The 72,089-nt window shown below is 40.4% G+C and overlaps 2 protein-coding genes across 2 annotated transcripts; one reads left to right on the plus strand and one right to left on the minus strand.

Moving 5' to 3' along the window:
* Positions 1–20,722: 20,722 nt before the first annotated feature.
* On the minus strand, positions 20,723–35,791 carry C3H18orf63 (chromosome 3 C18orf63 homolog). The gene is made up of 13 exons (XM_068397185.1): positions 35,658–35,791; positions 34,924–35,002; positions 33,442–33,498; positions 31,909–32,020; positions 30,671–30,712; positions 29,637–29,713; positions 28,110–28,219; positions 27,377–27,473; positions 27,199–27,284; positions 26,454–26,637; positions 24,267–25,343; positions 23,172–23,288; positions 20,723–20,779 (listed from the first exon to the last, which is right to left on the minus strand). Exons 1-13 carry the CDS (start codon positions 35,789–35,791, stop codon positions 20,723–20,725), a joined length of 2,229 nt encoding a protein of 742 aa, XP_068253286.1.
* Positions 35,792–40,635: 4,844 nt separating this feature from the next.
* On the plus strand, positions 40,636–55,760 carry CYB5A (cytochrome b5 type A). Its single transcript, XM_068396660.1, has 5 exons — positions 40,636–40,862; positions 48,747–48,875; positions 50,564–50,593; positions 53,782–53,816; positions 54,651–55,760. The coding sequence occupies exons 1-5, from the start codon at positions 40,719–40,721 to the stop codon at positions 54,727–54,729; spliced, it is 417 nt and encodes a 138-aa protein (XP_068252761.1). The 5' UTR covers positions 40,636–40,718; the 3' UTR covers positions 54,730–55,760.
* The last annotated feature ends 16,329 nt before the right edge of the window (positions 55,761–72,089 follow it).

Consider the following 72,089-nt stretch of genomic DNA (forward strand, 5'->3'; position numbering starts at 1 on the left):
CTCAGACACTGAAGTCAGCCTCCCTGGGGTCAAGAGCAAGTTTGGTGCAAGTTCATTTACTTTCCATTGCAGGCTATAAAGGTGAGGTGGCATTTGGCAGTGTTTCAGAGGAAAGCAGCTGATGAAATGTGTTGAAACATACATGCAGTGGGCATGAACGGAGAATCACGTGAATAAACATCAAATACAGAGTCCAGGGAACAGAAACCCTTTTTCCTATCAGTCAAATCTCAGCTGAGGGGCCCAAACTAATTCCGTTAGGAAACCCAAAATACCTGAGGGGCACAGGAAAAGTCTGAAACTTTGCAGGAAATCTCTTCACGGTTGAAGCCACTGAGTGAGCTGGTGAGATAAATTACTCGCAGGCATGGAACAGAGCCAGGGAAAACAGATAACAATCGTCCAGACATTATAGAAGATTCTGGGGATAAATTGCTCTTGAGAAGTGCAGTGCTTCTTAGGATTGGATTCAAGGGTACTTAAGTATTATTTCTTGTGTAAAGCCTCCACAGCCAGCTGCTTTTGATTTTTTTTAGCGACTTCTTAAAGACTGAGAAATACCAATTAATTAAAGCAAAACTTTTGGGGAAAAAAAAAGTATCTACTTTGAGAAATACCCACAGGAACACAAAAATGGCACTGGACTAGAGTATTTTTTTTGCCAAGTTACCTACTAGGCTTAATATCTAGGATCTGTTGTTCTGTGGCTGCTCAGCAAAAGGGGTGGTCCCGTAGATGCCAACATTTTCATACCTAGGAATAGCCCTAATTTGTGTGCCGCTTCAAAGCGTACGACCCCACAGTTTCCAGAACCCTTTGCAAAACCAGCATTGTAGAAGTCCCTACTCAAATGATGATTTTTCAGAGAACAGACTCACCATTTGGGAACTGAGGACTTTGAGCAAAAGGAGACTTCGAGATGCAGAACTCCCCGTAACATTCAGGATTGCTTTGTTGCTGTGAGTGATGCTCGCTGTGCTGCATAAAACAAACTCCCAATTTTAGTATCACTCTTTGTCATATATATAAATATGGGCATGCCCTCCATTGGCAGAGAGTTTAGTAGCTTTGAAGTATTTTTTAATAAACAAAATCTTCACCTTTTTCAGTACTGACATCAAAGCATACGTAATTCTTATAAACATTTTATTTGAACTAGTATTAGAAATCAATTTGGCATTTGTTGTATCATTTGGCCCATTCTTATGTAGAAGCTTCCTATTCTGCTTTATATATAATTTTATTTCGATTACTATAATTTCTGTTGCAACTAAACACACACATTAAAAATCAGCTAGCCTTGAAAAAGTCTTTATAAAAAGCTCAACACTGTGCTGCTCATTCTTGATAACTGATGCCTTAATGCACACCAGATTTAAAATGCAAAGTACAAATACGAAGTGCAAATTACAGCGAACCAAACTGCAATCAAGGCTTTCATGGCTCTGCAGTGCATGGCGTGGTGTTCACCCTCTGTAGCCCAGGGGCCAGTAGGCTACATTTAAGCCTTCATTCCTTAATTTATTCCCAGGGTCTGGCTTCCCTGGGAGCGGGGCAGAAGGCTTAGTATGTTCACTTGGAGCAAACGGCACTACAAGACCATATGAACTCAAAAAGACCCAAATCTTGAGGTCTGGTTTCTCACCAACCTGTTTCCCAAACAGCCCCTCAAGACAAGTACATCCTCCATAAACTCATCAGGCCATTTTATTGTTACCCAGCGTTAAATTTGTCTAAAATTGAGGCAGTAACAGTTCTTTTTACAGTTCCAATTAGGTATGGGCCATATTTGCAGATTCAGAGCCTTTTTATTTCTCTGAGATGCTTGGTCCCCAGCATACTAAGGAAGCACTCTGCGGGCTTTGAATCAAGCCTGCAATTGCCCACCGCAGCCGGCACGGCTCCGTAAGACTACGCTCAGAAGCAATTGCTAGATCAGATCCTTAATTTGTACTTGACAATGTTCAACTCATATGCACAGTAGGTGGGCGGGGGAATTTGATGGCTTTCAGATTGTGTGGGGGAAAGGAAAAAACAGACTTTGTTCTGTATTTGGCATGAAAATTATTAATCTCTTTTATATTTTTTTAAGTTACAACATGGATGCGGAGCAAGAGAGACTTAGATTTTAATCTTTTCACTGAAGTAAAATAATTAAAAGGGTTTCACAAACTCATTTATTTCCACATGAAATATTCTATTTCAGGCATGCTTGAAAAAGTGTTTCAGAAGCTAGCGATTCAAAGCAAGCAGCTGCATACTGATAACAGGGGAAATATCTCACTACGACTTTAGATCACAGGAATCTGCTCAGCAAAGGAACCAATTTTTCTTTCTGATTTTGGAAAAAAGAAACACACTGGTTAGAGTGCTAGCCTGAAATTAAAACACATCTCTGCTTATTTTGCAAGAGAAACATTAAAAAAGCGGGTTGAAAGAGCTACAGCTCTTTTAATATCTCACAAACAATCATTTACCTGGAAGAGAAAAGCTACGGAATTCTTCCTCCTCTAATTACTATTCGTTTGCTACTACGGACAGAAGATGTACCACTGTTCATATGGGTATTTTAAATACTGACTGATCACGAACTCTATGCTTGCTATCAAAGTTATTCTCACGGAGAGGTGATTGCAGTGGGTTACATGTGCCCCCAGCACTCACTGCAGTGCACCCCGAGCAGTCCCGAGTGGTGTCTGTCTGCTGGTCTCAGAGGGGAGACTCTATCACCACAAACATCTAATGCAATAAGTGCTTGTAATGATTTGTTTCTCACGTAACAGCCTGTTCTTGTACCTTAACCCCTGACAGCTCAGTTTTATCAAATGGTAAAATGTTTTATCACATGAGTCAATGCTTAGATGGAAAATGTGTTTTGGGAGAACTGGTGATTACTTACAAGTCAGTTTGCTCAATCAGTTTTTCTGTCCTTGGACTTGTCAAGCACGAAGACAATCAAATCCTGGCAGCATTTACATTTGATTTCCATCTAGAATAACTTACCGGTCAAAGAATTATCTCAGTCTGACCCTTGGGGTCACCAAGGGCTTTTCTGGGCAAAAGAGTGCCAGTGGTGGGCAGACTGTCTCTCAGTTGGGCTCCTTGATGACCCATCAGGATAAAAACAGCTTCTCTCTGCTGTGAGAAGTTTTCACCTACAGATGTCTACTGTAACATGTGGGCCATGATTTTCTTGGCAACTTTTCAAAGCTGGCCTTTCTCAAAATTACTTCCATGCTCACTCAATAGTTGGACGTTAGAAGTTTGGCAGACTTGGAGAAAAGATCTGCAAGGGAATTCAGGGTTCAGAAAGTCACACTCACGTTATCAGTATTTTAATTTGCCTTGAACTCAGACTTAAGCCCAGAAGGAATCATTAAATTTTGTAATCTTCTGTAGATCACAGGCTTTCATAGAGTTACCCTTTGTTGAGGTCCCAAAAATATTTGTTTGATTACTCATTTCTTCCATGTGAGATTTGGTTGTTGATTTGAAGACATCCAGACATGGAAAGCCCTCCACTTCTCTTCGTGGTTTGTTCCAATGGCTAATCGCTCTCACTTGTTTCTCAATTAAATCTGTCTGATGCTGGCTTCCAGCCATCTATTCTTACAATGTCTTTCTCATGAAGTAAGACAGCTTTGGGTAAGTCAGGGTCAGGCACTGGCAAACTATGTCCGTTTGAGCAAAACACTCTGCAAGAATGGGTGTTAGCATTTTTAATTAGAAACTCCCTATATATTTATTTAAATGAATTGAAATAAAAAACCCACAGTGAATTAGTGTTTTATATAGCATTTTAAAAGTCATTGAGCACTATATGAGCATATGGTTCTATTTTAATATTTCTCTAGGCAGGTATTATTGAGAATTGGCAAAATAAAAAAAAATACACATTTGTTCTTCTGCTTTGTATAACGAACATCTGCATTCTTGTCTGCCTCAAGTGTCTGTTTATGAAGTCAGAGAAATCCACTCTCTAAGGAGTAGGTCAGAACAGCGCTGGAAACTCAAAAGAAATACCAGCCAATGGTCTGGCTGACTAAAGAGAATGAAATAAAACTCAAAGCTTCACTTGTCTCTAATGAAACTCATAGGGAAAAAACTTAAGGACCCAACTATGGCATTCAGTTGCTGTATTTTCATTAGAAAGCTGTTTCTTCTCTGCCAACTCTCCTCTGAAATCAGGATGGACAGAGAAACCGAGGCCTCAGATGCCCAGAAGAAACAGGAATTACTCAAAAATGCAGAAAACACAGCAGAGAGAAGACGAAAAAATCTGGGTCTGCATCCATTGAAACCTATGGAAGTTTTGCTCTCAATGCTAATGTATGCTTTACTGCTTTGGCTGAAGTATTTCTTCTACACAGTCCCCTCAGATTCAAGAACTGTTGATGTCACTCCCTATGTCAATGTCACTGCGCTGGGGTGGGTCCATCTGCCATCTGTTTACAGGCTGGGTTCAGAAGGGTGGCACCACAAGGACACACTGAAAACCTGAAACAAGCATGAGAATGCTTTGCAAATTCACCAACCTCAAAGCCCACAGAGATGTAAAATCAGGCAGAGAGCCCAGGGGCAAGGAAAGAAAAAGCAAAAATATTTTAAAAATACCCCAAACAACCTACAATGTACTACTCTAGAAAGTTACTGTCATCTCTCTAATGAGAGTTTCAAAGACCCCCACAAAACAAACTGGTCAAGTTTTATTTTAATAATTGAGACAATGGTCTAACTTCTTGCTGTTGTTCTCCACCATAATCATTGTGGATGAATCGATTACGCAATTAAAATTAGTGCAGTTATCTGATTATGCCCTTTCACCCAGCTAAAGGAAATCAAAGACAATCCACATATATTAATGTGCTGCACCTTTTCTGCAGAATACTCTGGCATCGCATTAAGTGCTATTTCTAGAGACTGCCTGCAGCAGATTTAAATTCTGCTTGGGTTGAATAAAGGAAAGATAATGTTACTTCGATCTCTTCAAGTCATTTGGGGTTTGTTTTGATCACATTTCAGGAATATTCACATGCTTCCCATACATACTGTAAGAGTATTTTTGTAACATAAAGTTCTCCTTTCTAAGGTCATTTATTTTAATTTCAACACAGCCATGCTGATAAATGGGAGATGAAGGGGCATGAGAACTTACTTCCCCATTTAATCACAAACTCTAAGAAATAAAAATGTACTCCCCAAGTACTAAGAATAGTTTGGGGCCAAATCTTACACATGGGAAACTCCCACGACTTTTAATTAGCAGAGTCAAGAACTACAGAATTCGTCTCTGAGGCCACCTCTATACTCCTGATTGATTCTGTGATTCTGTGTGATTCTGTGATTAGTTAATCCTGAGGGTAGCTGAGGCTGAAGCACTCCTGCATCCATACTGCAGCCCTCTAGGGCTGCAGATCCCTCTGAGCATGGGGTCTATCCCCAAGCTCTTGCAGCTCTCTTCCAGCTTGTTTACATTACACACATCCAGGGCCCTAACTATCTGCCCCCACATAAACGGCTCTGCCTGGCTTACATGACTATTTACCACTGCCACTTAACACAAAAAGGGAAGAGGTGGGGAAACCCGGTCCTGAGCTCCCTGCGCTAGCCACTGGCAGCCGGAAGCTGGCATTGAATGGAGCAATCAGCATTTGCACCCTCAGGTTTCCCTGGGCACCTGCACGGATGGAGACTTCATTCCATTGCGAAGGTCGAAGTCCATTGGTACTGCCTCAGTCAAAACCACCTTTGTTTTCCTCATTCCCATGCTTTGCTCAGACCTATGCAACAGGGCTACAAAGAAGTGCGCTCTCATTGTCTCGATGTCCTGTGAAATCTTAGTCCAGTGTGGGATGTCTTGGAAGCCGCCGTGGAGCCAGGCCCACCATGAAGTCTGTGATAAGACTTGCCATGGCAGGAGAAACATGAACAAGGCTATTTGCTTTTCTAAAAAAGCAAAAGAAACCATGCTGAGCCCAAGGAAACCCACTGCAGGGCATTTTGTGATCAGGGGTATCACTAAGAGTAAGTCTGAAGGATGGCCCCGTTAAGAAGGCGAGGAGGAAAGGAGTAAAATCTTGAAAACAGAGAAACTAGCTGCTTGTAGAGCTGTGCAAGGCTACAGATTAGTGTCACTCATGGATCCACCTTCTCTGTGTTTTCTTAGCCTTCATGTCTTTCATACACCTGCTCATTGGGTAGTTCTGGTAGTGCCTAATGGGAACCAAGCTGTGCAGTAGGCACAGACATCATGAACTTTCTTGTTAGGTGGGTTCTGTGTCTACACTAGCTCTGGCAGGGATGGGTTGGTTTTGCTGGTATATCCATCACCCCATCTTGGGATGCTACAGGATCACTTTCCAGGTATCCATATACACAACTAGAGGAATATACTTCTTGGCAGTGATCACAGATCATTTGGCATAAAAGGATGTAGAAGCTAGAAGAAAGGTGGTGGTGCAGTTAGGGGAAGAGCATCACCCATCTGAAATCAGCAGTACATTCCCTCATCTTCACATCCTGGAAAAGCCACTGCTCTAAAGGCCAAGTCTCAAAGTCTCGCTCTCAAAGGTCCCTTCAAAGCAAATCTTGGAAGAGTAGACAACTGGCAAACTTCTTGGTCCTCCCTGGATCTTTGCTTGGGCTGAAAGAAGCGTGGAAGCCAAGGCAGGGGGAAGAAAACACTGACTAGTGACAGAGATGTCTGGCTGGGAAACTAAGAAAACACTGGACTGGGGTAAGACTGTGGGAGAGAGTGAGCCTTGTGGGAGAAGCTGGTGCTGTCTGACTTTCTGGGGCACACCAGGCTGCTTGGAAATAGATTTCTGGCATGCAGCCACAGACAGGATTAGCTGATGCCTGACCCAGGAGGGAATCAGCTCCATGTGACCCACGTAGCACCATCAGCCAACCTGGATAAACACTGCACGCCTGGGATGGGGAAATGGAGAGGTGGGTGTCAGGGCATTGGGGAGGCAGCCGGCTGGCCAGGGCCTGGGTACTGAGCAGGATCAGCACCTTATAGCAAATAGTTCGCATTCAAACAAAGACCATTCCTGTTAAGATCTTTTCTGACATTGTATAAAGTGGCTGTGGGAAGCACTGGCTTACTCAAAAATGAATAGGGGCTGAGCCTGAGGGCAGGAGCATGGCAGGCACCTTCTGCAGCTGCAGGTGTGGGAGCACTGGGCACACACAAGCCACATCGCCCTGCCACCTGCTTCTCCTGCTGCTGCTGACAGGGGAGATCTGGGTTCAGTGGCCATACGACCACCAGTGCAGGAACAGGGAACCATGTTTGAGTGTGAGCGGGGAGGCTGAGAGACGGGAGAGAGCTGCTGTCCAAGCACGGCACCCTAACCAGGCTGCAGCCATATCGTCCTGCCTGGGAGCCCTGACACGGCAGGGATGCCTGCCTGCAGGCAAAGCTGGTCCTAGTACTGCTCAGCTGGGCTGGCAGTGCTGGCCAGGGAGGTGCTGGTAGGGACAGAGACACCCTGGGGCATGGACACTCCAAGGGGCTGTGTCTGTGGGTGACCCACTTGGGAACAGAGCAGGAGGAGAAGCAGTAAGCATCAAAGAGCAGCAAAACATCATCCCAAACGGCAGCGTCTATCTTTGTGAGACAGCACACTGTAAACACAAGCAAGAAGCAATGGAAGTTGATGCAGAAAGCACAAGGACACGAATAAGTATATGAGCAGAGTACCAATGCTTATAGTCTTAAGCCAAAATATTTTTCCCCCCAAGAATAAAAGTTAGAAGGAAAAGGTAAAATAAATATAATGTACCTGGCTATGAATGAAATGCCTCCATCTCAAAAGACCAAAATGGGAAAAATAAACCTTATTTAAATTCTCATTAGATTCCCTTTTCAAAAGACACCTGGCTCTGAGACGCTGAATACATTTAATCACATCTGTCCTATTAAGCAACAGAGTGAACAACCTAAACTGTATGAAAATCGTTGCTGGCCTGAACATGGCTCAGTAGGAATGAAAGCCAGCCCCATTAATTACTTTCTGTAGAGCATTCCCAAAAGTGCATTATTCACACTGAAGTTCTAAGCACGTTGCAGTTCATGAGGCAGAGGTGGGAAGACCCTCATTCAGATGCGGGCAGAGAGCTACGCCTTCAGACTGAGCATGCATAAACTTGTGGGAGAGGGGAGTGATGACAATAATATGGAATTCAATATGATTAATTAACTAGCTTTAATAGAAGTGCCGCTGTAATCATAAAGGGAGACATGATTAAACGTACAAAGAACTCGATGGGAATCAAGCAACCTATAACCAGTTATAAATTCTGATACTTACCAGCTCTGTTCCTATCTGTAGCCTGTGTCTCTAACTATGTGTCTCTCCTGCCTGTTCAAGTATAAGCTCGTCAGAACAGCAAGTGTCATATCCAGTGATGCTATGCTACTTTCAAAGTTTTACAGACCTTCTGAGCTTATGTGACTGTTATATCTAAAAGTTATAATAAAACATATTATATCTTAATGAAATAGTAAGTTAGAATCATAGAATCATAGAATGGTTTGGGTGGGAAGGGACCTTAAAGATCATCTAGTTCCAACCCCCCAGCCACGGGCAGGGACACCTTTCCTCTAGACCAGGTTGCTCAAAGCCTCATCCAACCTGGCCTTAAACACTGCCGGGGAGGGGGCAGCCACAACTTCTCTGGGCAACCTGTTCCAGTGTGTCACCATCCTCACAGTAAAGAATTTCTTCCTAATATGTAATCTAAATCTACCCTCTTTCAGTTTAAAACCATTCCCCCTCGTCCTGTCACTACTTGTCCTTCTAAAAAGCCCCTCTCCCGCTTTCCTGTAGGCCCCCTTCAGATACTGGAAGGCTCCTATGAGGTCTCCCCAGAGCCTTCTCCAGGCCGAAGAGCCCCAATTCTCTCTGCCTGTCTTTGTAGGAGAGGTGCTCCAGCCCTCTGATCATCTTCATAGCCCTCCTCTGGACTTGCTCCAACAGCTCCATGTCCTTCTTATGTTGGGGGACCCAGAGCTGGATGCAGTACTCTGGGTGGGGTCTCATGAGAAGGGGCAGCATCACCTCCCTTGACCTGCTGGCCACACTTCTTTTGATGCAGCCCAGGATACAGTTGGCCTTCTGGGCTGCAAGCACGCACTGTCGGCTCATGTTGAGCTTCTCATCAACCATCACCCTCAAGTCCTTCTCCTCAGGGCTGCTCTCAATCCATTCTCCACCCAGCCTGTATTTGTGCTTGGGATTGCCCCAACCCACGTGCAGGACCTTGAACTTGGCCTTGTTGAACTTCATGTGGTTTGCACAGACCCACCTCTCAAGCCTGTCAAGGTCCCTCTGGATGGCATCCCTTCCCTCCAGCGTGTCAACTGCACCAAACAGCTTGGTGTCGTCGGCAAACTTGCTGAGGACGCACTCAATCCTACTGTCCATGTCGCCGACAAAGATGTTAAACAGGACCGGTCCCAATACCGACCGGTTACTGCATAAATATTTTATCCAATGTTCACAAAAATATAAAAGAACCACTTGGTGCATTGTATGCTGAACTTTTTTTTGTAATGAGCATGTTAAAAGGCTGCTGTGCTATTATTCTGAATTATTCTGAAAATACTCGCCCTGATTACGCAGCAATAGGCATGTGCAGTTGATTTGAAGGAGCTAAACTTTGCATCACATTTCCCCTGGGTACTGTGTGAAACTGCACAATAAGTGAGCACTGCTGTAACTTAAACAGACACTGACTCTTCAGAGACATGAAAATAAAAATGTGGTGGTGTTAAAATGTAGCCCTGACAGGTCTATTACACTCTTCACGAATTCTGATAGTTTTCCTCTAACAGTAGCTGTCTTAAAAATTAATGATGCATACTTTCAATGTTATCTCATTACTGATGCACAACTCAGTAGGTTCAGCTGAGATTCCAGCTGGATGGGTATGTCCTCGATGCATAGGGGAATGGGCTCAGTTCACCAAAAAGCTTTCCTTCTGTGTATCTTTATTTTTCTACTTAATCTACAGAGACTTTCTGTGAGATCTGCCGCTCTGTGTTCTCCTTTCCAGTTGCCAATAAGACTGCTTTAGATCTTGGGTTAAAAATTCCATATGATAGCATAAAAGTAGTGTTTTTTTAACTGAAGTTTGGGAAAAAAAACCAAAAATTTTAAGCTGTGAAGCAGAAAGAACCCTTTCTTCTACAGCACCTTTTAAACTTTCCAGTAATATTTGAAAAGACCCAAGCAGATGAGAACTTTCCTCCATAAAGATGCAAAGGTATACAGCATTCAGAGTATAAACTCCCACTGGCTTATTATCACCAACTGACAATGCAGAAAGTAAGTAGCTTTTAGCCTTTTAATTTGAACTAATTTAAAATTAATTAATCTCTGTAGTTGTATGTCAGACATGCAAACCAGCTTTCAAAAGGAGTGTCTCTGTGATCTAACACAACTTCTTGCCCGCTCCCACCCAGTTGGCTCCCTCCAGCCTAGAAAAAGCCTGAGAAAGTAGGTAAAATCAGCTTTCTGACCCAAAGGCCAGCAGATTTGGCTCTGCTGGGGGAGAGCAGGACATGAGGGAGTACAGTTCAGCATCCCTCACCCAGCTGGGGCCTCAGATATCAGCAGACACATGCACGCCAATAGCCAATGGATATACGCACATCCTGTATTCCCAGTATGGGCGAAATCCTGAAATGGATGTTGTTTTTTCCTTGACATCTGAACGGTGGTTTACACTACTTGAGCTTACACTGCTAACATCGATCAATTCATCTCTAAATGAGAATTAATGAAGATGTATGCTTAATACCAAGCTGGGCTGGCCGGATGCCCAGGTATTGGGAGCCACGCGTTTTTCATTACTGGAATGCATTTACGCTCACTGATGTGCAGAATTCAGGTTTTATTGTTATTCTTTCCAAATTAAAAAAAAAACTGCAGAGGCAGAATATCCAATTAGTACTATAAGGCTGAAAAATAATAACCCAAGTTTGGTCAACAGGACGAAGTGCTTACTTTGTCTGGGTGGCAATTTGGTGAGGGCATTCCTAAAGGAGCTGAGAGATTTGATATGAAATGAAATGCTTTCATCAGCCTTCGAAGAGTCTGATCTCCCAGGAAATAAAACCATATGGAACTGAGTCTTCCTTAAGTCTTTCTTTCAATAGAAAGAGCACTATGGAAATTTCCTGGTTAAAAAATGTTAGAATTTATGCAATTTTCTGTTCCTTACAATGCTGGTCACATACATTAAAAGATGCACAGTAAGCTGCAGAATGATATCTGCTTTACAGGGGGTCCATTTTTCTTTTTTCCACATTATTTTCCATTATATGAGTGGTAGAAAAAGAAATTAAGTTAGTTTTCTGACAATTTTTTCTTTTGAAGACTGAAAACTACACATTATCATTTTGATATATGACTTAGAATCATAGAATCATTTTGGTTGAAAAAGACCTTTAAAATCATCAAGTCCAACCATTAATGTAACACTGCCAAGTCCACCACTAAACCATGTCCCTAAGCACCACATATACTTGTCTTTTAAATACCTCCAGGGATGGTGATTCTACCACTTCCCTGGGCAGCCTGTTCCAATGCTTGACAACACTTTCAGTGAAGAATTTTTTCCTGATATCCAGTCTAAACCTCCCCTGGCACAACTTGAGGCCATTTCCTCTTGTCCTACCACTTGTTACCTGGGAGAAGAGATCGACCCCCACCTCGCTACAGCCTCCTTTCAGGTAGTTGTAGAGAGCAATAATGTCTCCCCTGAGCCTCCTTTTCTCCAGACTAAACAACCCCAGTTCCCTCAGCTGTTCCTCATAAGGCTTGTTCTCCAGACCCTTCACCAGTTTCGTTGCCCTTCTTTGGACTCGCTCCAGCACCTCAATGTCTTTCTCATAGTGAGGGACCCAAAACTGAACACAGGATTTGAGGTGCGGCCTCACCAGTGGCGAATACAGGGGGACGATCACTTCCCTTGTCCTGCTGGCCACACTATTTCTGATACAAGCCAGGATGCTGTTGGTCACCTTGGCCACCTGGGCACACTACTGGCTCATATTCAGCTGGCTATTGATCAACACCCCCAGGTTCTTTTCTGCCAGGCAGCTTTCCAGCCACTCTTCCCCAAGCCTATAGCATTGCATGGGGTTGTTGTGCCCCAAGTGCAGGACGTGACACTTAGCCTTGTTGAACCTCACACAGTTGGCCTCGGCCCACCTATCCAGCCTGTCCAGATCCCTCTGCAGAGCCTTCCTACCCTCAAGCAGATCAACACGCCTGCCCAACTTGGTGTCATCTGCAAACTTACTGAGGGTGCACTGAATCCCCTCATCCAGATCATTGATAAAGATATTAAAGAGAACTGGCCTCAATACTGAGCCCTGGGGAACACCACTTGTGACTGGCCACCAACTGGATTTAACTCTATTCACCACAATTCTTTGGGCCCGGCCATCCAGCCAGTTTTTTACCCAGTGAAGCGTAAGCCCATCCATGCCATGAGCAGCCAGTTTCTCCAGAAGAATGCTGTGGGACACAGGCTACCCACAGCCTCTCCCTCATCCAGTAAGCAGGTCATCTTGTCATAGAAGGAGATCCAGTTAGGCAAGCAGGACCTGCCTTTCATAAACCCATGCTGACTGGGCCTGAGACTTATCACCCTTTTTTCCCCTTTTCAGCAGAGGTTGAATTTGGTTTCACCCACCTCATCTGCTTTGAAATATCCCAGAGCCATGCAGCTTTAATTGCAACAAAAATATTTCTGCTGTATAATATAATAAAAAATGTAACATAAAAACTTAAATAGATATCTATTTTGGCTGTGCAGGCATAGGTATCTTTTGCTAGCACCTCCCAGTGGAATAATCCTTTTAATTTTTGTTCTGGAAAGCGCTTTGGCACTGAGCAGTCTTAGCTGCTTTCCCTGGTGTTATTCACTGGCTGAACTGAGACAGGTGGCCAGCTGCTTTGTAAGACGAATGTTTATTCTTGCTAAAATCTGTGCTGCGATATCATGCATAATTAAGGGAAATGCATTTTACTGGACTGTGGAAGCTGAAAAGCACGTAATCACGAACTTTGTGTTTATTTATGTTAAGGTTCAACTTTGGATCATCTACCCAGATGGCTACTTTGACTCCCAGGCATGCCTGCAGGGCGCAGACTGATGCGCTGGAACAGGTAGGTCCTGCCATGTAAAAGAGTGAATGTTTTACCTTCACTACTAAGTTGGGATCACCCAAGATTTCATACCACAGCCACACTGCAAGCTGCAACCATCAGCGCACTTGGCTAACTGCTGATTCCTTTTAATAGTAGCTGATGGTTTAATAGTATTTAATTAAACTCATATACTGATAGAGACAGCACAGTTGAAACCAGCTAAGTTTTGGTAGCCTGTTCCCTTTGATGTAAATGGAGTTTTCTGTCATGGATTCTGACAAGGGCACCAGGATGACAAAATGAAAATTATCCCTGGCACATCATCCCGTGGTACCTGGCAACAGGGAACTACCAAACGCTGCTGCCCAGTCGGAACTGTCTGTACTAAACCAACATTTTTTCACTTTACACATACTCTGCATATTTTTTAAACATCTGTAATGAAACATAGCTATATGTATCTATGTGTGCATACACGCATACATGCTCTAACACTTATATGTATGTGTATATATATATTTATTTACACACATATTGGGCTGTTCTCACACTGGAACAAAACTATCTGTTCCCAAAAGTGAATATTATTTGATCCCAGACAAGAAGCTTCATCCTGCCAGAAGATCAGACATATTATTTTCCAATACTTTTGAGCTTCTCTTGCTGGAGCAAGATTAAATTCCTTTTACATATTTGGTTTAATAAGAAATTTGTTGTCACTGTTTTGAACAATAAAGAAAACATTGCAAGAAGCTACGTGTGTTCCTGATGCAATTGTAAGATCTTTGGGAACAGTTTTCACATATTTTCCAGCAAGGTTGGACTGCTTTGTCCCAGATTCTAATATTACCCTGGGGGGAATTAAGCTGTTCAGAGGCTGCATCAAGTTCTGCACAGATCCCAGGGAAAACATACTTGCTTATCCTGGCTACAAATTTTTAGGTGAGAGGTTGAGCCGCTGCTCTGTGCTGTCTGCAGGCCAGCAGAACTACACATTTTTGCAAAGAGACAGAACACTGTATTGTCGCAGGGCTGCAATGAATAATTTTCCTGAACTAGTACAAGAGATCATAGAATGGTGTGGCTTGGAAGGGACCTTAAAGATCATCTAGTTCCAGGCCACCTGCCATGGGCAGGGACACCTCCCACTAGACCAGGTTGCTCAATTCTTCAATTCACGATTCTCCATGAAGCTAGGATGAGTATGTTGATGCGAATCAGCATGCAGCCCAAAGTCCTTAAATTGCTGTATTTACTAAATTACTTTGTGATACAGTGACATAGTACTTTCAGAGGTCTTAACCTGACTATTTTTAAACCAACATTTAACCACAAGCTGGTATGAAACCAGCACTAAAAGAACTAAACAGCCAGCTTCCCTGCTGTTATAAGCACCTATAAAATAACTTGTAAACTTTTAAGTTCAGATTTGACAGAGTGCTTGAGCACATGCCAATGTAAGAGTATGTAAGAAGTCCCTTTGGCTTACATCTGTGAAGACTAGAGAGGGAAAGAACACTGTCAACTTATGAAAATATTTGAGAAAAGATCACTCTCTGGAAGTGCATATTTACTAAATAACGTAAACTCATTATGAATACTTCAACCGAAGCTTTCTGAATCCTCTAATACAGTGGCCAAAGAACGCTTTTGCAAATGTAAATCTGAATCAACTTAGACGTAGAATCAGATGATTTGAAAACTGATGAAAAAGCTATAAAACACTATAAAACCCAGCAGGCGTCAAAGGGCAGGTGATATCTTCTGCCAGTTGACCTCTTACTTTTTTCACACCTGAGGATTGTTTTAAACTTTTACATTTCCACTTGTTCCTGATGTACTTTTATATATTCTGGGGCAGCTGGGTGGGTCTGTTCCTCTAACCTTGAGAAATCAAGCTTGCAGACATCACACGTGGAAGCACCAGTTGATTCTAGACGTTGTGGGTTCCTGTGCTTTGACAGCTTCATGCACCTGCCAGAAGTGAGGGTATTCTGCCCAGTTAGTAAGTATGGACGAAAAAAAGAAACTGAGACGTGCTCTTACAACCCATCTATATAAACAGTGAAGGGTAAGGCACCGGCACATGTCCCTTCAGCATCGCCAAATCCTCCGAAGGCAGCCACAGCACTAATCCTTCCTCCCCATTAGTGGTGTTTCCACCACCACTCCTGTATCCAGCATGTTTCCACTCACTATCAACACCTTACTATACATTTATAAGGAGTGGATGGGTGGGATAGAATAACAGGGTCCTCCCCCAAAGCACAGACTAGGAAGTATTCGGCAATTTAGCACGAATTAATAATTCAATAGTTTATTTTAAATGGAAGAAATTGGTACTGCAATAATTACACTTTCTGTATTTTGAGTACTATAATAGGTAACACAAAACGATGTAAACATTTTAAAATCCAAGAATAATGCAAAATGACTTCTGTCATAATACAAGGCAAATGTTGGCAACTGGCAGCATTTAAAAAGCAACAAGAGGAATAGATCAGATGAAGCATTAATTTATATAGCATAGTAGAAATGCAACTGCTCTGCAGGCTTTTTCATATTGTAAGACAAGAAAAAGATCAGTTACATATAGTCAAACCTATGAAAGAATAACTAATCCACAGCATTTGAAAAGTGGCTTTGTATACCAATTTCCAGACAAAATATAAATACGATTTGATTTCTTGCTGAGCATATTGCTCCAATTTTTGTAATATTTGTGTTGGTTTGTATTTTTTATATTATGTATGAGAGAATTACACGTTGTTGAAGTGCCCATTTCCTTTAAACACTGGCACCATTAAATTAGAGCTATGTTAAGAGTCACCATTAGAGAAAAAAAAACACAAACAAAAGTTGTCACTGTAGTAGGGAAAAATACTGCTTTGAAAAATGAGGTAAATAAAAATAGAACTATGGCAATATAAACCTAAAAAGGTTTTCATAAAGTGCATAAAGTTCCATTGTACTGATTCCTTTAAGAAAAGTTTTGCAAATTTATATCCAAAGCAAGTGTTAAACTACAGTTCTATATCTTTTCAGTTTGGGAGCCAGTGTTGTGACATTTGATTCTTATTTTCCAGGTAACACAATAACATTAACTTAAAAACAACGATTATGGGGCAACAATCATATATACACATATATTTATAACTACACCCTCAAGCAGGTCATTGAAGACACATTTATGCTGATACAATTACTCAAAGGGCAGCTATAGACATTCTGCGTGAACTGCTGAAGAATGGTGTTATCAATTAGACTTTAAAAAAAAATCTTTTACAGACCAGTTTAATTTCTGAAAATGGAAATTCATTAAAAATTATAACAAGAATTAAAGAAGCTGAAATCATATCCAGCCTTCAGATTATTCCCCTAAGAAAAATTGTACTGTTTATTTTTTAACCATTGGACTTGACAAGGAAATTATTTAGGAATGTTTTACTGATGAAACAGAAGCCCAGACACTGTAGCAAAGAATTAAATACAATTATATCATAAAAAGACAGACTTGAAACTTCAAAATAACGGAAGAATGATTAAGTGTGTAAGCCCACACTAGGATAGACATAATGTGATTAAAAAACTAAGCAATTAGCTAAATTTTCAAATTCATTAGAGGCTTATTAACCTAAACTGTCTGGAGAAGTTCTTGATATATGGATTCACTTGACTATATGTATTTAACACTCAGTTTTTCATCCAGAAACAGGTACCAATGATGTGAAATAAACAGAGCAAAATTCACAAAGCTCAGAGAACCTCAAGTATGTTAACGCTCTCCTGGAAACCTGAATGCAGGAAAACATAGAAAAAGTTTAGATCACAAAAGAAGCCAACAGACAACTCAGAACTGTATGGTTAATATGCAGACAAAAGTTGCTGTATTTCCAAATTTCTATTTTCCTTCTGTTTACACAAAGTTTGGATTTACGGCATTCAAGTTAAATGTTTGTATTTTTATACAGAACAAGACAGAACTCTCTCCTTGATAAATCTATGGTACTATTCTCAGCTTTATCCTTCATCTTATGTCTGGGGGTTTAAATTTAAAGCCCTCAAAATATTACAATCAATTGTGGTGCTGGAGAAAGGAACTTTGATTGCAGAAGTGTATTCACACCTTCTTAACCAGCTGAGATCAGGTAGTCACACCACATTCTTAGCTCTACAAATAAGAGACAGAATCTTAAGAAACTATTCTTTAGCATTTTTAAATGGTCATCCATGCAGCAAATGAGATTAACCCCAACCTGGAACAATCCTGCAGCAATATAAAGTGAACAGGATAATAGCAATAATGTTATGATAGCATCTATTTTTTGGAGTATCTCTCAAGTATTTAGGTACCAACAACCTACTAATGAACGCAGTCCAAAGGTTATCCCTGATACTAGATTTGATTAGGAAATCAATTTTCCCCCGTCATAAAAGAGATTGCATTTTCATTGAAAGACTAAACATTTTCAGAATCTTTTTTCAATGAAAACCCAAATATACAGTTTTCATGAAAATATTATCAAATTTAAGTTAAATCTGTTTCTTCATAAAACCAGCTCAAGCTATTATATTTATATGATAACTTAAAAGGTCCTATTTCACCTAATATTTCACATCAAGAAAGCATTTGAAAGATGGCTTTTTTGAAATTTGTGTACCATAGCTTTCTAATTAGAAGAGAAATTCCTAAATGTTGGCTTGGGGCAATCCACCTTTTAGAAGAAACAGTCTGATAGAACTCTAGTCCTTATATATAAAACTGCTGAGAATTTTTACCTGATTCCAGTTGTGTGGATTCCCTGCCTTCAACTTGTGTTCATACAATAACCCTACAGCAATGGTAGCAATTGCTTTCATGTAAAATAATACTAGTATTACTGTATGCAATGAATTTGTAACTTCTAACATTTGCTAAATGAAATCTGGCAACTAAAACCAAAGGTCAGTATCATATGACAACACAGGAACAGAGCAACAGGAAGAGTTCTGCAGAACAGTGGAAAAGGCTTGGGAACATCATTGCTGGTCTTTTGAATATGTCTGTTCTAGCACCAATGATGTTTGCAATGACGCTAATCCTTTTAAATCATTTTTCTGTACTCATATATACTCTCCTTTGGAAGCTCTGCTCTTCTGATTGGTCTTAGAAATCAAACTTCCCTTTCACAGTAGTTTTTGACCTTGAAAAATGATAGGATGACTTTAATAAAAGACTAAGCACGGAGACCTTTTTTTTTAATTTGACAGCAAATATAAAATAGCTTAATAGTCTTTATTTAAACTGAATAACTATTGAAGTCTAACCCTTGGGAAGTTTTTGAGCTCCAGATTTAGACCACCTACATTTAACTGTCTACATATTAGATGTCAAAACTCCTATTAAATTCAATGGAAATCTGGTAGACATACACAACAGACTCTGTAGAGCTCACTCTGCAGCAGAGGCTGGGCACCTCAGCCGCCTTGGGAGGTTCCACTGGCCCAATCTGCATGTCCTTGAGAAAGAACAAGGTACCCAGCATGGTCCAGGTCCCTAAATACAGGGATGAGAGGGAGCTATCTCAAACTCATGCTTAATATCTAGCTACTCTTTTTATGCCAACGAAAAGCCCGTGTCCTTCCCCACAGAGGGGGGGATTGTCCACATCATAAGGTTCAGCTTCTTAAAATGTTAAATACTTCTCTCACGTTGCTTTATTAACATACCCACTATTTTCATCAGCAAAACAAAGAAGAAAATTAGAATTATGCTGTGATTTCCTGGACAAGTTAAGAGGCTGTGCAACTTGGCACATGTTAGTCATAAAACCTGACCCTTTTTGCAAGATAATTGTAAAAAAATGTTTTTATTGTCATGAATTATAGATCCAAGTCCTTCCTGTTGACTACATCATTGAATTCCATTGTAAGACCTTCTCACCCATAAATCTTGCTACACAGTAAATTTGGAAACTTACAAGTAATTCTCAAGTGTTCAAATGAAAACATGCACTCTGAACACATGTGTAGTAATACATAATAAAGAAATTCAGAGCAAAGCTTTTCAGAATCGAAATTGTAGGTACCGATCCAATAGCAGAATTTATTTTAGCTCTAGTTTTCTTTTAAATCAACACCAATGAAGAACTCATACCAACAGGATTCTTAGAAATCATATTTTAAACACTTTATGGAAGACACCGTTTCCTCTCCACAGTTTAAGCATCAACTACCATGATCAACTTGATCCTGTGGCATTTAACTCATAAATAAGAAAAAAAACTGATTTTTTTTTTATTTAAGTAAAAGAAGTAAAATTCTAACCATTCTCAGAGACACCATTTCTGTTCATCAGTCCTCAGTGAAAGCCACAGACTTTGGACCTACAGATAGCTATGCTGAATCACTACAATAGATCACCTCTGAAGAAGGACTATGCCTGAACTGACTGGCTTGAAGTAGGAGACATGAAATGCTAGACCCAGGAACAGGATATGCTGAATACTGAAGTATGAAGGTCCTATACGTAAAGCTTCCATCTATACAACAGACTTTTTTTAGGGAAAGCAGACAACTGATATATATGTTCACTGGAAGGAAGGACATAAAGTGTATCTCTGAGACAAAATGCACATTTGGCTATATGTTATCACTTATGCTGAAGCCAAAAGACAGGTTAAAAGATGCAGTTTATATTTTGCTTCTTTATTGCTATATTTTTCTATTTGTTTTGTACAACATACATTTTTGTGCTGTTGTGGCTGTGTGACCATCTTGTTTACACCAATATTTTCTTTTGAATAAATATACTTCTATTTCTCTCTGAAACAGTTAACTGTACAGGCTACTCCTCCCTGCGCGTTTTACTACTGATAACTTGTGATGGGCATTAGGTCAATAAAACTGTTGGGTTTCATATGCTATATGTATCCTTAATATTCAAAGGAACATTCAAAGGAAAACTTGTTCTATCCTACAAGACTATTATTGACAACCATCCATGATGTGGGTTGAAATATCTGGTCATAAAACTAAATTTATTCATTTTGTATGACAGACTATTTTGTCCTTGAATTAAATCTTAGCACCACAAAAGCATTTAGCCACCCCATTTCATGTAATGATATTAAATAATATACATAGCTTCACTTTAATGGTTTATAGTTTTAACTTCAGCTCAAATTGAAAAGAAACTCAGCAGCACAAAAACCAGATTTATTTTAGTCTGAAAGAAAATGAGCCAGTCAAAATACAAATTTAAGCCAAATTCTAAGTTCTACTAAGTACAAGATGTCTTTGTATTTAACATTGTCTGTTTCGCAAAAAAAACCCAAAGTTTTATCTGCTAGTGTCCAATAAAACCAAGAATCTTAGCTTCTGTTACCTCATTATTTTGCTCTAGAAGCCATTTGCTTAGTAAAGTGATTCCTTTGGAGATAGGTGATATCATTATCATGATCCAAAAGAATAGGAACTATTATAGACATGTGATATTATTTTAATAAAGAAAAATATTTAAAATTTGGAATGAGCATACCCAGAGTTTTCTTTCAGTACTCCGGAACATCCTAAGTAGAAGGCTTACTTCTTTTGACTTTCTTTAACTTTGAGTAACCTTCTTCTTTCTGTTAACAAAAAGCAATCAACAGTAAAGCAAACAAAGAAGTAACACTAACCTAACAGCTCAACTAAAAAGTTGTTTCTGAGCAAAATGTTTAGTTGAATGATATGAGAAGTAATTAAAGTTTTTATTTTCCAACATAAGTATAATTTAAAGTATGTTTATATGTACAGTGGGTAAATAATTAAAACCAGAGCTATTTTGAAAATACCCTTTTACATGCTGGCAGCCAAGACTTTCAAAACCAACTGACCACGTTTGGTGTCCAAACTTGAGATAATGACAAAGGCTACTCTTCAGAGAAGTGTTTAGCAGTGTTCCCAGTTAGCACCATGGTATTTTAATTTGGAGAGAGGAGGAATCAGACTAGTGAGCATTGGAGGGCCCATTCCTACCCCAGTTAATAGACAAGTTCCTCTCCTATTCCTGAGACTCCAGACGAGGCTTTCCTAGAGCTGTGCAGCAACCTCACTCACCTCCAGTGGTGGCAATGGTGCACTGGCAGTGTGGCAGGCAGACAGTGAGAACCTGCTGTCTCCTGTCACTTCCCAAAAGTACCTTGCAGGGCTCAGGCTGGTATTTGTGCTACTCACAGACTGCCTGGAGAGAGAGGAATGGCGTGGGGCACTTGTGACTCATGAGTAGGACAGGACAGTGCCCCTTCCCCATCTCGGCATTGCTGCCAGACCAGCTACAAGCTCTCTCCTTGTCCAGTCTGCCCAAGCTGTAGAGCTAGCTCACAAGCCCTAGTGTGGCTGAGTCATTCCCACTGTCAGGCAAAGGCCTTCAGCACAATTCGTATTATGATGGAAGTCTCCCTTCAGTACTCAGACCCCTAGGGTTTTTATTCTTATAACCAGTTATTTTTAGTTGCTGTTTTTCTTTTCTTTTCTTCTTTGTGAGACTGACTCCTGACCCTACTGCTGTAGCATCACAGTGCTGGGCCTGTAACCAGTGACTCAGTTGTGGCCCTGTGGAAGGGCCTTTCCCAGCTGCAGTTGGATGGAGCCAGCTCAGAGCAGCTGGGCTGGCGTTTCCCACACCAACTCCTCTCTTCCCTGCTGCAGCCTGAGCTCTAGGGTATGAGTGCATTCCTGCAGCAGGCCCCTGAGGCTGCTCTGCTGGCCCATCTGAACTGCACAGATAGCAGAGACTGTGCTCTTTTAATTACCATTAAAAGTTACAGAATTGTCTTGTATTTGGCTTTAAAAGCATAACAAAACAAAAAGATGACACATCAAATTTAATGTTAACAAATGCAAATTAAGTGGAAGAATCAGAATTATGGATACATACTCTTAAGTTCTTAACAGTTAATGAGTATGTTGACAAGGTAAGTTTATATATTGCAACATGTGACTAGGCAAAGGCACTTCAGATCAAGCATGGGTAATGAGACCTCAAGCATGGGTAATGAGACCTCAAATGGTCACGCTTGAAATGAAATATAAAAGGCAAGGGAACCTGGGTGAAAAGGAAGCTTAGTGCATGCAACTTTTCCTCCTGGCTTATTCTGTGGAGTTATTGCACAGTATTTTCCACGGGCTATTAGCAGAAATAATACATACATATCTATGTAAGAAAATACAATTGCACTGAGCATTGGAGACCTGGGACCTGTTCCTTCTAATCCATCTAATTTCTAGGTAGTAAAAACATAGAGGATGTGTTTGTAAGGAGAAGGAGATGGAAGATAGAACAGAATTTTGAAGAACTGCTATTTAGAAACAGAAGTGTAGCCCAGTGGTAGGTAAAAGCAATATTTGAGAATCGTAAAAAAATATTTTGAAAAGGAATTTAAAAGTACACACTACTATTATTAGAGCAGCATCCAGAGGAAAAAAGTATTAAAAAAAAATCATTTTAGGAACTTAACTAATTACTATATTTAGTAATACAATAACTTAAATATATTAAATAATTAAGAGAATATAACTTTTAAAAACCCAGAATGAATTACAAATAGCCTTTTGGAACTTATTTCTACAGAACATTGCTGAATTCAAGCACGTAAGATGAGGCACTAACAGAGCCAATGAGAATGCCCATAGTTACACTGAGGAGGATAAAACTTTTTCCTGTAGAATCAGAAACTTTGCTTCAGAAACATATTTACATTAAGTAACATCATTAAATGTTTTCATTTTACTAGTATCTTTTTCAGGAGAAAAACATTTTAAATGCACGCTTGAAGTAACAGTAACATAACCAATGATTAACTTTAATTTTGTCCTGGTTATGGTTAATTTTATCTAGAGCAGGCTCAATAAGATTTCTTGGTTTCTCCATTTTAACTGGAACATGCTAAAATGAAAAAAATTAAAATTTCCTTTTTATCTCTTAATTCAGGTCCTTGTAGACTGGATTAAGGGGTGTATGTGTGTGGGTTTTTTTACCTGTCTTCTTCTGGCACAACCTTTCTTTACAGATGCTTCTGCGTTGCTCTCCTTGTCTGAGGAAGTTGATTTTGAGGTCAGTGTTTCACAGGTCGGATACTCGTTCCCTGTAGTCATCTTAAATTATAGAATTTTATACCTTCATTAGCAAAAAACCATAGTTTTCTACTTGTTAAAATTATCTACTTTTTCAAAAGGTGCCATCATAACACAAAGTTGAAATAACCTACCAATTACATTTTATAGGTGAAAAAGTGACAAGCACAACACATTTCATCCATGTGCCCAGTCTGTGGGATATCATCCTCCTAAAAATTGCACTGAAATCAGCTCAGCTATTTATTTTATTGAAATGCAGACAGAATCACAGAAAATTTAGGTTGTAAAGTACCTCTACCGGTCATCTAATCATAACTTTTACTCAAAACAGAGCTAACTACAAAGTTAGATCACATTGCTTTGGCCTTCATCCAGTCAAGTTTTGAGAATCTGAAAGGATAACAACTCTACAAGCTCTCTGTGCAACTTGTTCCAGTACTTAACTACTCTCACTCTGAAGCTTTTTTTTCCTTATGCCCAGTAGGAAATTTTCTTATTGCAACTTGTGCTTTTAGTGAAATTATAATTAAACTTGTATTTTGCACAACTTCCATGTTTGCCTAACAGCACAATGCCTTACATACACTGCAGTCAGCACTACACAACTGATGAGGTTTGAGATTCCTTCCAGGAGTTGTTCATTAGTATGGTTTCATATGAAGATAGACTGAACACTGAAAATTTCAGCATGTTAACCTCACACAAATCTTGGTAAACTGATAAACTGTCTTAAAGAAAGGAAAACTAATTATCCCACCTTAAAAGTCCCAAATTAAAAAGTGTGTTATCTCAGACAACACACTAGATCATCCTCCCTTTCAGAAAAAAAAGCAGCAGTGGCTGACAACATTAACTTATATGGTAGAAATTTTAGAAAACTATATTGGGAATGATGGTAGAACATGATGAAAGTCATGCTCTTTATTGCTGAACATTGTTTTAGAATATACTGAATTGGTGAGAACCAGAGAAAATAAGCCCTGTTATTTACCATACCTGTTCAAAGTTAGATTTGAATTGATGACTGGCTGCCTTAGCAATATCATCCTTAGAACGGCATGCTGCTTTATTTTCTTCATTTTTGGCGATGCACATTGTATCACTTAAGACAGATTCATGAATATTTAACCCTGCTCCTTCATGTGATCTCTTTGTTTGTTGCTGTGAAAAACCAAAATTTGTCATTTCATTGTCTAATTTACAAATCTGCAAAGGTGCTTTCTTTGACTGGTGTTGTTTCTCAAAAACTTGCGTGGTATTTTGACTTGCAAATTTTTTTCCTCTTCTTGCAGTGGAAGTAGGAGATGCATATGTATTCAGACTCGGATTGATGTTCGATTTCGGAAGCACTGACCCAACATTCTTAAGAAAGGAAGGAGAATTTGCCTTTTTGTGATTGACTTCACTTGAATTCCCACTTGAAGCTGAGTTATCGGAAAAATCAGAATTAGCCATTTGTCCACTAGACTCTCTTTTCCATCGAAATACATTTATACCAGGTTTTGCACATGTTTTTGCATTCATTACCTGAAGTATGTTGCTATGAGTAGGATTTTTGACGGACATATTTTGAATGGCTTTGTAAACCTGAGTTATGCTGGATTTGCACCCAGTCAGCATAGAAGATGAAATACCCATAACTTTTATTGGTGAGCGTCTTTCAGCATTTTCTCTTTTCTTCCCATCCATTTGATTTGTGGTCTTTCCATTCATTTGCATCAACTTTCCTTTGAAAATTGGTATAATTTTGCTGACTTTTTGCGGGGGGAGTTCAAAGGCTGAATTTACAGGTATTCTTAAAGATTTCACAACTGGTAACTCTGGTACTCCTGCTATTTGCCTGTTATTCATCGATTTCTCTGTTGCTTCAATGCTAACCTTTTCTGTATCCTTACGGCCACTCGGAAAAGGCTGTGTTTCTGGCTCTTTGATCAAACGCTCCATCCAGTGGCGGTTTTCCATACTGCATGGTGAAGAAATTCTAGGCAAAGTCTGTTTTCTTGGAGGAGCCTGCGTTAGAGATACTACACAAACCATCCCACCAGCCAACTTCATGTGCTTTGATTTTATTTCCTGCAATACAACAACAGTTGCTAAATTGAATGAACTGGATTTAAAAATCTGATAGTGCCATCTAATGCATCACTATATGATACCTACATAATATACATCACAATATATAACCATCAATTTTCCTGTTTTGAATTAGAATGAACTATATTTTTAAACAATATTTTGTTGTCACTATAAATGAAGATTTGTTTTCTCCTCCCCTTAGTTCTTTGTTTACAAACTATGCTGGAATGTCGTATTTCTCAGAAGGAAAGACTTAAGTTACAGTCATTATTCTGGTTTAGTGCTTTCCAATTGGTTAATGCCTAGCCCTTTTGAGGGGTTCTGCAGAGAGTTTGACTGAAAGGGCTCCTCCTCTCTTAAGACTTCTAAGGGCATCTGTATTCTGAGCAAAAGACTGTTTGGATGTCTATAAAAACTGCAGATGACAAAGAGGAGCCGTTCTAGCTTTGATCACTGAAGAGACATAAAGAGGGACTGCTTTCTCAAAGAGGATTATAGTATTTTAGAAACTCTGCAATTTCTGTCACTATTCTTTGTTCAGAATTAATTACTTCGTTTCTTCTTTCACACACTACTACCAAAGACATTTGAGTCTCAGCCTTTGTCACAACCTCAACTTAAAAGAGTTTTGATTTTTTGCCTCCTTTCTATCACCAGCCATGGTGAGTGTTTTTAATTGCATAAGTCCACAGAACTTTCTATTTTTCTTGGTATGTTTTTTTAAAAATAAATTGTAATAATAACAACAACAATATTATTATTATTATTATTATTATTATTATTATTATTATTATTATGATGGAAGAGGTGTGAAAAAGTTCTGGATCTCTAACGTAAAATAAGGTCTATAGAACTGCAAATATTGACAGCAACTAATTAACACTAAGACCAATTTTTTAATGTATTTGTGATGTGAACAACAACATAACAATGGCAAATAGCAGTATAATATTTAATTACACATTTAGTTAAAAGTTACATGATTGATAGTTGTTTGTTGTGAAATGCATAGTTTTATGCTTTTATTGTGTTCTGAACACTATAAAGACCACTTCATACCATGAACAAAGTACATGTTATTAATATGTTTATAAAAAAAAACCTTACACGCACGGGAGCTCTGGAGAGTTCCTGTGTAGCATAAAGTGCTTTACTTGTCATCTTTACTGGAAATCCACATAGATGTGAAAGATTACACTTCATGTCAGAAAGAAAATAGTTCAACACACTTTCTGAATCTGTTCTAGGGAAATACTGCACTGGCTGACTTCGAATGCAACTTAAAGGGTACCTGAATAAGTGATCAGGGATACGTAACAAGTTTCTTTACATTTCTATAATTATGAATCATTTTTGTTGAGAATAAAGCATGAACATGTGTAAAGCTTTTTCAAAAAGGTGAACAAAAGCACTTACTTCCTTAAGGGACTGAAGCTTATAAAGTTACAGGACTTCAACATCAATATACCATACTAATCTACCATAGTAAAGACTACTGACTATAAGTAATCCTTAGTCCAGTCTTTCCTAGCAGGAAAATTCCCTTTAGAACAAATCCTTGTTGGATATATTTTTACAGGAATTTAACTCTTCCTTTTACATCACCATTCAGAGTGGCATTATCATGTTTATAGAAGCTGTGAAGCAAACTGATCTATTTGACTTGCTATTATTCAATACTAGGACTAAAAGCCTCGACTAAATATTTTGTTAAATTTGTCTAATGAAACAATTCTCCACTGACTTCTATGAAATTATGGAAGAAGAAAATGTGGCACAATGAAAAATGAAAATTAGATCTTTGCTAGAAGTGTAGTAGAGGAAATGTAACAAAAAAATTGTGGAAGGATACGTAAAGAACCTTTCCCCTATTGGCTTGAAGTAAACACTGAAGTATACTTTTGTTTCTTCAAGATCCTCTGGAAGAATATATCCATACTTAAAAAAAACACAAACGTGTATTACAAATACAAATTCAATAGGTACAAAACAGGAAGGGAAAAATGAAAGCAGTGTATATTGTTTCTTACCAGATTCTTCCAGTGCATCTGAAATTCTTTATATGAACGGAAAGGAGATTCTGGAGGAATTATGTGGCTGATGTTTATAATTTGACCCATTTTCATGCTGTGCATAGGTAAAGAAGGGATTCTTAGAAAGGATGTCATAAAACTCAGCTGAAAATACACCGGACTTTTGGAAAAAAAAAGTTAATCTCATGTTTGGCATTGAAAGGATTATTTTTATGTTTGAGGACTAGTACCTTTAGCTCACGAGTTTATTATAATAGCAATATGGAAAAGAACTTGGCACCTACAAGTCTAATTTCTCTTGTCTGTAATGCTCACTACCAGTGAACACAGAACAAAAGCAAATATGTCATTACTTCTCATACCTTTATGATGAAAATCACAAGTGAAAATAGAGATAGTTTGTGGCAAAGGTGGAAATACGTTTTTTTCTTTAAACAGACACTTTCTGGTAAAATTATATTTGAGAAAATTAATCTTTTGCATATCACAAAAGTAGCAGAGATTACTAAAATTGAAATCATATTTAAATGTGTAATTTATGATTCACTGATTAATTTTCCTTTCTCATTTTCCATAACATGGAGACCATAAAAGTAAAAAAGAAAGATTCCTGAATGTGGAACAGGCTGTAAAACAGAAATGTTCTTATCACTAGTATCAAATTCACAATTTGTATGGCAAGCATTCCAAGAAATGTTTGTTTCTGCTGAAATGTAAATAAGATGCCTACCTTGGCAAAACATAGCACCAGTTACTTAATATGGAATGTTGGTGAATAACTGTATTTTCATTGCTGTCAAACAGCTTTAAGGTGTTTGCTGAAATATCGAAATCTCCCAGCTTAAAACAGAAAAAAAAGTTATTTGCAAATATTTCTAGAGCAGTACAAAATTAAAATTTTCAACAATAATTGTGTATCACAATACACTGAAGCTTATAGATTATTATTCTTTTATCAGCTCTCATAGACTGCTTCTTTCAGAAGATATCCCCGTTTTCAAATTGCATACTATCTTATGTTAGAGCCTACACTTCCAAAAGTTATGCAAGTACAAGGTTTAAAGGTTATTTAAATCAGTGAGAATTAAACTTTATTCAAAGTGTTTTAATAAGTCAAAGTACAGAAGGAATTTCTCAAACTAAGAACTGTCTCAATTCCATGCAGATTTTTTAAAATTCAAATCAGAAATCCATGTTTGACAGTCTAGTAACTGCATATGCCACCTTGCCTAGTCAAGTGCAAAGATCCCAGCAACAGAATTAATGGGACGCATAGTGTCACCCTGTGAGAAGTCAAAAAACACCACACATTTTCACAATGTGAAAATATTTGACTGTTGGGGCCAATCAGCCACTGAGATTTGAGAAACATTTTCTCTCTCTGTGATCTACCAGGGTTTGCATTTATTCACTGACAAAAAAATCTGGCCATTTCTATTTTAGAAAAGTATTAAAATGATCAAACTGATAATGAAGCCACATCATGATTGCTTCCATCATTGCTTTGTGTCATTTTGGAATTGGATTCCTAAAGATAGCTTTAATGTTTATGCTGTCCAACCAGGTCACAGAAGAAATCCTGTTCTTCTATTTTAAGACAGAAACGTTTGGATCAGAAATACTTATTTTGGAAGAAACCAGCAAGCCTGACAAATATGCTCCTGTATGTATGAACATATCCAAGAAAGGTGACGTGGCTGTCAGAAAGGATGGCAATTTTTCAACTACAACCATGATTTCTTAAACAATTTATTAATTATGCTTACAAGCAGCATACTCCAGGCTGCTGCAGTATTTTGGAAGCTGCATAGAAAATGAAGCAGATTCCAAAAAAATTATATACAGGGACTTCAAACATAGTGCTGACAACTTACCTGTAGCTTCACCTTTAAGACTTTACTCAAAAATGCCTATGTATTACAGTGAGACAGTGAATGCTTTCTAGAAAACACTGCTAGAAGGAAATCTAGAGTCAGAAAGACACTTCACTACTATATTCTGTTAGCATTTTTTGAAAGGTCTCTTATTTAGTCTAGAATATCAATTTTACAATGTTTGCTAGAATGCATCAATATAGATATAATATGGATGTTATGCACTTAGAACAGATGCAGATAGTCAATGAATATGATTACTGTTTAATACGATTAGAAACAAGCACTTCTATCCCCATCATGCTAATTGCAAGTCACCTAACAGGAACAAGATAAAGATTAATAAGACAAATACAGGCATAGAAAATATAACTGTTTTATACCTCAGGGGGTGGCAACCGAATTGAGCAAGCCTCCACACTGATGCAAAGCTGTCTGTCTGATACATTGAGGTCTATAACTAAAATAAAAACAAAGCACAAAGCCCTGTTTTAAACTACAGTTCATCAGTTAGAAAGCTAAACCAAATGTTTATTTAAAGTAATTGTTAGTCAAAATGCTGTATCTGAAAATCAAAAGGCTAGAGTTCCTCAGCATGAAAATTAAATCTAATTGAATTTTAACTATGAAAAATTAAAATAATAATGAATTACTATCCATACAGTACACCTCCCCAGGAACTCATGGCTGTCCATGCAACTGAATGCTTGATACTCATATCCTTGATACACAAACACCCACTTTTAAAGCAAATGTAGTTCTTATAACCATTGCCTGTATTGAGTCATCTAGCCCAGTTACACATCCAGAAATGGTCAATAGGAAAGACTGTATGAGCAAGGCAAGCATTTATTGACACATCTCCAGAACATCCACCCAGCTCTGAGCAAGCTCTAGCACAGGGACTGGATGTATCATGTTCCTCAACATATGTCCCTGTTGCAAATTTAGGCTTCAATATACCCAAAGCTAATCTTTAACTTTGATACTGGAGTAAAAATACTGCTTCGTAATTTCTGCAATAGCTAACCAGCATGCTTTGTGACTTAAGTTTTATGAACAGCAAACATAGTATATACAGGACAGTCACTTTAGCTCATTTTCCTATCTATTGTTGTGGAACTTTCACATCACTTACAAGACTCATAATTTGAGGTAAGCGCATTTAATTGTAATAATCATAACTTTTAAATAGTAAATTCTAATTGATGGGTGTAGATTAATAGTAGAAGTGCAGCTGAGCTGACAACTATTACATACAGAGCATCATCTGCCATCAAGTGTATTTTGACAGAGAATATTTCAGAATGAAAAACAAAAAGACATTGTGTTGGTAATAACAAGATCATGGCAGTATGAAAGCACATAACTATACCCTGCTCTCACAAGTTTACCATTAATGGAATATTGCACTTACCAACAGCATTTTGCCTTCCCGAATGAGACAAAAAATCTTTTCCTTAATAAATAAAAGATAGACATTATTTTCTAAATCATATGCTAATGTCTTTATGCAAAAAAAAGGAAAAATCACACAGTTGCATTTGTGTGTGTCATGAATGCTGAAAGGTTTGTTCCTTTTAAGGAGAGAAAAACCCCTCTATCAATTAACTTTTCACTGATTCATTAACATCTTCTATAAAAAAAGAAAGATATATGGAAGTATATTAGTGGACAGCAATTTATACATTGTTTTTTCCTCCCAGTAAGGAATTTATACATAGAACTATTTTTGACTAACAGTTAATAAATTTCTCAGGTTCAAAAGCAAATCTGTATAGTATTACTACATATTTTACCATACATCATCAGTTTTGCCCAGCTTTAGCAACATATACGATTAGACAAGCTGCATGTGTCAGGGTTACATTGCTGTTAGTTAATGTCTTTTGTTGAAATCAGTTTTATATCAGCCACCATCTAGCCCTCTACATCTAGCTGCTATTGCTGAATAAGCTGATTTCCTTCAGAGCGCTATATATTTTGAAGATACTGAAAACAAGATACTGTTAATATTGTGGTTGGAAGTAAGGTGATAACATACACACTTTTCTCTACGTATATTTGGAATGGTCTATAAAATTGCTCTACTTAATAAGAGCACACCACAGTATCTGAAACACATCTGTACATTTATCCTACACAGGAGACAGTAGAGAGATGTCACGCAAAGGAACTACCATCTAAAAAGACAGAGCTTGGTAGAAGGAGAGGGTCTGACAGAAAAACACTTCTGTATTAGAAAAGCATGCAAACCACGTGCAGAAGTGCCACCGATGAAAGCATGAATCTGAAAAACAGGCCCAATTTTTAGACAACACTTACTGTCCAACAATATTTGGTTTGGAAATTATTAATCTGGTATGTTGCATTCAGTTGAAATAATTATTTGATCTGTTACAAAGATGAAGAAGAAGATGAAAAAGTGAACAATATGTCCACTCAGATTGTTAACTTGAACCATTGAACTTGGATAAAGGAACAATAAAAATGCAATCAAAGAAAAGTAATCATAGCATAAATGAATGAAATAATATAATGAATGAAATAATGATGGAAAGGAAATAATGATGGAAATTAAATTATGGAAAATAAATTCAACAATAAAGAACTGAAAACTAAATGCTTGATCCCTGACTCAGGTGAGTTAAATACCTTGCACCAAGAGATGACCAGCCTTGTTCCATCTGGGTGCAAGTCTGGCTGTAAGTGTGTAGGAAAGACAGGTTTGGAGAATGTCTGGACTAACGATTTGTGGTGCTTCCAGCTAATAACATAAGTGAGAAATGAAAAATACATTATTAATAATTTAAAAGATTTTTTTTTAAGGCTTCAGTGAAAATCTAATCAAAGATACTGCTACTGCATCTTGGAGCCAAATCCTAGTATGTGTTACACATCTTTACTTTTCATCTACTTATCTACAAGAGGCAGTTAGCACAATATTTGATGTAGGCATTTAGATTTCATGCATCATTCAAAGTAAGGTGCACTACAATTCATTTAGTGCTTTCAAAGGGCTGATAATAAACTTGGGGAAAAAGATTAACAGAACTATATGAAGTACTTTACCAGATATGCATCTCTTTCCAGAGAACAGGCATAACATCCAAAATTTAAATATATCTCTGCTGTCAAACTCAAGACCAGAGACATTTTCTTGCAATCACAAGAACAATAGATAAATGTAACTTTGTTCAACCAGCAGTACTACTTGCCTGACTGTTTGCCTGACCTGCATAGCTTTCTGTTGACAGTTAGCGTTAGTCAAGGAAAATAAACTAATTAGAATGGGTTAAAAAGAGTTAACTAATACACCTCCAGGAGGACATTTCTCATGAGATCCTGCAAGGATCTGCTTTCAGCTCATGGCTATTAAATATACTTTGTACTACTAATCTGCTGGTGTTGGCAAATCTAACAATGATAGGTCAGTTAGACATATCAACATAAAGGAGTTTTGTAAGGTAAGTGTATTTGAACAGTGTATGTCTTACTAATCCAGATATGAATTTACACTGCTTGGAACAAAGAAAAATACACCCAACTGGCTGTGCAAACAAATCACAAGAGCTACTGGCTTTGATTACAATCAGTCTTTTGACTCAGCAATTTTAGTACGCCTACACATACATTCATAAAACCCGCAAACATTGCATATGAGAAGGTAGTAAACCATATGCACAATGGTCTAAAAATACATCAGCTATTAAGCTCATGGTTCCTTTTCTTCCCTATGTTTTTGGTTTGTTTCTCTGAGACTGTCCTATACAGGCTGGATAAACCCAAAATGTGAATGGGGAGACAGTTCAGCTGCCTGATCACCCCCACCTGTGGAACCTACAGGGCACATGCAGAGGGGTGACACCAGCAGGGAAGCTGCAGGTCTTTGGCTGTCATTGCCTCGAGGCCAAACCCCAACACCCATGAGCAGGATCAGGATCCCACTGCAGCAGAGAAATCTAGTGAAATTGCCCAGGAACTCCTTAAAACTTTTGACTCTGACAAAGTATACTTACTATACCCAGATTCATATGAGACATTTTGTCTATGGGACAGACTTTTTTACCTTGAAACTTGGCTTCTGTAATGCAAACTGCATGCCCTACAAAAAATACTCATCTCTGGCAACAGCAATTGCAGACAAGTGTAACAATCTTAAGAACCATGACATCTTTCAGTACTTACGGTAGCTCCTTGTTTCTGTATGAAGGCTTGACTTATTCCTGATTTGTAAAATGGTATCTAAAAATTAAAAAAAAACAAGTGTCTGAAATTAAGGGGTGTTTTAGAAAATCATAAATTAAATTCTGGTCCATCAGTGACTTTGCCTAAGAAAGACATGCTAAGGAATAATTAAAGCAAACACCATATCCTGTATTTCAAAGGAGAACGATAACTAAAATCAGGCATTTGTCATAGCGTAATCTCATTTCCAGCTGAAGATACATTAACAAGCAGGCAAAAGAATGCCCAAAACAAAATCGTGGAAGTCAGTCCCTGCTGCTCTCATTGTGAATTGGGTGGCATCTTACCAATTGAGTCCATTCTATTCAACAAAAGGTTCACCATCTGAAAAGGCCATTTCATCAAAAGAGTAGGAGACAAGCTGTTGTCTACATTACTAATGCACAAAAATAAGTTTGCTTTAAATGACATAATTTTACTTATCCTTGATCCTCAAACAAAACACTTTAACTTAGAGAAACATGCATGTACGTGTGACAGATACACCTAACTCCTAGCCGTACTTTGGTTCAGGCTGACCAAGACGCAACAGTTCTCAAATCCTTGGGGTGAACCTATGAGCTGGAAAGCCCCTGGCTCATGTACAAGGCAGTGAAGGTGTCTTGAAAAATATTTCTAAAGGTGGTTTCAAAACCCAAAAGTGTAAGATAATGAAGTACAGAACAAGATAACAGAGCTAAAATGAAGACATCTATCTTGTCTATACTATCGACTAGCAGCCAACTACTTCACCCTATAAGTATTAAAATCAGGATGGGCCCAATTGGAGCTCTCCCTGAGTGGCAGTTGGCCTGCACACCAGGTGACTCTCCCCTTGAGGAGGGGGGGACACCTCTCAAGGTTTGATATTCCTTACCTGAGACTAAGAGATCCTTCCTTACCCAAGGCGGAGAGATCCCTTACCCACGACAGATCCTCAGTAAGTGACTCATAGCATGCTGAATTAACACTATGAAGCATTACTTATCCATGTAGCTACTCAGATACTATAAACATTGCATAGACAATTCTATTAGACATGAACTGTTGACCAAGTCATAGACGAAGATTGGATCCAGCCACACCTAGGCTACAAAAAGGAGTTTAGAAAGTAAGGGGGATCCACTCTGAACCTCATGACTCAACAGGAAGGTCCTCTTTACTCTTTGCAGCTCTGGGCTCCGTATAAGTCATTCTAACTCAATTTTCCTTTGTATGTTTCTTCCATGCAGTAATGAATAAGGTGAACCTTGCCATCGAACTTATTGAACCTTGTCAAACCACTGTTAAAACTTTGTTAAGTTCCATCAAACTTACTGAACTTCGTCAAATTATTATACTACCTCAATAAAACATACTGCTGCTTCTCTTTTGAGTGAGGTGAATTCTGCTCATCTGCAACAGTATGTAACTACATATACTTATTTACACAGTGATACTGACCGCCATTACAATGGAAATTTGATTCAGTGTTCCAATAACAGGTGCAGAAAGGATGTCTTGATGCAGGAATAATAACTGTCTATAAAAAAAAGTTAGAAAAAATTTCAAAAATAATTTTCCATACTTGATTTTCTGAGCTTAAATTTATTTTCCTCAACTTCTGCAAACATAATACATTCCACTTCTAATCAGTTTCCAGTGGTTCCATATAATATATTGGACTAGTCCAAGTTACTTGCTCTTAACCCGTCCACAGTGGTCTAAGACAGAGACTACAAGCCTCTGGCACATGAACAGAACTCCCCAAAAGTGTTCCTTTTGGCAGAATTTCTTATTTCTCCCCTTTCCTATTAAAGGGAATGATATAATGCTTTGTGAACACTAAGGAGCATACATATGCTTTCCAAGTATTCTTTTCCCTCAGTCTCAACCTACATATAGCATTCCAATTTTGCAAGTGAACACAGATTAATTTTAACTATTTATTAATTTGAAGTAGGTGGCCTTGTTAGTTTTAGCTGATGACATTTAAAACATAATAGAATTGTGTTTTTTCCCCCAATAGCCAGCAAGTGTCTCACCAAAAAAACCTCCTATTTTGAACAATTTTATACTGTTTGCTGCTGATAAGGATTTTGCTGATTTTATTACAGTTAATTCTAGTACTGCTAATAAAATCTTCAAGTAACAACCACCAACAGTTTCTGAAAATAATAACCCACAAAATTCTTTACCTGCAAATCTTTATCTGTGTACTCCTCATCTCAGTTTCCGGTATCTGAGAACTCAGTGTTACTGTAGCGGCACAGAGTTTTTGTAGATCTGGCAGACTGACAAAGAACAGAGACTGGTGCCTGGTGTCATTCATGTTATATTGTTGACTGCCCCAAAGTGGCACGTGGGTTTGAAAAGAAAAATTTTAATTCATTTTTATAAGGCAGATACTTGCTTATAGAACTTTAGAAGTGTATGGTATCAGGTAAATGAATAATCAGTTATCTTCTGGTTAAGATTAGGTAGGCAATATAACACAATTTGGTCAACTAAAACAGACAGCTCAATATACTTCTGCTATAAATAATGCATTATACTTGAAAAAATAATTATTTACAAAAGACAAAATATTCAGAGTAAAGACAATGACAAAAGCATCCTTTCCACCTTCTTCTCAGTCTATGTTGGGGCTGGAATCTGTCTGGGATCCAACAGCTGGGGAATCCCTCTGCAATTTTTGTCCCCTCCTGTCTGGCAAGAAAGTTTAATTCCCAGGAGCTCAACAGCGATCTCCTCACTAAGTCATACAAAGACCGTGGCCGGCCTGTCGGAGAGAATGAAAACCACAGAAACATGCAAGCACACTGGAAATTTTTTCCCCACACCATACTCCCTTCCTACTGGTACAGAGAACTTGTGTGCTCCCTGCTTAAATCCATCTCTCTTCTCGAGTGACAGGTGAACACCACATTCTAACCTATGCAAAACTGAGTACAATCTTTTACCGGACTGAAAGCTGTACTAATCCAGAATCGCATCCAGCTATATGATTAATAATGAACACAGACAATTTGTTCTCCCATTCTTGCTCTCAAAGGAGAAATTTACAAAGAACAGCATTTTGTCTTGGTGGGGATTTTTAATAGGTACACTCCTATTATCAAAAGATGAAGAAAACATAGCTGGTACTTGGAGTGGAATGTGATTAGACATATAGTGGTTCTACCAAAGCTGTCTCTCACATCCTGAGCTTTGCCTTATAATAGAAAATACTGACTGTATTTTGTATTCAAGAGTATGAGGTGGTTTTGGGCTCAGGCCACAATCATTATCCTGAAGTGCACATGACTTGACATTTCACGTGAAGTTGGAGTGCTGAGTACGTGTATGTTCACTGCCATACCCCTGAGCAGATGTGGTGCAACTCCTCCATTTCTGGAACTTCCTAAAAAGCACCAAAACGAAGAATCAAACGAACCAGAATTTCAGACTGAGAATGTGATTCTTTGATGCAATAATAACAAATTTCATGTGAGTGGGAGTATTATGAAGTTATGGCTGCTACCTGGCCTGTAGGATGCTTGTTGTACGCTCCTATGCATTGCAGCACAGGCCACACTTAGTGTAAAGGAACTAGAATATTTACGACAAAAAAGAACATCTAACATTTCATTAAAGAAAATACACCTTTTAACTATGGCACCTTTCTCAATCAAAGTATTTCAAAGAAAAACAGGCAGGTAGAAAGTCTGCTTGTTATAAAAAGCCAGGAACAAACACTGCACAGCAGAAAAAGCTGTTTTAATAGTTCTCCCCCGCTCCAAACCCTAAAACCCTTTTGGGAAATGGTCTTACCACTGCAGTGAAGATAGCAATCAATATATTTTGTTTCCAAATTTTATGAAGTCACCATGTGTTCACCTAAAAAGCAATTTTGCAAATTGTGATCAAAAAATGATGAACTGGAAACATTTTTTGAGGAACAATGTCAAAGATAACTTTGCTGTTTGGAATTTGCTTTGCCTTGCTTACAGTGTAACCACACATTAAAATGAGTAACCTCAATCATATCCTAGAAAAATCACAAGATCAGTGTTTTATAACTATAATTTTAAAGAAAATAACATGTTTCCTTGTTTCTTACCCTTAAAGGAAACACATTTCAAGTTTTTTCTAGCAATCATGAAAAGCAGATTTTTTTTTGAAATGCTAGCCAAGACGATCACTTCATCAGAGAATTCCAAAAGCTACACCTTAAGGAAAAGGACCATTTTAAACAAAAAAAAATCTTGTCTGTTTGCAAACACAGAAAAGAAAGGCTGGGTCCTCAGTTTTCATAATGTTTAAAAGAATCCTAAATGGCCAACTGGGGATTTTTGTGGCAAAGATGTTGTAAAACACATGCTGCAATGCTCCAGTGACCTGCTTGCTGTTTGACGCCAACTCCCCTGTGGGAACCACTCGCTGTATTCAGCGTAAGTTTAATCTTCCCAGTCATCTTAAAAGCTAATGGGACAGAGTGCTTGCAAATGGCTTCTCCCTTCAGGGGAGAGGATAAAGAGAGAAGCACCAGTTAACATAGAACTACCAGTTGTAAATCATAGGAAATAAACCCAACTGCCTTCTGTACAAGTACAAGAACTTAATGTGTGTGGGAGAAATTACATCTTTAGATGCTGATAATCACAACACATGAACTTGAAACCACCACAGAGCTCCTGCTGAGCTGAACAGGACATCAGTCAGAGAATGGCTGTCACTGGTTTTCTGTCAGAACGGACAGGTAAATCACAGAGCTCGGCAGCGATATTTCTTATTTTCACTAATGACCTTGTTAAAGCTGAGAACACCAGCCTGTGAGGGACAGTAGCTACTCTTCCTGTTAGGCTGACTGTAATGAACTGGAGATAAGATCTGAAGAATGTGGTGACATTCAGTGAGAAAGTATGAAGATGTCCTGCACACTGAAAACCAACAGCCAAACACACAGGGTACAAAACAACTACCTAAGCACCAGCTTCGAGGAAAGGGGTCTCGACAGGTCACATTTGGTAAACTTTATGTCAGTAAAGTTATGCTGTAAACAAACCCCACAAAAAAAAAACAGCCTGTAATCATGGTGGGGTGTGTACATGGGGTTATTGCTGCGGAGGCGCCCAAGTAGCACACGGGCGTGATCCAGCACCAGTAGTGCAGCGCAGGGCACTGCCATGAAGGGGACGGGGGGACCCATTCTGGCCCAACAAACAAAACCATCAAACACACCTGAGGGCAGCGCCAAGGAACCAGGTTTTAGCTTAAACAAAACTGAAGGAAAAGAGGGTGAAAGGGCGTCACCAAGAGAAGGGGAAGGCGCTGCTCCCTTGTGCCCTCAGCCCACCTGGCAGCAAGGCAGGCAGGGCAGGGGGGTGTCGCAGGGAAGCCTCGGCTGGAGGCCCCGGGCGAGCTCTCCCAAGGCAGGGCGAAGGGCTCTTGCGACAGCCGGCAGGTTTTGAGCGCTCTGAAGAAGCAGCACCCCTGGCGCTGGCAAGGCCGCTCCTCACGCCGCCTCCGCCGGGCTCCCTCAGGGGCTCCGCGCGGCGCCGAGCCAGCCGCGCGCCTCCCGCCTTTGGCGCGAGCAGCCGCTGCGAGCGGGGCGGCTCAGGGCACAGCCCCGGGACGGCTCGGCGCCCTCCGAGGGGGCACGGCGGCCGCCGGGGACCCCGCAGGGCCCTATCGGCAGGTGTTCGGGGTGACTGAGGGCGGGCAGGTGCGTGTGTGACTTCCCCGGCCAGCCCCTGTCCTGGTGGCAAAGCGGACACGAGAGGGCAGGGTGCATGGGAGGTGCCGCCCGCCCGCCCGCACCTGCCGCCACTCCCGCGGAGAAAACCGGCGGCAGCCGCGGGGAAGAGGGAGGTGACAGGCAGCTCCCCGGGCACCGTACTCCAGCCGCTCCTTGGCGGGGCTGGGTGGCTGAGAGCCGCCGGGAAAGTGGGGGGCCCCGGCAAGCGTAACGCTCTGCGTGCGCTGCGAAGCTCGTCGCCTTGCCTGACGCAGGACGCGGGGCGCGGCGTGGCCGACGGTCTTTGCCTGAACAAACCGGGCGGTAACAGCGCCGTCAGCGCCCCAGAACAGCCGCGTTTTGTTTCGATTATGACATCTGCCTGCTTTTAACATTAAAATGCGCCGATAGCAAACATGCAATAGCCGGGCAACGAGCAGCACTTGGGGCATCAGCCTGCTTTGTCGAGCAGCTGGAGAGAGACCGAGCGTACGCTCGAGTTGGAAGCAACGCTGCAAGTAAACGAATACTGTGTTCAGTTCTGGGCCCCTCACTACACGAAAGACATTGGGGTGCTGGAGCGAGTCCAAAGAAGGGCAACGAAACTGGTAAAGGGTCTGGAGAACAAGTCTTATGAGGAACAGCTGAGGGAACTGGGGTTGTTTGATCTGGAGAAAAGGAGGCTCAGGGGAGACATTATTGCTCTCTGCAACTACCTGAAAGGAGGCTGTAGCGAGGTGGGTGTTGGTCTCTTCTCCCAAGTAACAAGTGACAGGACGAGAAGAAACGGCCTCAGGTTGTGCCAGGGGAGGTTTAGATTGGATATCAGGAAAAATTTCTTCACCAAGAGGGTTGTCGAGCATTGGAACAAGCTGCCCAGGGAAGTGGTGGAGTCACCATCCCTGGAGGTATTTAAAAGACCTGTAGATGTGGTGCTTAGTGATGGTCTTGGCGATGGTCTAGTGGTGGACTTGGCGATCTTAAAGGTCTTTTCCAACCAAAATGATTCAGTGATTCTGTGATCAGCTCGTCGCTGCGCTGCCCGGCATTCACCGCAGCCAACCGCTGCCAAAGGTGACGAGCGCTGGGGTAACCTCCCCTCGCAGCACGTTTCGCCTGCTGTGGCGGAAGAAGCTGCGGATTCGCAGCCCGGCGACGTCCTGGAGGCGGCCAGCGGGCGCTACTCGGCCACCACTCACCCCTCGCCCGCCCGCCGCAGTCGGTCCCCGCGCGTCACGTGACCGGCGGCTGATCACGTGAAGGGCGCCGCTCACGCCCGCGGCGGGTGCAGAGGGCGGGGTACGAGGCAGCCGACTCACTCCGCAAGTCCTTCCCCCGGGGCCACAGCGGTCGCCAGCCTGACGCCTTCTTTGAAAGGTATTTGGTTCCGCCAATGAGAAGCCGTCAGTAGAGGGGGCGGGCGGAGGGAAGGGGCGGTGGCGGGCGGTGATAGGCTTGCGGCTGGGCTCGGGTCGGCGTGCGCGCGTGGGAGCGGGGCTGAGGTCGGTTGTTGGGCCGTCAGCGTCGTGGCGTGGGGGACATGGTGGGCTCCAGCGAGGCCGGGGGCGAGGCGTGGCGGGGCCGGTACTACCGGCTGGAGGAGGTGCAGAAGCACAACAACAGCCAGAGCACCTGGATCATCGTGCACCACCGCATCTACGATGTCACCAAGTTTCTGGACGAGGTGGGTGTCCGGGGCAGGGCGAAGGGGAGGTGGGCGGCCCGCGGCCGCGCTGCAGGGGCGCAGCGGTACCGGGCTCCTCTCGCGGTGTGCTGGGGCGGGGGCCGGCCGCCCCATGCGGGCTCTCGTCGGCCTCCCCCGGAGCGCAGCCCGGCGGGGTGCCGCCCTCGGCCTGCCGCCGTAGCGCTCTTGGAAAACATCCGTGTGGCGGCCCCGCGCCTTGGCTGTAGCGCCCGCGGGGCCGGAGGGCGGCTCTAACGGCGGGGCGGGCGGCGGGCCAGGGCGGGTCAGCGGCCGCCCCTCGGGCGAGAAAAGCCCGAGTGTGCCGAGCACTCTGGTCCCGCTCGCGTGTAGCCCGGTGCTAGGAACGGCTTCCTGCCTTCACCTGCGTGTAAACTTTCTGCCGTTGTAGAAGCCGGAGTTCGCCAAAGGTTTTGTGCTGTTGCTGCTGCCCTAATCCCCTCAGCGTGGGCGCGCAGCGCGGGGCTGTGGGGCTGCGAAAGCTCCAACTCCGCTGGAGTGCAGCGGGCCGGCCGAGCGCCCTTGTGGTTTTCTTCCCCAGTTGACGAGTGATGTTCTTGATCACTTACTGATGGTGAACAATTCATGTAATTATTGATAGTCATGGTTAAGGAGGAAGCATTTTAGTTACTGGATAAAGCTAACGAAAATATTCTTCTGTGGAGATGTAGAAATGCAAATATTAAGCATTTTTTTTCAGTATTAAATGTAGCTAGGATTTATTAATGATATTTTGAGTTTTCTCCCTCACTCCTATTATTCCCAATCTGCAAAGACCTAGCATCCAATTCAAAAGCGTTATTACAGATTTAAACTAATTTATTTGAGAATACAGTTCAGATTGGTAGTGACATGACAGAATTCAAGCCTCAGTAGTTCTGTAGTCCCATTTTGATTTTTGTGGTTGTGAACACTTGAAATTCAAAGTATAAATTGAGCATTTTGCAAATAAGAGGTCTACAAGCAATTTTTCAAAGGCGCTGTTTACACAGATAGTATTTCATTCCTAAGCTGTGTGCCAGCACAAATTGTGTGGCTTTTCAGCAGGGTGGATTGTGAAACTGATATACTGATTGTTCCTTGATTATTTTTCATCTAGCTCTGTCCCTGATCTGGTTCATCCTTTAGTTATGGAAATGTTTGTTTGGTTATGCAGGCAAGGCCAATTTACTTCTAGAAGCCCTGGAGAAGAATGTGGTGTTTCATGCAGCCTGAGAAATTGAAGTAGCCGTTCTTGGAAAATTGGTCAATTTTGATTGATACATAATAGTATAAGCGCTTCCAGACTAGGGGAGAGAACCCCCCAAAAAAACTACACTAAAAATAACCACCCCAAACCTAACACAACACAAGAAAAAAAACACACTTGAGAAAAAATCCAGAATATAATGAACTTTTGGACTTAGGTAGTTGCACAAGCAACCTGGCAGCCTCTTCCTTAAGTACATGTGGTGAAATTGGTAAATATTAAGAGGCACTAGCTTGGGCAAATTTCTCTTAAGTAAGTCTTTATTTCAGCCTTCAGGACAATGTTGCTAATTCAGCAGCAGATCAAAAAAAGAATTCAGTTTGTAAGCAGTTAAACAGTTGTTTCTGGACAACTGTAGAATGTCTGATGCACTCTGGTACATGTGGATCAAAATTTAGCCCTGCACTAAACAGCTTTCAAGGGAATGTGGCTGGTTTTGAAGCTGAAATTTCTGGCTCGTGTTCTGGGAAAATAAATGAATGAGCTTGGATAACTATTATCAACAAAGTACCTAAATGAAACTACACTCCTAAGGAAAACTCTTGGATATTGTTACCATTCATTGTGTTAGTGATTTTTGGGATGGAACCCTTGGATTAAAATATTTCATAGGATGCTTTTTTTAGCTGCTTTTTTTTTTGAATACTTTTGATACCCAGTTAATTTATCAAGTGATGTGCTAATTCTTCTGACGCTGTCAGACACCCTGAGGCATTTAGATGTGACGGATGAGGAGAAATCCTTGCAGGTGCATTCCAGAATACAGTGAACACTTCTCAGTGAAGTGGGTATTACATTAGCTGTTTCAATAGTGTTATTGGTCAAACTCAGTTTTAAGTCTTGCAGCTCCTTGCAGGAGTAGAAGAGCTTAAAATATTTCAAGAATTAAATGTAGGCTACTAAAATAAGTCCAGTAGTACTAAGGAGGATGCACTGCTAAAGCAACACTTCACTCCTGCTCTTCTGAAATAGTAAATAAGTAAAAATATCAGCTTACTAGGGAGTGAAGAACTGGGAACAGAAGCTGAGTTCACCAGTCCCATTTCTTAATTCAACAGCATTTCCAGCAACTGCATTAACCTATGAAAATATTTTCTTATTGATTATGAAGCTGAAACCTTTGCAGTGCTTCAGTGCGAAAGACACACTGGCTGCTCTTATACCTAATAAGTGAAAGTATGCTGCTGTGTTTCACTCTATTACAGTACTTAAAGGGTATATTTCCTCTCTCCAGCTCCCGTCTCTTCGTAAAGCTTGTAGATGTTTAGTGAAACTTTTTTGGTTTTGGGGAACCATCAACCTCTGTGAACGCTTGATTTAAATTAGATAGTGGGTGGACTGGGGGTGGTCGTGTATGTGTGTTGGGAGTGGTGAGGCTGAAAAGGAGTGGAGGCATTGCCTAGGGTGACCATAATAGCTTGATTTCCTAAGGACAAGGCTTACGAAAGATCATTTGAAATACAGGAGGAGGAAAGGATTGTGTACTTTGACACTGTTACTGAAGATGAAGATTCCAACAACTGCTTTTTTTATTTTTTTATTTTTTTTTTTTAAATGGCAGATCTTAGAAAACTTTATAACTTCAATATATATCTCTGATTTTTCTTTGATTATCAGAGTACGTTCTGTAGGAGAGGAAATCCAGAGACCTCAGCTTTTGGAGTACAGTATCTGAAAACTCTTGGCATAAAAGACCATTCTTGAGACCAGAAAACTGAATATCATCTTTTTCATTCAAAGGCTGTCAGACCTGTATTAGAGAAAACTTGGGAAACCTTTTCATAGTTTCAGGTCCTACAATAGCTACTAGAAATGCATGTGTACTCACAGCAGGATCTTATTGCTATATGTGTATTACAGGTAATTGCATATGTGAATAATATTAAATGTCAGTTAATGGATTAAGTATCTTGGTAATGCTTGACATATTCCTCCATAGTAGTTTTATAAAGCAATCCCACTAGTCAGGCTTTGACATCAATCTAATGAGCTAAACAAGAGTAGCTGGGCCTATACAAATAAGAATGAAATTAGTGTCCTGATCTACTTCCCACTGAGGTAAGAGTCCTCCCTATGGCTTTTGTGGGAACTTGGTTGGATCCCTTAAGCTAGGCAGAGAAGCTAACAAGAATAGGAATGTCTCTACCTGTGAGAAATTCCTTTTTCTGGAAACTACCTATGGTATGTATTTAATATTCATCTAATACAGACTGTTTAGGTTACCTCAGTTGTTGGTGGTGTCATAATTTAGGAAAAATATTAATGGCCAATGAAAATGGGTTTTTCATAAGGTGTAGACTGGTGCTTCCATAACACTGTTTCTAAACAGAAGGGACAGCTCCCTCAAAATGTGTTTTGTAATGCTGATCAAATAAAGTGCAGAAAAACAAATATTGTTTTACTCTGTCAGAATGAAAAATGTTATTTGCTGGATGTGGTGATAAGTTACATTCATCCAGTATGATGATATTGTGGAGGGGTAGCGTAACACTCTGTTTAAGGTAGTGAATAGCTTACAATGAAAGGTGCCAGTACTAGCATGTCTTGATGTCTGTCAGTGTACCATGTGAATTTTTATTTTAGAACCTTGCAGTCTAAGGATTAAAACCAGTGTTAACACTTCCTTAAGCTCTGATGAAGCTTGCAGGAAGATTTGAAAATGCTTGGAAAAATAGCACTTCTTAGCACTCTTATGCAAGGTGCTGCAAGCTGTAATTGTTCTGTGAGTGGGGAAATGGACACCCAGCTGCTGGGCATTTCTTTTGCAGTTAATCTAAAACCATAATGATGGTTTTCACAAATGCACTCTCATAAAGACATCTACTCTTCTAGGCTCCTAAAATTTTACGTGAGTGTGGAATTTCTGTCCTGTAACTTATATAGGTGATGGAAATAATTTGGAGGACTCTTCAGACCACATGAAAGTGCCCTTAAAACAAACAAATGTTAGTCTCTCTGGCTTGCACAATAAAGCTGAGGTTCTCCGTGTCTTTCTGGCTCTGTTATTGCACCTTTCTGCTTCTCATTCCCTGTAATGCAGAAAGCAGAACTTGAATTTATAAGGCTGCTGCTGGTGCAGACATTTGATAATCTCCCCAAAAGTTAAATTGGACCCTAGATTTGATTCTCCCAGTATGGGAGGGGGGAGGGAGCAGGAACTGTGAATTAGAATAGTTATACTTTAATAGAGTCTTGAACTATGATACTGAGAAAGTTGCGTGACTGTAGCGAGGGGGAGAAGAGCTGATAGGTGTTCAGGATGAAGTAATCACAGACTTCTGACCCACATGAGAGCAGTGAGTTTAACTGCTCATTTGCTTTATCTAAAACTTTCGAACATGCCACTGTTAGGAATTAGTCTATGCTATGTACTAGTGCTGGCTTTGTGCAGACTTCTGTTACGCGTGTAACTTAAATATTGATGTTGCTATATTGGGAATGTCCTAGGAATGAGCTAGACTAGCTTAACTTAGCAGCAAAAGCTTTTTCATTTCCCTTGAACCACAGTTTTATCTGCAAAAAAACACTTCAGTTATTTTTATCAACAGGATTTTTGGTTTAGGAGTCATTATCTGTGTAGTCTTGTGGGCTTCCAGTTCCAGGGTCTACCCAGAAGCTCTTCATTAAAGTAGAAATTCTGGTAGCACGCTTTGTTTACCATGCAGAAGTGTGAACAAAGGCCCTGTATAAATAAACTTTGAGAAACTCATTGAACCATGGAAAATGTTCTGCTTTTGATAGAAAAGTCACTTCTTGCCCTTTGTGAGACATCACAGTTGCTCCCTTTCATCAGGGGAGGTGAAGTCTTTTAATTAATAGCTTGTATTACATGCTAGTTGTTTGCAGAGCATTTGTAAGTTTGCATCTTTAAGCAGAGGCGCCATCTAAAGATAAATGTTTAGTTTCAAAGTGCTTTTGTGTATGTTTAGTAGGTTACTAGTAACATCATCTGCTAAATGGCTTAAGTTGGGAACTCTGTGTGTTATTCTCTATACTTTAGTCTTCCTGATGTGAGGAAAAAATACTGCCAGTTTTCCAGCTGTGGTGGCAGAGGTCAGGGTGAGTTTGTCCCCTTCAGCTGATGAGTGATAGCGACTGAGAGGGTTAGTTGCAGTCACTGTGGTGACACTAATATTGTGGTTTTGTAGACAGAGAGATAATTTACTAATTAGACCAAAAACTAATTCTACTGAGAAAAGCCCGAGTGCCTCAGTGAAGCTGCCCATATAGCTACATGATTGCTTTGTCACTGACATAAGGGAGGGATCAGGGGACAAATTAGTATATCATCATCCAGCAGTCAGCAACCTTGCAGGTAGTTTGTTAAAGTACTCTGTGAAATAGTTCTAATGTAGATGCAGTTATACTGGTACCCACTTGTTTAGTTGGTTGGTGAATTTTTTGGGGAAACTAGTGTAAACCATGTGATCTTGATAACTTACTAGAGTAACCCGTGTTTTATCTACTTGTGCAAGTAGGGTTGGGTTTCATTGCGATGCATGAGTATGTGACTACATGCTACTCATGCTACTAGTGCTTTATGGGTAGTTTAACTTTGGTGACCTTTGCTACTTGTTGATGTCTTGTTTGGTAAGCATGTTTTCCAAGGAGTTTTGCCGCCTTTTCTGCTAAAGAAGCTACGTATATTTTTCTGGTTTGGGGAGTGCAATTCTTTAGCATGGTATTAAAAAACCCAACAACAAAACAAAGCCCCTAAAAACCCAAACCCCATGTTGCTGAAGGAATTCTCTGAAGACTTGGTTGCAGCAATATCTAGGAGAGCCTGTTAGACCCAAGTTCAGCTTCTTAAATGTGCTGTACATTTCAAGGCACTGAACCTGAGTGATCCCTCAACTTTTGTCCAGTTCTTCCTGTGAATACTTACCAGAATGGATTCAAGGGCAGGATTTTGGTGAGCATGCCATATTTGCATGTCTGCTTGCATAATCTTTACTCTGCATGCACTCTTTTAACCTTTTTTGGCTCAAGTGCTGTGGGTAATCTCTTTATCAATTGCTTAATCTTACTTTTGCTTAGTCATGGTAGGGATCCCTTACGTTTCTAGCTGTGGTTATCTTGGCTCTTTAAAAGAAGTGTTGGGTAGTTTGTTTTTTTTAGAAAAGCAACTTTCTTAATCCATTAAAATGTCTGCCTTTAATGCAAAGATTCAAGTTTTAGAGTTCTGGTATTGCTGGAAACTGGTAGGAATAGTGTCTTCCTGATCTGTAGGAACAAGTCTTGTTTTTGTTGGAAGAGAAGGATTGATAGAGGAGACTAATATGGTGGCTTTGAAGTAAACGCTACCCTGAATTGCCTAGACTAGCAGAAATGTTTATGCCATTTCTTTAATTTACTGTCCAAGCATAGCCTTTCTGTTCAGCTATGCTTCAGGCAAATGACACTAAATAGTAGAAACTTTGCCTATTTTCATCATTTCAGGTCCTGTAGTCAGAAGCATTAAAACAGAATTGAGGCTCCAAAGCCTCCTTTCCTCTGTCACTAGTAAAGTGTTAGAACTTACTTCATGGTCATCGTAATCCAAGGCAGTACTACTGAAGTGTTTTCAGCTTGCTTGCCTACAGTGTTTATGTAGTAGTTTCCTACTTAAAAGTTGAGTGGTGAATTTTTATGGCATGTTATTTTTCTGTTATATGAATGAATAACTTGAAGCTGAGAAAATTCAGTGAGCTAGATGATGTGATATATGTTGCAGTACATGTAGACAGAATTATTTGATGGATGGAAATGTGGAACTGCATGCAATTGCAAAAAGTGCATCCTGGGGAAGAATAAAAGTCAATGGAGAACAAGGATTTAGGTTAAGGGAATGGTGATGGGTTGAGGTATTAGGAGATACTGGGGGACAACTTCTCTACATCTCAGGGGTTTTATCAGCAATGTGGTTATGGGATTTCTTAGTCTGCTAAAACCAAACTGCCATTCTGGAGCTTTCAGTTGTGCTTAAACAATTCCAAAGTAGCTGGCTTACTAGATAATCATACAATAATTTATTTTGGAAAGGACCCTTGAAGGTTATCTGGTCCAACACCCCAGCTCAAACAAGGATTAACTTGAAGGTCAGGTTCCTTAGCACTTTGTCTAGGTCGCCTCACGGATGGAGATTCTGCATGCTCCCTTGCCAACTTGTTTCAGTGCTTTATTGCTCTTCTTGTGAACACGTTTTTTATTTATCTACATGGAATATTCTTGCTGCAACTTAGACGTTTTGGCTTTTATCTTTTTGCTGTCTAAATCATTGTTTGGATAAAAATACACATTTCCTGCAGAAGTGAGAACATGGAGTATAACTTAGATAATAGTTGGGCTATTAAAAGGCTGACTGATTCTCATAATGTTCTACATGCTTTAGTTGCTAGGGGTGCTGCCTCTTACTGCTCCATTGCTGATGGACTAGAGATTTAGCTTCCTTGGTTTTGGCTTCAGAGAGTACATAAAGCTCTAGTTATTCAGAGAGGCTTATGTTTGCTCTATGAAGTCTAGCAGCTGATTTTGCAAGGACAATTTTTTTATTTTTAGAAATGTAGAAACTAAGAATTTCCTTTTTTAGAATGTGGAATGGTTTTCAGTAACAAATTCCAACTCATTAATAATTGCAGCACCCAGGTGGTGAAGAGGTCCTCAGGGAGCAAGCTGGAGGAGATGCTACTGAGAACTTTGAAGATGTTGGCCATTCCACAGATGCAAGGACACTGTCAGAAACCTTTATTATTGGGGAACTTCATCCGGTGAGTATGTGAGAGTACCAGTGCTTGCTGTTTACTATAGTGGTTTTGCATCTAGTTATTTCTCTGGTCATTTACTTAAAAATAGAGAGCTGCTAGTTTGGTTGGATGCCAGCCCTGCAGCTGTTTGTGGATGGACCTGGGCTGGAGATAGATTCCCCCAATGTGAAGGGATTTGATTAGTTTAGCATAAGGATGGTCACATGTAAAAGTTTGCTGCTTTGAAATATTTTACAGCTTAGTTCTTGAATAAACTGAATATGGAATCATGCCATTTCTGGTGTACCCTGTGAGCTTTCTAGTGAGACTCTAAAACCCCTGAAGGTAATACATCAGAATGTCTAGACCTTTTCTTATGTCCGTATGCAGAGTGATTACTAACAGCTGCTTTCATGCTTTCATCATTGTAAATATATATGCCAGGCTTCCATCTGGATCTAGAAGTACAATCCTAGCTCTTTTTATGTACGTCTAGAAAACAGCTACTGTAACCGTTGTCTAGTTTGATGCTCTGTCTTCCCCCTCTCTGGCTCCCCCCCTCTGGCTCCCCCCTGTTTTGAGCTGTATCGGTGTTCCCTGTAGTTGTCAGGGTTGTTTATGATCAGTTCCCACTGGATTATCGTGCACTTCCTCTTTTCTATGCTGTCCTTACCATTTCCTGTACGCTTAACAAGCACCTTTCTGCTGCCTCAAGCTTTGAAGGATTTATTTCTAGCTACAGATCTTCTGCCTTGACTTCCTGCATATAGGTCTTATTTAAGCTCTTCTGAGTGTTAATAGTTGAAAACCACTTGGTAGAGGTTTAGGCTACTAGTGTGCCCTTCTGCTCTACTTCACTGCCCATCCCTGCTTCTTCTCTTTTCCACTTCTGTTTTGTGAATGTTTTGTCTTGCATTTGGGGTAAATATCACTGTCCTGAGTAGCATATTTCACAGTAAGATTCCTGATCTTGTATCTGTCTTATGTCCTCTCTAGATAAATATTAATAGTGTAGCTTCTCCTAATATGGAATAATTCAGCTCTGATGCACATTTGTAACCTTGCAGGCTTGTCATCTGTTCCAGATGGCAGTTGATGACTGTAAAGTTGTTCTTAACCTGGCTACCAGTCCAGTTCTTCCTTGTTTGACAAGTGCCTGTTTTCATTTGATATGAAACAAACAGCTTTAGTAGTTTAATGTACAAATACAGCACTGTCAAGATTATATACTGTTGGGCTTTTTTGTAATCAATGTGACTATTTCAAGTAAAACTTCATGAGTTTATGAAAGATCTGTAGAATTTGGGACCTTTGCACTGGACATTGGACCAAAACTAGTTAGATGACTTTGCCCGATAATATAAGTAGACTAGGTAGAAGTAAACTAATACGACTAAAATCAGTGTATAAGGTTATGTGTACTGTCTAGGTACAAAAGAAATGCCAGAATATGGACACAAGAAATAATTAAATACTCTGGAGGCTCGGGTTTCACTTCTTTATTGTACACTGGGAAGTAGCATTTAAGGAAGTGATCTTGTTTATGGTAGCTCAAAATCATACACTGACATCTGCTCTTTTGCAAGTCTATTTCCTAGGTAAAAATAGGTACACATTAACAGAGTAAATTGCAAATGGGATTTAGTGATAAATGGGGTTTTTTTGAATGCTTTGGGTTTTTGTCTAAGTGTTTCTTGCTTGTTTTCCTGCAGGATGACAGAGGGAAGCTTCAGAAACCAACAGTAAGTGTGTTTCTTGAAATGCCACATTGTTTCTTTTAGGCATTGGGGACAGTATCTGTAAATAGTATGAAGTCAGAGGCAAAAATATTTCAGCTTGATTTAAGTGTAGTGTTTCAGGTCATAAATCTCCTAAACCTGTTGATCTGGCTTCAAATTATTCTTTCTGTTAGGTGTTCTTTTCCTTAATTTGTGTGGTTTTGAACCAAGAGGTCACTAAGTGTGGTGGCATTACACTATAGCAAAAAGGTGAGTCTAGAAGCAGTCAGTGGTTTTCTAGTATTCAGTTTAGGAAAAAAATCAGTTTATAGAGAGAATGGATTAAACTAATAAGTGTTTGTGGGGAAAAAATGTGATGCTTAACAATATATTGGTAACACTAGTAGATAGAGAATGTAGAAGCATTTGATTGCTGTATTAAAGTTTAGTAAATTTGCAATTGTGAACACTTTTCAAGGTGAAAATATAGTTTGCTTCCTGACTGTTTCAGTAGATTTTGCAGAGTGTCCTGTCAATGCAGTATTACACTTACTTACTAATTTTTTTTTCTATCTGCAATAGAATAAAGTTGTGTTGGCAGTCAACTATCAAACTCATAAAATTCAGACGTCCCTTAAGGAGCAAGTGCATCAGGGATTAATTTGTATGTTGTTGCTGCTGCTGTGTATATAGAGGGTGTTTGCTCAGGGCTTGCTTAACAGAACAGCAGTGTGCTTAGGAAATAGTTGAAGATTATTCTTAAAATGAAGTGTAGTAGGATTAGGATCTTACTCTTGCTGTTTGAGAGTGTCGTGGTTTAACCCCAGCCAGCAACCAAGCCCCACACAGCTGCTCGTTCCTCCCAGTGGGATGGGGGAGAGAATTGGAAGGGTAAAAGTGAGAAAACTCGTGGGTTGAGATAAAGACAGTTTAATATGTAAAGCAAAAGCCGCACATGCAAGCAAAGCAAAACAAGGGATTCATTCACTACTTCCCATAGGCAGGCAGGTGTTCAGCCATCTCCAGGACAGCAGGGCTCCATCATGCGTAATGGTTACTTGGGAAGACAAATGCCATCACTCTGAGCGTCCTCCTCTTCCTTCTTCTTCCCCCAGCTTTATATGCTGAGCATGACATCATATGGTGTGGAATATCCCTTTAGTCAGTTGGGGTCAGCTGTCCTGGCTGTGTCCCCTCCCAGCTTCTTGTGTACCCCCAGCCCACTCGCTGGTGGGGTGGTGTGAGAAGCAGAAAAGGCCTTGACTCTGTGTAAGCCCTGCTCAGCAATAATGAGAGCATCTCTGCATTATCAGCACTGTTTTCAGCACAAATTCAAAACACATACTAGCTACTATGAAGAAAATTAACTCTACCCCAGCCAAAACCAGCACAGAGAGGTAATGTTTAAGAAACAATCACTTTTGTAAGATCTTCCAATAACATGAATAAGTTAAAGGACAGAAAATTTAAAAAAAACAAAACCAAAACAAAACCAAAAAACCCCAAACAAACAAAAAACCCCACAAAAACCATATATACACTGAAATGTTCACTATAGCAATTATTGATCTAATTATTAATTAAGGACTGGAACCTAGTGTACTAATAAAAAGAATAAATGGAGTGGTGACTGGAATTAAGAGATTCTTCCCACCAAGAATACCATCTGCTATTCAGATTTCTTTTGAAATTCAGGGCGCTTTACACTTAAGCTGTAAGAGCAGCAACCATAAATGCAACTGAGAAACAGACTGCCCAGTGCAAGTTGTAGTATACAATCCCTTGATTAAGCTCACAGGAATTTACTAAACTGAAGTACTTAGAATATTAGTTTGGCCAAAGCGTGATCAGTTGGGAATTAAGATGTATCCGAATGACTTTTTACTACCCTATTTGGCTTGTTCTCTTGTTTTAGTGCTAGTCATAGTTATCTACACTGCATCTGTTTTCCATTGTTCCAGAAGGAAGGTGGAGCACTTGCTCCAGCAGGATGTGTGGGCATAGCTGATAAGACAGTTTCACTTTGCATTGCGCTCTGGGTGGGCAGTGGGGCAGGTTAGGTCCTGTGCCCTGGCTCCCTAGGAGCTGTCAAGCGGCCTTGTGCTTTCAAATGTCCTCCTTGTCCTTGCACTGTATTTAAAGTACCCTCAGTGTACATGCCTGGTGTCATAGTGTTTAAAAACAGGTTTTGATGAGCTGGGCATTTTTCCCTTTACTGTCCTAATGGGGGGAACCATCCCCTTGCCGTGGACGTGGCAAGTCTTGTAGAAGGTGTCAGCCTTAATAGTGGGAGCACAAGCTGTTCCATGCTGTTTGGCTTTGGGATTAGTTTTTCATAGAGATATTCATAAAACCAATATAGATGTAATCACTGAGTCTCATTCTTTTAAACATGGTATTTGTCACACGTAAGCCTATGATGATTTGGGCACTTGCAAAAGTAGCCTGTTTGAACCTATGAGAGGATGTTAGCAATCTTTCGCTCTTTAAACGAATTGCAAATATTCAGATACTGAAGCAATTAATTTTTCAGTGATGGATATTGTGCTACTAAATTTAAGTACAGTTTTAATGCTTGGATGTTTTAAATGTGCTTAGGGCCATGTGCGATTAGTAGTATTCAAATTAATAAGTCTTCACATAAATTGTGCACATGTACCCAACAGGGATTTGATCTTGTAGTGATGCTTTTTCTATGGAAACTGAACAAGTAGGCCAAATCAATATCAGAAACAACTATAATAATTTGTCTGATTCTTATGAAATCTGAAACACCACACTAAAAAGTGAGTTTAATAAGCCTTGTGGATGTAAATTAGTAGCTTTCTTCATGTAGGTTTGATATAAGAAGTATTTTGTGTTAATTCAGAATCTTCTCAATTAGATTTTAGGCAAGTAAGGGATCTTTGTCTTTTAGGCAACTAAAACTTCTCATATGTAACCTGAGGTTGAAGTTAGCTTGCACCAAAATTCCTTGTGATGATATTTTTTTTAACAACTTTTGATGCAATGTTCACTACAGAAACTGCTGCTAGCTAGCTTCTAATACAACAGCCTGTTACAGGAATTCTGAGAAAATGCTTTCCAAATGCAATGCACTGAGTTGTTTTTAAATTAGTCCCACTTAATGAGTTTTGAGAAATTGAGGGGCTAGTTAACATGGAGAGGCTTGTCTGCCTGATGTAAATATCTTTTTATGCTTTGCTTTCCAGGAGACTCTCATTACCACTACTGAATCTAACTCCAGGTATAGTATGACACCTTAAGTTCCTCATTTTTATGTTTCTGAAGCTTAGAAAGCTGAATAGCTTCTACCTGCTGGAAGCTGAGATGTCAGAGGATGATGCATGAAAATTTCTGTTCTACATGAAGTCCAAGTTGGCATCTATGTACCATTTTACAAGCATGTTAGCTTACTAGCTGTATTTTTTCTCACATTGATATGTATCAGTGTCTACCAAATAGTTTATGTTGCACAAGCCTTCATTTCTGGAGGCTATCAGGTAAGTAGAAGATACTTGGTGCCATTGATTTTTTTACTGACATGGATGCCTCACTTTTGAAATTTGCTACAACTGTTGCATCTCGGGGAAATAAGAGGATTGTATCTGTAAGAAGGAAAATCTGTCACAGTTGGGAGGGGGAAAAACCGTTTGGAACACCACTGAATCAAACTTTATATATCCTGCTGATAATTGCCTATTGCTGAAATCTCAGAGAACCATTCCTTGTTCCTCTGAGTGGGGAGCTTGGGTGCCTGAAGGTGTCATATGATGCTGCTACTTAATGGCTTTTGAATGAATGATGTTCTGGGCAGCACATCATGACTTTAAACGTGTCTAGAGTCATACTCTTCTGTAGCAAGCAAACTTCTTGTAAGCTGTAGTACAAAGCCTTAACAGTACAAGCCTTTTTACTTGACTAGAGTATTGCTGGCTAGCCCAGGTGTTCTGTTGCCATAACTTTGAAGTATCTGTTGGAGTGGGGAGGAAGGACTTGTTTAAGCAATGACTTTTTTTTTTTTTTTTTAAACTTGCTGGTTGTCACTTCCTAAACTGCTGTTCCAAAAACTTCCTTCTAGTTCATGGTCCAACTGGGTGATCCCGGCAATAGCAGCAATTATAGTGGCCCTGATGTATCGTTCCTACATGTCAGAGTAAGCGCCTTACTGGGAACTAATGCAAGAAGAGACTGATCCGGGAGAGAATATAAGCAATCCTAACCCAATATGTTTCTGGACAAAAGCCTGATGTCTGAAAAAAAAATTCAACTTTTTCAGAAAACTGAGCAATTCTTTTCTGCTGTGCACTTTTCTTAATGTTGCCTTCTTATTTGCTGTTCTGAAGTGATAAAAAGGCAGCATTTCTCTTTTTGTATAACAATTTTATTCTCTAATGAATTATGTGATAACTATATTGGTTTCTATGTTAGAATATTGTTTTGTATGTAACACTGATTCTGGTTACTTCTCTTTAATCTGTAATGGGGTCCATAGGACTCTCTTTACGTACAAATTTTACAGCTTTAAATGACTACCAAAACTGTGTACATGTATTTGTCCATGTATACAACTTCACTTAACTTAAAAAATCATGTGGTCTTCTTAAATGTAGTATGTTTGAATGAAATGCTAATTAAATGTAATGGAAAAAGCTGAATGAAGTAGTGGGTATAGGTGCCTGTACGCAGTTGAGCCCTACCAGTCAGGCTGTAACGAGCTGATTTTTTTCCTTTACTCTTGACATTTGCTCTTACAGCTGTTGTAGATACTCCTACTGCAACTCTTCTGTTTGGCTCCCGTTGAAAAATTCAGGTGAAATATGAAAACAAATGTTTAGCCCAATTATGTCTATCTCAGTTCTGTGAAAAGTAGCTCTTTTTTGCAAAAAAGGTGGAAAAAAGTAACTGCTACTAAATGATACTGTTCCTGCCAAGCACTCAGGTGACTCTAGAATTTATTCTGGAACTTTTAGACTTTTATAAAATCTTCAACTTTGTCATGTACAATGTGAGGGGAAAAACTGATACATGGAATCTGTTTCTGACTGTTCTGTGATGTGCTCCTTGGTGCTTTACTGCAAAGAGATGACAATTTTCACTGCTAAGTACAAGATAACTGAAAGTTTGCATTTTGTAGTGAATGTTTTTAGTCATATGTAAATGATCATGAATAAAAGTTTAATTGCTTATTCTTGTTGGCTCTAATACATTAATTTCAAACTTTTTTGAAGGCCTTGGAAGGGATGCTTTTGTATATTGGGACACTTCTTAGAAGTACCTGTTTGATGGTGCATGCTGAAAGTCAAATATGTCCCTTAGGCAGGGAAGTTGCATGTAAAAATTGAGAAAGTGTATTATAGAGCAGTTAGCATAGATAAATGTTTTCATCAACAAGACCTCAACACCAGATAGTGACTTAGAAGAGAAAAGGTACATGGGTGTGGTAAGGAATGAATGACTATGCTATTGAAAAACTAGTTAAGTGAATTAAGGGTAGTCAATCATTTTACAGCCTGACAGAAAAAAGAAAAGAATGGACAGAGTCTGCTTTCTTAGAACAAAATCCTTTGTCACCAGATTTGATCTGAAGGTACTTGCTCTAATTGTCTGACAATTAACTTTAATACTAATTTTTGTTTGGAGAGGCTGTTTTTAGTGGTCGATGCTTTAAATCGGATGTTGTCTTATGTTGTCTACTTGTGCAAACTCACAGCGTTTATACTGCCGTAAATTATTTGAGCATTACATTTTTGGCCTTCATTTGCCTGTCCTCTGTTGTTCACAAGAATGCGCAGTGGCAGAGAGCTCCCTTAAATGGAGATGGCCTTGGCTTCCTCTTGGTGTCTGTGGAGTAAAGCCAGCACAACTTGTTCGCTTGCTCCCTCTTACCATGAGGAAAAAATAGTAGGCTGTCCCTTTCTGGCTCACTTGCTTCGGCACACTGGTACAATGCCTTTCTCTAGTTCTGAATGCTGTGCTGCAGTCAGGGTTTTGCAGAATGCTAAAGAGAAACTGGCAAGGGGGTGAAAGCTAGGAAAATGGAAGGTGATCACAAATTTTCTTCAGAGGCAAAAAAATGGGAAGTTTTTATTCTGAATGTTTGACTACTGAGGGTAAATGAATGCTTTTAAATTCTTGGCCATTTTGAGCAAAGCTGTTACTGTATTTTCTGCAAGGCTGGCAATGAAGATTATTAACCAAAACTCGGTGAGAATGAATGAGCTGTATCAAAGTGTCATACGAAACATGTAGAACATTAATAGTATTACAGCATTTTCTCCTGACTATAGAAAAGGATTTCAGAAACAGCATAGAAGGAACAAGGAGTTGGAGGAAGCTCATGCTCCTGTATCCTTAGCCCTGGTGCCTGGCCAGATCTGAGGTGAAGCTATTGACTAAAGGGTCATATATTTGAATTTTACTTTCATACTATATTACATTCCTTCTCATGATTAATTCATTATGTGTTGAAATATTTCAAATTTTGAATGACCTGGGTTATAAGTAGGTGGGCAGACAAGCACATGAATTAATGAGAAGTGTTGGAACATTGGATCTCGGTAGATGATTAATGCTGGATTTTCTTTTCTTTCTGAAAACTAGTTCAACTTGTTCTTAATCTTCTTACATTTAGGAGAATGCATAAAACAATCCTTGACATTTTCTTTGCCAGCTTTCTAAAATTGGGGACGTATAATGCAACTGCTGGCCTATATTGCTGGCTGCTAAAAGCTCAGAATGGACTAGATTGCACTGCAGAGTCTCATGTATAAGGAACAGATTTTGACCTTTATCCTGTGTAGTATCATTTCTGTGCCTGTGTCTTATGGTTTACTGCACTTAGGCAGGCAGCATACTGCCAAGAGCTGTCAGTTCTGTTCACTGAGAGGAAAGTAGCACTGTCAGATAAGAAGAGTTATGCACAGGAAAACCTCAGGGAAGGTTTCTTGGTATCTCTGGACAGAACACCACAGAACTCACCTGGACCCCCAGAGTCCAGGAACTGTACCCAGTAGCACAAGTACCACAGAAATCTTGCTTTTTTTCCATAGACCCTGGTCTATGGATAAAGCTGATGTTTGATCCTGTTTCAGGGTGAGAGTACTCCATGGTATCTCTGGAGTTCCACCTACTTAGGTCCTGGATAAATGTGGCCTTGTATTGTTTGAAATCACAAGTTTTTTACCTGTCAGCTGTGGGAAAATGTCTCTTTAAATAGAATGTGTTCTGGAAACTGCTTTAAGGTCTAGGAGTGGGTGGTTAGAGAGAAAAAGGTAAGCGAAACAAGGGGAGTGCTTTCGTAAATGACTGCTTGAAAATAAGGAAAGATCATTCTCCTGTCACATTCAGTTGTCAGAGATTTCTGAAGCCAGTTGATGCTTTTCATGTCACTCATCTGGTCTTAATATGGCTTGCGGGGATATGTGTAAGAGCATGATAGGTGTTGAGGGTGGACATGGCAGAAGAGTGTAACCTGCTGCTTAGAAATCCGCAGGACGGTGGGCTGGTAACAGGAAACAAGCAAATATGTCCTTTATTTGCAAACTGAATGGATTCCCAGCTTGTATTTATTTGGACCCATTAAGGGTTGGACTCTGTGATCTTAAAGGTCCTTTCCAAAAGAAACGATTCTATGAATCTGTGATTTTTAGAGTAGTATTGCAGTGGGTAACATTCTCTGCATCAATCTGAGGAGGACAAACAATTTATGAATAATAAAGGAAAGCTGGTATTTGAGCAGTCACAGATTCTGGGATTAGAATGAGAAAACCTTGTTTTATTTCCATGTGATTTGGTAGAACTACTTTTTGAGCCTATTGAAGTAACAAAGACATTTGAGTTATACAGGTTATTATATACTGTTGTCATGGTGAGGAGATCTTCAGACAAGGATATGGGTGAATAAGTTACTAGAATATAAGATAGGGTGTGTACATTTAAAGCTAACTAGCTACTCCCAGGCAGCTCCTGGTGGGCTGCTCTTAGCCTTAGTTTCATGCAAGATAGTTTATTGCACCTTTGCTGAAGGATATAAGATCACATGCTTGAGAAGCTCAACAGCTAGTAGATGTGCAAGTCTGACTGAACAAGACCTTCCTGCCTCAAGGTCACATGAGAGTCTTGATCCAGCATGGTGTCTCAGATCACATGTAACACACATCAACAGGATCAGACTCTTCACAACAAATTATGCTTTTTTCATACAGTAAGCTGGTGTTTGCAAATAAGTGTCAGCAGGTGAGAAAGAGCAGGAACAGTTGCTGGAGAAAATAAATAGCCTGTGAAGCAAGGGCTATCATCTGGGATTTTTCTTTCTGAGCTCTGTGCCCTAACTGCTAAGCTACAGAGAGTCCTATCCTCTCCACTATGAATCCACCACTGCTTTTTCAACTGGAACAGATGAACTGCTTGAGTATTTACTCTGGTTCTTGGATGAAGTTTTACAGCCTGGGTGAACTCTGGCCTAGTTTAGAGCGAGCTTGGATGCGTCTGCATCATTCCCGTAGGCGTGACCTTACTGGTTTCTGCTGGGCCTTGCCTCTGGTTTGCATGAAGCACGAGAATACAGCTCCAGACTTGTTGCATGCTTCCACGTGGGAACCTTTTGGCTTCTTGAAGTTGGCACAATCTCATTATGAATACCTTAATAGCTGGCCTTCTTACTTCAAACTGCTAATTTGAATTAAAAAAAAAAGGATAAGGTTAACAATAACAAATCACCAAACTACATTCTTTTTATACTTTAAAAATCCACGTATTTTAAACCCATCGGTGCAGGGACTTCACTCTTGTGTAAAATACCTAGTACAAATAGACTATGATCTTGTTTGGAGTGGTCAGGAGTTCTAATAACACTGCTGAAAAGGTTATCAGTAACAGGGCTTGCAGGCAAGTGGATGAGTCTAAAATCCCTTATAAATACAAATTTGTACACGTCAGTGTTAGATTTTTTGTTTACTATGTAAACTACCAGAACAATTAAAAATCTGGAGTATGGGATGAATTAAGACTGCAAACTTTGTCTTGGAACTGAGCACAAAATGAGACACTGCGTGTGAACACTGTGATGAACTGCAGTCATGTGTCCTGCTATGGAGTGTTATTTAAAAGCAAGCAAGGGGAGTACGTATGTCGCTCAGCATGTTATTTCTTCTGGCATACTGCACTCTAGTCATTCTGTCTTCTGGGTAATCCTTCCCTTAATAATCTCATTTTGAATCCACTCATACAATGCTATTAGAAGAAGGTACCTTAATGCTTGTTTTATTAACACAATACAAAAGGACTTCTAGGTTTTTAAAGCGTCATATAAGTGTTATGAGTTCTAGGATTCATTGATTGTATCCTGGCTGTGATGTTACCTTTGGAGATCAGTGACCGGGAATGGCATGAAGAAAACAGGATTTCCACATAAATTAGATTGCTATATCATGAAACTCCTTTCTTTTTAAAGGTGAAACTTTAAACTGAGGCAACAGTGTCCATAATGCTGTCTATGCAACAAAGTGCTGTCAAAGCGCTCTGGAATAAGGATAGCCTTCTTCCAGAAACGTTTGCTTAGTAATACATATTTTTTAGCATCTTGTTGCATAAATCAGCTATGTGTGGACCACAAATCCATTAAAGCAGCTGCTCAGCATAAGACAAATCTTGTCTCCTATGAGTATAACAAAATAGGCATTACCTTACCTTTATCAATGTGTTGCATTATAAACAATGTAAATAGAAAGCAGCATCAAAACAAGTTTTAGTGGCTTTCGTTTAAGTGGCTAAGACACTAGCAAAAGATACACTGTATACTCTGGTTATCATCCTCCTCCTGATGTATCCATTTTATGAAACAGTTTGAGTGTTGTTATTACAATTTAATGTGCCCAAGCCAGAGTGCAGGCATTTCATATTTCTGCCCTAGTAATAAACATTTCATAGGGTACATTCAGTGACTTCACAAGGTCAGAACTTGATTTGATTTCCACTCCAAAAGATAAATGAGAGGTTCACCAACATACTATGTTACTTTTTTTTTTTAAAACTGTAGTACTCTAAATACTGAAGTTTGCGTACAAAAGTTCCTCCAGTTTCTAATGATACTGTGAGTTACCACATCACCAAGCAGTTCAGAGATTAGAAATACCATGGTAAAATAGAAATAGTGTACGGGACTCATCAGGGCTCTTTAAATTGTTGGCAATAGAAAAGAATAAGGAAGGTAAGTGCAAGTTTAGCAAGTTTTAATTGATAAAATTATGGTTTGCTCCAGGCAGTGAGCACCAAAGAGTACATGGATTTGAAAACTCTGAGGAACTCTTCTCAGTAAGTAAGAGTTGCTTTCTTGTGCCACCTTCTGAGTGTCCTGCAACACTTCACTGGTGCCAATTTTCAAAATCAAAGGATTTCTAGAGTTATCTTCAGGTAGCGACAGTCTTTCTGCCCTGCTCCTCGCACGTTGCAGCTCCTGTACTCTGCTACATCACCGCGCTCCAGCTGCTGAAGCTTCCTCAGGTGTCAGAAGGTATCCTTACTCCAGAGCATTTTGGTGGTGCTTTGTTGCATTGACTGGGCTGATACAGCTAAAATGGGCACCATTGCCTCAGTTTAAAGATGCTTTGTACCAGTGAAGCTGCATTCATGAGAGGGCTTGTGCTGGTAAAACAAGGCCACCTTCACCCACTTGTTCCATCTATACTCCAAGCCTCTTGCAACCTAGTGCCGAGGTAACAGCACTTCTCAGAGGCACAGTCACGAGGGAGACACAGTATTTATTAGAAACACTTGAGCAAAAGTAAACAGATTTACTGAGATAAGGTAAATCTTAGGGTTGCTTAATGCCAAAACCTAGTTGGATTATTGTTCTGTGCTGCTGAAAGGACCTAGTTATCTTCCTAATTGTTTATCTAGCTGTATATATGTAGCTGTATGTATGTTAACAACTGAAAAAGGGAAGGCTCATTAAAAAAAAAAAAATTCTCAGCGTTATCTGCTCATCTGTGAGAACTGAGCACTGAAAAATCCTTTTCTTTTTGAAAACTTCTGTTCAAATTTTTACCTAAGAATGAATAGTTCTCTTCCACCTTCTCTCTTGAGTCCTCAATGCCTTCGTCTGTGTCGCAAAACCTGTGTCTGGATTTTGTAGCTGCACCTAAATACAGCTGAGACACAGGTCTTAACCCAAGCACAGAGCTGCTCTGTTGCCAGACACAACCACCAGTAAGGAACAAAAGGTTTTCGAAGAGGTTGAGGTGATCTGTTAATTTTTTTCTTTGTCAAGATAAAATTACAGAAATACGTGACATATGGGGTTACCTGGCTTTTGTAAGTGCTGCTGCTGTGTTTTCTTCCTTCAAAGTTTTCCCTCCCAGCGTGGCTGACTCAGAGCATGCTACAGGCAGGGGCAGATGGGGGATCTGTATAAACACCCTGCTCAGTCCCGCTCCCCCAGTTTTACTATGCCTTTAATTGAAAGTTAGGCAGAGGCAGAAGAAAACTCAGTGCCTTTAAAAAAACACTGGGCCAAATGCTGCTTGACCGTAAGTTCAGGCTAACTTGCACTGACCTTGCTGAAATAACAGAGCTCTGAGTCGTGGAGGGGCTTGGTCTGTGCCCAGGGGAGTTTTTGGATAATTCCCTCATTCTTTGTGGATTTTTTTTTTTAAGTACTTAAGGTTCAGATGAGGAAGAAATGCTGCACACCCACCACAGCAGAGAAGATTTTGTATCCACGTGTGTTTTCTCAATGCTTGCCAGTGCTGACTTGTTGGCTGAAGGCTCTTTCTGACTCCCTCTGGGGCCAAGGGTTTAATTAACTACAGCTGAGGTTTTTTTAAACAAATGTAGAGGACTGTAGAGGATTGGGTCAAAAAGGTAATGTTTTAGGGCTGCTTATTGTGTTTCCATAATTCTTTCTTTTCTGTTAGTATGGCTTTATTTGCAAGACTCCTTCACAGGCACCTCTGAAGACTGCTAAGCTCTCAGAGCAAACATTTCTTCGGGGGGTTGTGAGAGGAGTTTCTTTTGAAGGTGTGCCAGGATCAGCTGTGTCACACAAGTGCATGTTAATGACAAGAAATTCAGTGACCTTAGAAGCAAAGTATCATAAAGTTGCACTAATGGAATAGCATACGCTGGGATCCTTGCAGGAACCTCGTTAAGTTGATTAACTGTCAAAAAGGTTTTCTACGGTGATGAGGAATGAAGTTATGTCAGGCTGTGGGCTTAACTGGAGAGACATAATGAAGCTGACATCCTGAATGAGAGTAGTGTTCTCTTTTTCTTCTGTAAAAATTACTGTTTGCTAAAACATCCAAAGCTGAAAGAAGATGGAAAAAAACCCTTAAGATCTATTTATTTATTTTTTCAGTGTAATGGTAGGTCAAAATATTTCTCGGTCTTAGTAAATTATTTGTAAATGCGAAGTGTATAAACAGAAAAGAATGTAAGGTGATTTATTTTTTTTAAAGTAAGCAAGGTCTTTACATTTGGTTTTAATTCCTTTTTAAAAAGAGGGTAAATGATAAAAAGCTTTTCCCTCCTACTTATTCAGTAACTTTTTAACTTATGTCTATGTGTAGAATAATTTTCATATAAATATAAGTGGGAAAGGCTTTGTTCTTGATGTTTTTTCTATCTTTTGTCACTTGGATAAACCTCTTATCTTCTCTCTGTCATTGCCCTACACTAGTAACAAAAATCAATCTTTTTATGATTATTCAGGCAGTTTAATTTATCTTTCATCTTCTTCCCATTTGCCCAAGCAGACCAATAATCTTTTGTTTACTCGAACTTTGACTGTGTCCTTCTGGACTGTGTGGAGGCAACAGTCCCGGGACAGAGTCCAAGGCAAAAGAGTTAAATGGACCCTGTTGCATGGCAGCTCCATTCAGAGGTTGGCTGCTTAATTAACTATTTCTGTTGCCTAAGAGCCATTGTCATGGTCCAGTAGCCAAACTGGAAGGAAAACCGTTTGGAGTAATGCATTCCCCGAGACCTAAGCCAAGTCCAGAGACACCAGAGAGCAGGAAGCCCAAGTGAAAGAAAGATGAGACTGTCTGGGGGACACTGAACTGATTTGAGCTCTCTACGGGCAGCATCTCTCCTCTCCCCACCTGTTGGCACAGCATGACTCTTTGCCAAGCTCCAAGCCCCCAGATTTGGGCAGCAGCAGCAGAAGCAGAAGAGGTGGGAAGCTGCAGGAGTGCTGGTGGTACCAGCTAGACTCACCTCCATCCTACTCCTGCTCATGGGTGTATGCAAGCCTGAGCCAACATCCTCACCCACAACTTGGCCACAGCTGGGATTTGGGATACACCAAGGCAAGGGATAGGTTAAAAAAGGTGGCAGCAGGTTCAGCTCTCAGCTGATGCCTGCATGGGTCACTGAGCTCTGCCTCTGCACAGGGTCACTGAACAAGGATCAATACTTTTGTTAGAGTTAGGGATGTCTGCAAAAATGTGGCTGCAGATGTGAAGGGATCACAGTGAATGACCTTGGTGTAGCTCAGCCATACCTGACAGACCTTTTGGAACCCAAGCTCTATGCTTTCTGGAAAAGCCCTTCAAACCTGAGCTGTGAACCCAACTTTAAACCAAACTCTGACTCCAGCCTTAGCCAGGGTCTAGCAACCCTTGCCGCCCTTCGCCTAAATACATCTGTGCTTGTACAAGCCTTGTGACATTCAAAATCTTACGGGGGGAGGGCAGGGGACACCAAGGATTTAGTGTTAGTATAATTGAAGTCTTAGCAGTCTAATAAAAAAATCATTATTCTGCAGATCGATTTTTTGTTTTGTTTTGTTTTGTTTTCCAAAACAGGAAGAAGGAGGCAAAAAAATTAGGAATATTATTATTTATGGAAAGCCTCAGTAATAATAATACAGTCAAAACTGTTATGCATGCACTGTCTAGGCTCTAACCCTTTCCCCTGGTGTCCTGCTCACCCTTCCAATGCTCTTCTGGGTCAGTGGCTTCAGCCTGGGGGGAGCGGGTATGGCGAGGCAACAGCATCCCAAGTCCTTCGCTGGGATGAGTATGGTGGTGATGGTTTCTTCCTCGTCCTCTAGGATCCACTTAAGGTCATATTCATGCTTCCCAGTGCCTTTTGTGCTTTGTTCTTTCTTCACTGGTCTGCAAGTCTACGTTACATCTGAATTTACTATATATGGTACATTTTACCTATGTTAGAAACTTGTTCTTTATTCTTTTTGTTACTTTTTCTTACTCCTAAGATGGGTTTTGTTCAGCTCCCAGGTCTGTACTACTCTCACTGACCACTGGTGTGTGGGTCATAGCACTGCAGCCCTCAGCATTAGCCCATGCCCCTTCTCCATCATCCTGTGCCTATACTCCTCAATGCTGCCTCTTGGGAGCCCACCTTCATGGCCTTCTCTCTCATACCAGGCCTGCATTACATCATTCTGCTAAGGTCATAAATATTTCACACTACACAGAACAGCTATGTGTTACTACTGTATAAAAAAGCTATGGTCATACTGTACGAAGATAAGCAAAGCAAGTTAGGTGTAGCCACCTGGTCATTAGAAAGATGGTTATTACAGCAACAAATCAAAGGAAAGCTTTGAGCAGGTCTAGACAAATTCAGGCAAAGCAAGACTGATAAACCTCTGTCCCGAGGCTCAGCAAAGTCACAGCAAAGCCTGTGTCCTGTTACCTGCAACAGCTGTGCTGTCTTTACGAGGCTGCAGCCTGCAGTGTGTCCTGGACAGCCCATTTTTTAAACCTGGGTACTCACGCTGTCCTGAAAAGTTATCCCAAACCTAATCCTGGTCTAGGCATCCCATGTAGCCTCAAGTGCTGAAACATTGTGGTGCTGAACATGGAGAGTAGCCCTCAGTTCAGCCCAGAGAGCCCTTGCCAGCTCAGTCACCTTCCTGCGTTGGACTTGGCAGGGTCTGAAACCCCGCCTTGAGCCCATGTACCCACATGCATGTGGCCTCGAAATTCTTCCTGGGCCTCCACCTTACTCTGGGGATGAGCCTGTGACCCAGCACGGCCATGCCCCATGGGACAGGGTGCTGGTGCGGGAGTCCTTGCAAGAAAGCAAGTTCAGGGTTGTCCAGAGACCTGTGTAGATGTCAGCCTGCTGGTCAGCCCTTGGTGCCTTCTCAACCCCCTTGGGTTATGGCAGCGTACCCTCATCCCTCATCCTGTCCTTGGCACTGGGGTAGTGGCCTCCCAAGGTGTGGGGACCCTACCTGAAGCTAGACCTTCGCCTTGGCCTGAGGCCCATGCCTGAAGCCCCAATGCCTTCAGCTTTCCTGTGTCAGGAGCCACCAACACATGGTGGCCTGAAAGAAAGGCGGGGAGAGCTGGAAATGCTTAGAAAAATGCTGGTCTTCACCAGAGGTAGCAAGGTGAATTTTGGTTTGGCAATACCAGAGGAGGGTCTTTTCTCTCTGTTTTGGCCTAAGTTCAATATGAGTCATGTGCTGGGATCTCCTTGCCGTGTCAACTTTGCAAAGAAGCGTGGGATCCTTTATGGGTTTAGTAGCCAAGGTTTTGCAAACGCTGATTTTTAATCCTGTTGGGCGGGAGGGGAGGATTCATTCTTTTTGTAATGAACATGTAACAATCATGGCTATTGCTTCAGTAACTTGTATTTCTGACTTTATCCCCAGTCTCATTCCTTGATGAGCCTGATTTCTAAGCAGGGGATACTTTGGAGGGCATTTATGTTTTGGAGCTGTTTAGAATAAATAAGATTATTTGGGGGTTTGGTTTGGGATTTGACAGCTTGGGCAGGGGGTGATGCAGGTAGAAATAGTTCTTAGGGCGCTGGGTTGAGATCTGAGGAAGCTTTGAATTTATTGCTGTATGTTTCACACTCCAGGTTTTCTGAAATGAGGTTTGATAGAGTGCTTCTGACACATGTTGGTTGCTTTTAAAAAAATGGCTCTCTTGGGCTACTTTGAGTTCAGGCTAACTCATGGGGCTGCTCCTCTGAGTCTCTTCTAGAAAGATTGCCCTTTTCTCCAGCGGAGCAGGTTGGTGTAAAGGGCAGCTACACCAAGCTATGGCCGTGCACTGGCATGATCTGAGGGCATTATTTTAAGTCTCCACCTTCAAAAGGCCTATTGTCCAGGGCTCGGGTTAGCATTTGTGCATTTTGGGCTTGCAAAGCACCTTTTTTCCTAGTAATAGGTACAGTCTGATTGAGCTTTGCAGGAGTAGGTTTTTTCAGTGGTCTAAATATACAGATAAGTCTTGCATTCGTTAAAAATGCTCAGTTTTGTTGAATGTGTCCTAGCTTGATTTTCCTCTTGAGCTGATAGGAGTTCCCTTGGATAATGTGTAGTTAGAGTTAATTACAGGCTTAAGTTAAAGAAGTGAGAAGGTAGGGAAATAAAATAAATATTTAAGACATAATTTTCTAATTTCTATATTGAGCTATTGGTTATGTATTTTTGAGTTGTAAGTCTGGAGTATCAGAATATCTTGAGTGAAATGTGTTGGGAAAGACAGCTAGATCAGGTTTGCCTTTTTAAGCATGTGTAAAGGATTAGGGCTATGGTTTAGATGCATTTGGTTTTTAGGAAGTTAATGTGAACAGGTAACATTTTGTTTTGGAGGGAACTGGAGCTTTTTGCTTTTGGGCTGCAGTGATGGGACATTTGACAGGAATAAGGGCTGGGACAAACAGGGAGCTGATTTGGAAATCAGCATAGGTTAATTTTGGCAGGGGGAGCTATGTAAGATGTGTGCTTGAGTTCACCGAACAAGAGTAAGGCCTCAGAAGAAATCCCATGGGATTAAGTTCGGGACTTTTTGCCATGTTGTAGCCTATGGCCAATGGGGTAAGATTATGGCTGATGCTGCAGTTGTGGTTTTAGCTTTTGGAGGCTGGAGACTGAGCGCGGGACAGGTGCCTTGGTGGGTTGTGTCAGCCTTCTGATGTCCCAACAGGGAAACAGCACGCAAACAACCTGAGAACAGTATGGCACAGGCTGCGCTAGGGCTTGGGTTATGTTCAGAGTAGGGGCTACCTGTATTGAGGCAATGAGAAATGAGGTCTTGTCAAAGGATGGATTTAGGATCACACTTCTCAACCAACTGATGGGTTGATGTGCTGAATACTCTGCCTGGAAGTGAGGACAAGAGGAGCTGATGGCAAGCCCAATTTGCAAGAGGCCCAGGCTAGCAGAGAGAAGTCAGCTAGGGTTACAGCAAGTGACTTTCCTGGTTTGTGGTCATCTCTGCATGATGCTGTCTCACTTGCCTACTGCTCTGTGGAGAAGCGGTGCTACATCAGCAAGCAGTGACCAACCTCCTCAGACATGCTCATCCTCTGCAGGTAGTCTGCCTGCTGCTGTACGTGTTGTGTCATCTACAACCCCGTAGCTGTGTATAGCTGCCTGGGCTAGGTCTATGCAGTGGGGACCTGTGCCTTGATCGTGTTTTATTTCCTACTGCTGATGTACTGTTGCTGTTGGTGTCAGAAGCCAGATGAAAGTATCGCCCAATGTCTAAAACTAAAGGTCCTGAAAACCATGCCTGGGTGTTGCTTAACCCTGGAGTCTCAGTATCCACAAAAAAAATTTTCTGTCTGACTTAAGTTTCCCCAATGGCTACAGTAGCATCTGTGTGTGCATCCAGAGATGTCCCAGTATTAACCAGGCTGAGCAAATTGATACTGTGATCATGTGAACCATAAAATAGATGTCATTTTGCTTAAAGTCCCCAAGGGCTTAATCTGGGCAGAATCGCTTTGGTATCGTCTGAGAACATGGACAAGCTAAGGCTCAACACACTACACAGGTGAGGCTAAATTTTCTTCTAAGAGATGAGGGGCAGGTAAAGGGAGAAGGAATCTGGAGTCCCTTCTTCATTTGAGGACCATGTACTGGTGGACTTAGCCCCATTCTGCTGGAGGTGTCAGCTCTGTGCCAGTGGCAGCTGGTATATAACCAAGTTTACAAATCAGCATATTAGTACAAGCCCATCTTCATAAGTGAGAGATTTGCAGTGGCCATGACTGCGATGGATGAAGAATGGAGACAGGGATGGGCTCAGCAACCTTTGGCAGTGAAGAGAGATGTTCAGCAGGGTCAAGAACATCTGAAATGACTTTGGCTTAAGCTACAGCAGCCCTTGTTTTCTAGTCTGGTCCTGTATTTCACTTGGGTCCTACCTAGCTGAAAAATTTCTTGTAGCTATCCAATATTTTGTGTATTTAAAGCATTGTCTGTGCTAGCTTTTTCCAAAAGAATTCATATTTTTAAGTAATTATATTTTATAATGCAAAATATCAACATTTTGTATAGCCTTTCAAAATAAATGTGGAACACATTAAATGCCACAACATTTTGAAACTTATCTTGAAATGAACCTATATTTTCGCCAATTGATTTTATTATTTTGCTTACTGACAACTCTGAGCTGATGAAAAGGAATTTTTTTTCCCAAGCAATTTATTAAAAAGCCTAACTAATTACTTTTACAGCTCTTTGAAAAGGCTCATCATCAATAAAGAGCAAGAGTTCAGTCCTGCCAGTGAAACTTTGGACTGTTTGATTGTCAGAAGTCTATTAATCAGTAAAGAAAATTTTTCAGAGTTTGTGGGTGAGAGAGAACCGAAAAGGAAACATCTTGATACAATTTTAATTTTAGCCCTTAAATTACATACCTGTATATAATGTAATTATTTTTTTCCCCTAAGGGAAAAAATACCCATGATTTTTGTGATACTAGGGTAAGAGTAGAACACTGAAATTGGAAAAGTGAAATTAATCACAGAACAGTAGATATAATCCAAGATCTGAGTCTAGTGAATGGGATGAGGTGTCTTTGCTTTCACATGATTCCTTCCATTAGTGTTCTTAATTTAGTTTGCAGATAAACTCCAAAAGGTTAAGTCCTTGAGCTGCCTGTGCTTTAGATCTAAGCCACTTGTTTATTATGGAAAGAGCATGTATCTCCATCCTTGGAGATAATCAGAACTTGACTAGACGTAACCCTGACCAATCCGATCTAATTTTAATGTTGAATCTAGCTTCAAGGTTTGCCCTGCTTAGAGCAGGGATCGGACTAGATGAGATAAGGAGGATACTTCAGACTGAGGTTTTTCTGTGAGTTTCTCTGTATGTGTGTATATATGCATATGCAAACAAGTACTGAAAGAAGGTTACTCCTTGGCTCCAGCTTAAGGAGATGATTTTCCCTGAAAATATCAGTATGAATTTTGTCATAAGGCATTCTGGCTAAATCAGTGAGTAAAGAAAATGATGGTCATTTATCTTCATATTCTAAAGCATGTAAGTATGGAAAATCAGCTATAGGACAATGAACCCATGTGAGTAAGGGGCTACTATTTATGGATTTCTGCAAGTTAAATTTCTTTTTCCCAAGATATTTGTTTCTTAAAAAAAAAAATAAATCTAGAAACAGGCTTGAATCCTGGGTGTTTTGTCATTTCCAGCTCCAAACCAGGCAAATATAGAAGTCCTGCCTGTCTGCACAGCAAAAAGTCACCTACAGCAACAAGACAGAGGTGGTGGACAGGGTGGAGACAGGTTGTTGGTGTCTCCACCAGCCTGTCTTGATCAGCCTTCGCGGATAACCTGTTTGCAATTTCCCTAGTGTTTTCTTTTCCTCCCTCTATTGCTTCTCTCTTTCATTATCTTCTTTTCTCTGCCAGTTGCTATTACCTAGGAATAGCACTTAAGTCCCATAGAAGTCCTTTTTAAATGGCCATAATATGAGTGCTAAAATATATATTCACAGGAGAATAAAATACTGTTAGGAGAAAAAGCCTCCTAGGACACATGATGTATTACAAGCAAGTATTTCTTCAGTCTGATCTCCAAGGGTTTGATGATTCTTAGGTTCAGGCATTCATCTGTGAAGCCTGAAAATCTTGTAATCTAATGCTCAGCTGCATTCAAAGAAAGTTGTGTAAGAAGACAAAAATCACTTTGCAGTGGGTCAAAGGAACAATATAATTGGAAATTAAATAGAAGGCTGATCAGAGTTTAGAATGTTGCCAGTATAAGTCAGTGTAACCCTGTGTCAATCCAAAAATTTACTCCTATCTTTCAGCATCTCTGTGTAGGATGCCAGAGCAGCAAAGTAGTTACTAGTGTATACCACTGCAGTGGAGAGAAAAACAAAAAACCAGAAAGCATGGATGGCAAAGTGAGGATCTGTCTATCAAGAAATCACTCAGAAATCTCTTTATTATTTCTTTCATTCATAGCATGAAGTTCAGGGTTTAAACTGATGAAATATTTGAATGGTAAGGAGCATAACACTATTTAAAAAGGAAAATAAAAGTAGGAAGAATTGGATTGTGGCAACTATGTTTCATTAAAAATGAGGTTTTGATTGAAACGAGTATAATTAATGCCAGCTACACATACAATACTGATTTCTGTAGTGCTTTGCCACAGAAGGTCACTGTAAAAACAGCATGAAATGGTGTTTCTAGAGACAAGTTCAATTTATTATCTTGAAATGAAACATTTAAATTAGAAATGGACAAACTGTCATGCAAAATGGCAGTGGCTCATGCAATCCTTTTCTATTCTCTCATTGACTTGCTTTGACTCCTACGAAATGAGGTCAAAGATAAAACGTACTATAAAATCCCTAAGAGTCAGCACTGAAAATCAGGTTTGCTCCCTCGTTAGCATTTGTCTTCCATTTCTTTTTCTCTTAGCGATGCAGATCATGCTCAGCGATGCAAGGGCTGGAGCAGTGCCCGGGGCAGGTGCCGCCTGGGACTCTGTCCTTGGGAAAATGGGCGAAGGCAGGTGCTGCGCTTGCACCGGGGTGTGCGGCAGGAGTGGCTGCCCCAGGCAGCAGTTCTGGCAGCCAGCGGGCTCGGGGGCGGCGAGGCAGGGATGTACGCGCCCAGCGTGTTCATGTCCCAAAAGCTTGCGCTGCACGTAGCAGACAGAGAGTGAGTACAGGAGCACATAAGGTGAGGCAGAGTGCAATAAATTTGCCTTCGCAGCACCCCAGCTCTCTGCTTACCATGCTTTTCATTTATGACCATTAATTTCCAAATTGGTTTTTTGGTCCCAGGCCTTTAGAACTGGACAGAACAAGGTGTCTTCAATAACTTGTTTGATGGTCAACCGCCACTTGAGCTCTGGTGTAGGATGGAGACCAGCTAGGGAAAGAGCAGCTGGAAGTGGTTTTTACAAGTGTCTCAAAATGTTGCTGTTTCTTCTGAATGTCCATGATTCAAGGGCTCGTGGTACAAATAGACTTCACTGTCTCCTTTCCTGTGCTCTCATAGGGGTGATAGCTTTCTGTCCTGGTTTTGCCTTGGAGACACTGCTGCAGAACAATTGGACTGCTAAGGTTGGCCCCGTTTGGGCTTTTCTCTTTCCCGGAAACACTTGTGCTCCAGCCTCTTCTCTCTTATTTTCTGGTGTGATGTGATGAGACGAGGGGCAATTCCCTTGGGCACCCTTCTGAGAAAGGGAAAACCAGCCTTCCCTATGTCATACTCGGTTGCTACAACTTTTGCATCCAAACTCAAGCCTGTTGCACATTGTGCAGCT

The sequence above is a fragment of the Nyctibius grandis genome, chromosome 3 (genome assembly GCF_013368605.1).
Source record: "Nyctibius grandis isolate bNycGra1 chromosome 3, bNycGra1.pri, whole genome shotgun sequence".
In the NCBI taxonomy this organism is placed as follows: Eukaryota; Metazoa; Chordata; class Aves; order Nyctibiiformes; family Nyctibiidae; genus Nyctibius; species Nyctibius grandis.

What these genes read in the sequence shown, in the direction of transcription:
- CYB5A (XM_068396660.1), top strand. Translation starts at nt 40,719, where the DNA reads ATGGTGGGCTCCAGCGAGGCCGGGGGCGAGGCGTGGCGGGGCCGGTAC. An exon ending in GGAAGCTTCAGAAACCAACA is followed by an intron (nt 50,594 to 53,781) that starts GTAAGTGTGTTT and finishes TTTGCTTTCCAG; the next exon opens with GAGACTCTCATTACCACTAC. An exon ending in ACTACTGAATCTAACTCCAG is followed by an intron (nt 53,817 to 54,650) that starts GTATAGTATGAC and finishes ACTTCCTTCTAG; the next exon opens with TTCATGGTCCAACTGGGTGA.
- C3H18orf63 (XM_068397185.1), bottom strand. Translation starts at nt 35,791, where the DNA reads ATGAATGACACCAGGCACCAGTCTCTGTTCTTTGTCAGTCTGCCAGAT. An exon ending in TGGTCATCTCTTGGTGCAAG is followed by an intron (nt 30,713 to 31,908) that starts GTATTTAACTCA and finishes TTATTTATTAAG; the next exon opens with GAAAAGATTTTTTGTCTCAT. An exon ending in GTTGTGCCAGAAGAAGACAG is followed by an intron (nt 20,780 to 23,171) that starts GTAAAAAAACCC and finishes TTTTGTTAACAG; the next exon opens with AAAGAAGAAGGTTACTCAAA.